Here is a 72,089-nt window from a genome sequence, read left to right on the forward strand (position 1 = left end):
CTTAAGCAATCTGGTTCAAAGAGGAGATAGATTTAGAGAAGATGGCTGCTTTGATGGGACAGAAAAGGGCCAATGATTTAAAAAGCTTACAATCAATAACTACACAATTTGAAATGATATAATTTGCATGCTATGGCCTTTTCTCTTTCTTTCTTTCTTTCTTTCTTTCTTTCTTTCTTTCTTTCTTTCTTTCTTTCTTTCTTTCTTTCTTTCTTTCTTGAATGAGTGGGTTGATGCCAATAATGTTTTGATGCAGAGGAAATTATTTTCTTAGTTGTTTCCTCCAATGAAAACCCATCTTTATTTGGATGCATTCCCAGCCCAATGTTAATAGACTAAGTGAGCTCAACAAGAGGCTGTGCTTAATAAATAACTGGTATCTGGCAGATCTGACAGCACATGTGAACATTATCATGATTTTACTTTAATAGACTGGGTGAGTTAGCAGCAGATGTTCTCAGATTAGAGTTCAGCTTTCCTACATCTCTTTTAAATCCCCAATTCTCCAATGAGTCATTGGCACGCACAGCCTCTTTTATATACTATCCTGCTTGAGGTTAACAAGACCTTCTTAAGCACATACCAGACCAGAATCTTTAGTTCTTGACTTTGACTGACAGTGACTGCTGAACTATAAGGAACTGTCTTTTGGTACACCCGACCAGTGGCCAGACTGGAGCCAGGCCTTTCTACAATCAAGGCAGACGTCTTCCTTAGTCCTGTTACCTGATATCACTTACCTGGTGATGCAGTGTATCAAACCTGACCGCTCCTGTAAAATACACTTTTCACAAGTGCTGGTGCTGGGGAATGAAGGCCTGGGTTCTGCCCTGTCCTCAGTGGCCCTACCGTACACACACCATGCATGCCAGTGTATGATGTTATGATGTCATGCACGTGGGAGTGGCCTAATCGCCCTCCCGAAAGACATGCATGTGGGTGTGGCACAGTCTCCAGAGGGCCTGTATGAGCCCTCCTGAGTGCATTCCCAGTCAGTGTTTTCTGGCTGGGAATGAGTTCTGGGGGGCTTGTGCAGGCCCTCCGGATGCTGGACCATGCCCACATGCATGTGCTATCATGCACAAAAGGGTCATGGCCAGATGGCTTGTGTAATCCCTCCAGAGCTCATTCCCTTTGCTGACTGAGTGCATATATTTTCCTTTCTCTCCCTCCAGTGAGGGAGAGAATGCTGACTGGGAATGAACTCCGAAGGGCTCGCACAGCCCTTCCATGGCTCACAGCTGTGTTCTTTGAACTCGTCTGCTCAATGGTGGCGCCACTCCTGCTTTTCACTCAGGTAGCTTTCATAAAACATGAACCACATTAAGATTTCCTGTAGTATCACTTGCTTACTCTTCATACTTGTAGGAACACAAACCCACCAGAAATGTAGTCTCAGGGTGGAACTACACATTGGTCGACATCCTGAATAATTAAGGGTGAGTTCTGTGTGAGATGTGCCAGTGCTGCTTCTGAGTTCCTGACTAATGCAGCACAGGTTTACACATGAGGTGGGGGGATTTCAGTGACCTCCCCTTCCCTGATAGCCACCTGAAATGTGTCACTAAGGGCTGCACAATCCTCAGGGACATATTATCAGTGACATGGGGTGCTTCTGCAGGAAGGGGAGGTTATCAAATCCCCAGCACATGTTTGCACCAGTGCTACCTTAGTCCAAGTCATCAGCAGCACTGGAAGTTCTCATGTAGTGCTTGACCTTTGTTAGTCAGGATGTTGGCCATTGAACATGGCACAGCTGCCAAAGATGCATTTCCATGCTTTCATAACATGTTGCAAACTTTACAACACATTCTATTATCATAAAATTGTGTGTTTCCCTGCTGTTTTCGACATCATTGGCTGATTATGGTAGGGGCAGGGGAAAAGACAGTGTTAGGATTAGACCTGGACTGAACATTCTTCTAAAAGTAAGTTTGATTCAGTTTGAAGGTTCAAGAGGCAAGGAATTAACAGGAGAAAATTCGGGTCATTTTTTTTTTTAACAGAAATTTGTTATCTTTTTCTAAATTTTTAAGCAAGGTGGTTTATTGCTGTTTTTAGTGGTGGTAGCAGGGGATGTTATTTTATTTCTTTTCTTTTCAGCGTATGCTATGCCTAGCAGGCAGCAGCAGAAGCAGCGCTGGAAGTGCTAGGTCTCTTCCTGGTGGCCAGCTCCAGCTGGCTGTTCCCAAAATGCCCTAGACTAGTGCTACATCATGATGTAGCATCATTCCAAGAAAATCTGCTAGGACAAGAAAGGCAACTGGACAGAGAAAACTAGGAAGAGGTCTAGCACTTCTGCCTCTGCCTGCAAAGGCACAGCATATATGGAAAGAAAGGACACAGAGGCTCAGCATAAAATTGGGTTGTTTTTAAAAGAACATCTGTCACCACCGCTAGCCAGTGGTAAGCAGTCTCCTACATAACTATAAGAATTGTGCCAAAAATATCAAATGTACTCCAAATTTTGCTTTGTAAGATGGGTCCCATTCAGATTGGAACAAGTCATACTGAAATGCCAACTCTGATTATTTAAACTGTGATCCAAACTGTGTAATTAAGGGTTGGTGCAGATGTTCTCACATCATGTGATTATACAGTGATGGCACACTGGAGCACAAAGGCCAAAGACATGCATTCTTGCTTCTCCATACATGATGGGCTACCACTAGCCTGTATTGTCATTCCAAAGGGGGCTTCTGGGGGGAAATGGAGGCCACCAGTTGGCTGAGAAGCTTCTCAGAATTTCTCAGGACCCCTGAAAATTTGCCAGAATTGCCCCCCAAGTTTCACTGCCTGAGAATTTGATGGAAAAATAGCAAGACTTACTACCTGTTAATGGAGAAGGGTGAAGAGGCAAAACTTTCTATTATTTTTGTGTTTCTTGCAATGATGACAAATACAATGAATATTTATATACAGCTTTTCAACAAAAGGAGGGGGGGCAGGGGGAGAGATGGCTTACAGTCTAAAAAAGAAACATAAGATAGACACCAGCAACAGCCACTGGATAGATGCTGTGCTGGGGATGGATAGGGCTAGTTGCTCTCCCCCTGCTAAATAAAGAGAATCACAACTTTTAAAATGTCCCTTTTTGCTCACTTAGCAGGAGATGCAGTTAATCCTCTTTAAATTTATTATGTTTAAAAACTTCCATAGGGTAGCTTTAAGTAATATTAAGGCATTGGTTGGTTGGTTCATAACAAGCAATGGCATATTGTAATTTGACCAGATCTGGGGAATAATTCACTATTAAACATCTCTATTGGTCAGGTGAAAAAATATGCCTGGAACATTTTTTTAGGATTTCTTTTTGTAGGGTCGATCCTTCACTTACTTTCCCTCCTCCTTGGGCTTGCTCACCTTCTTCAGCTACCATGAGGTCTAATTGCCCCAGAGGACCTGGCTTCAGAAAGGGGGAATTCAAGCCCTAAAGACCAGCTGGAGAACTGCACTCTAGTTCTCTGAGAATGAGCTCTGTCTGGGGAAAACTGAATTGCCCAGCTTGTCCTGTATCTGGCTTCCTAGGGGTACTTGGAAGAGTCCCAATCTGTGTTCTGTTCCACCACCACCACCCGCACACACTTCTCTTGAGCATAAGCTGAACTGAAAGTAGAAAGGGATGCTGAAGGGAACTTGGTAGGTTAGTTGGAGAGATATGGGAGATGAGCTGGAGAGGCAGGTAGTCTTCCACTACAAGAAGAGTCTTGTAATATCAGGCTACTTACCTTTCCAACTCACCTCCTATCCCTGCACCAGGATCCTGTCCACTTGCTTTCCTTTCCACTTTTAGTCCAGCCTGTGGCTGGCTGGCATAGCCAAAGCTGCCATTTCTGGGATCTGCCCTGGCAAAACCATCTATTGACCGTTTCGGATCAGAGAGCTGCTTCTATCAATGTTTCATCAGAACAGGGGCAAGCAGCAGTGGACAGGGGATCTTGCTGGTCTGCTCCATAGATCTGTACTCACAAGTGGTGAAAGGCCAGTGGAACTAGATCAGTTCTGAAGAACTGAATGGATACCACACTTTGGACGAACTGCTGACATTTATTTTGCTGAAACCTTGGTAGCAGCAGAAGCCAGCATGTGTTGTGGTCCTTCAGTGATATACCCATCACTCAGACAAAAGTAATAACAAATGTATTTTTTTTTAAATGGCTTCCTTGATGCATTTATAGTTCACTCTCAAAATCATGGATCAAAAATGGCATTTTCTGAAAGAAGCGAATGTTACAGAAATGCTGTTCATATATTAATAACTTTGAATGACTTTACTCCTCCCATTTTAGGCTTTCTGTTTCAGACTGCACCTGAGATACCACAGGGCAAAGCTCCTTGACCCAGGCATGACATCAGTTTGCATGTATGAGAACTTGGCATGCACTGGATCACATGATGCAAGATCTGGGGTAGATTTTTCCTCAATATCTGGATGAACATGGATGGGCTATTCACATGACTACACAGGCCAGCAGACAACTGGGTGGAAAAGAAGACAGGGTTCAACCTGCCTTCCCTCAGATGATCAACTTTTGTTGTTTTGATGCGCAAGCTGTGCACCCATATGACCTGCGCTGACAGCAGCAGCACGGATCAACAGAGGCCAGCATTGATTTTCCCAGCCTCTGGATAGCCCACAAGGCACTGTCTGATGAGCATGGTGCCTTGAGGGATTCCCCCATCAGATGGGTGCTCTAGGAGCTCATCTCTGTGTCTCCTCAGGTCCATGGAGTCTGAGGAGAGAGGCATTCCTGGCAGCTGGGTTAAGGGAGTGCTTGCTCCCTTAACCTTGGCTAAGAGCCAGGCTTGGAGGCGAAGTTAGGCTGGGTGGGAGTGCCGGGATCCATTTGGATCCCGGTGCTCCACATGAGCAGCCTAGCCTGGGCTAGGCTGCCATAGCCCGAGCTAGGCGGTTTGTGAGAACAGCCTCGGAGTGTATACTGCCAAAAAGAGCTATTAGTTAGCAGTGTTGTGATAGATCGATCCATATGAGAACTGGTCCCAAATGTGGAATTCAATCTCAGCAGGAATAAGAGTAAGACAATCTGGTTTTAAAGCACTAGACTAAGAGTCTCCTCAATAAACTTACATCAAAGTATTTGAAAACAAAGGGAACTTAGTAAACAAATAATGAGATGGTGAGAGGTATCCAAAACAGATCAAGGGCTAATAATGTCAAAGAATACATGAGATTACTATAGAGTAACAAGGACGTGTGTGTGTGTGTGTGTGTGTGTGTGTGGCCTGGCAGTGAGCTGAGGAGGGTATATCATGGGAAATCAGGCTGTTAATGAACACAACAAAAATACTAAAAGAGTTGCTTCACTCATTCCCATCAACCTGAAATTAAAGTGTGTATAAATACCAAACCAGAAGAAATATGAAACAGAAAGGCGGGGTGGGGGAAGTGGGAAAGTTCTTTGATTATTAAGTGAAGCAGTTCATTTCCCTGTATTAGCTCATTTCCATGGCAGGGGGTTCTAGGGCTGTTTCCAGGGTTACTATTTGCAGATGTGCATCTTGAAGCCCATGCTTCAAGACACACACCAGTTATTGCATGCAAATAATTGTACATTTGTTTGTTTGTTTGTTATATTTATATCCTGCCTTTTTGTCTTACAACAGGCTTACAAGGGGACTGGCAATGAGACACAATTAATATACAATAAACATAACATTTTTTTTTAAGAAAGGTGACTGATAAACAGCGAAAGCATGGGAGTTGGGGGAAAATGACAGTTAATGTCCACCCCCAAGACTCAGAAATTGCTTCTGCTTCTGCTGCGGCTATTCACTGCTGTGCTTCAGATGTTCTGTAGGACCATATGGGAGAAACACCTCCCTGCCCGCCCCCCGGCCCCAGTTGGGTTACCTAGCAATCAGAGCTATACAGCACCAGATATTTTTGTTCCTGGGGGTCTGCACAACTTTTCAGATGGGCAGTTGGGCATCCTGCAGCTCTTTACTCAAAAGACCACTTTGTGGGCTTCAGAAGTTTCATGGTTGACATGTGCATTCTGGCTTCACTGTTTTTCTTCCTGAATGTTCAGTTTGTCAGGTAAATAAATGTCATTCATAACTTCATGGATTTCTCTTAAGATGCAGATCTGCCAAATGAAATGTGGTACATGTATGTATTTGCCCAATCCAACAGGATTATGGTAGTACAATGATGGTCTAAGTGGTTCTAACTTCCAGACTTCTCATGTCATTCTGCCCAAGAATGAATCAAGGGGCTACAATAGTCACTATAATTTCACAGGCTGGATGCTAATAGCTTCACTACTCCAAATTCCTGAACAGAGGTACTGCTGTTTTGTCTCCCCATTGCAGTTGGGGACTGAATCAGATTCCCACTACAGTAGGTCATGTGCAGGGCTGCTGCTAACTATTAGTGATCCTGCCAAAACACATAATTGGCAAGTTCATTCTATGAATTTAGATTCCTCATAATTCCTGTAAAATTGTTGCATAAAGGGCCTTGATCCCAAAGTGCTGAAATGCTCACCATTTTAAAAATTAAAGTGAGATTGCTTGCCCCATGACACAACTAAGCACAGTCAAATGCTAGTGGGTTCCACTGTGTTGGTGCATGCTCAGACATTGCTTATTACATTGCCCTTTAGTTATACAATGAAATGAAAGTGTCCTTCAGAATTGTTGAGTCTATAGTCTAACCAAGGGCAGGGCAGGGGCAAAGAAAAACCAACTTCACCATCTTGAGCTGCCTGAAGAAATGGCAGGTATAGATATAATCATTAGTAATAAACATTAGTAAATTAACCAATTCTGCAGTACATGTTACCATACTTGGCTGAAATTCTATGCACATTTAACTGGGAGCCAGCTCCATGGAACACATTGGCCAACAGCCTGACTAAATTAGTCTAATTTAGCCTAACTACTTTAGAGTTACTCTAAAGCACATCTACGTTTCAATAGGTTTCCTTTAGAAAATTTAGTCGGGATGGCAGCCAAAAGAATTTACTTTAGAGTTATTATTTATATATGTATTAATTTCTTATTTACTTATTTAATTTATATTCAACCCTATCTCAAAGATTCAGGGAAACATTTAGCATGGTAAGCTTTTATAGGAATGTGCATTCCTTTCATAGGGATGTACTACAGTGTAGTGTTTTATAGAGGCTTCCCTCATACACACAAAGAAATCTTATGTAGATTTAACCAAAGGTTTGTCCCAGTGGGGAAGAGAGTGTGGGGAAGGAGGTTAGGGTTAGGGTTAGGCCCCATGATGTACATTCCCAAGGGAAATGAGGGCTCCTTTTATATTTCCAGAATGGTTTGGCCTAGAGTTCTCAAATTTGGCATAAATGTAGGAAAGATTATCAAGACTCTAGTATTGATTTTGAAGTGGATTGGTCACTCTTTTGATATGTAATTATTTTTTAAAAATTAAAAATAACCTCCAAAAGGTCCCATAAGTGGCTTGCTTCATGGCAGAAAATTACAAGCACTTCTGGAACTGAACGCCCTCCTGGGACCATCATTCCACCCTCATGTGAAGGATTCTGCCCTTTGCCTTTATAAAAAAGTGCAACATGACACACACACCCCAACTTCTGCCCAACCCTTTACATTTCCAGAATGGCTCAGCTTAAAAGTTTTGAAAACTGGCTACACAGTCTAAAATGCTAAAATGGCTGTGTACTTTATTTCAAGGAAATTGAAAATGATTTTTAATGATTTTTCCCTACTGCAGTAATGCTGTTAGAAAGTGTTACCTCTATCCATAGAGGATTTCACACTTAGTGAAAGTGGAACTAACTGTTACATCTGAATAACAAACAATTTTTCTTTACAAATACACTATGCTCAAGTTGATTTGTGATCCAAAATGTCTGCACAAGAACTCTGAAGCAAGACAAGTGTTGTGGTTTTAATTTATTTTCCTTATGAATACATTATGACTAGGCTTGTGCATTTCATTTTAGGCACAAATCGATTTGTGCCCGAAAATGACAATTTCGGATGATTTGTCTACAAATTGAAACCGGAATTAGACCTCTGATAATTTTCGTTTACAAACCGAAATGACCTCCTCTTGGATCTGAATTTTGTTTACTTGGGAAAACGCTTCGGACCTCCATCAACATTGCATTGCAAATTGTCCTTTTTGTCTCTCTACACTCCAGCAGCAACTGACTGAGTGTTTGTTTGTCAGAAGGATTAGCATAGCAGAAGATAAGATATGCAAAAAGGGACACAGCTTCTGAAGACGTTCCCTTGGGCAATGGATATTTAGTTAAGAGAAATGAGCTGTATTGTGATGCAATTGTGTGCTGAGAATGAAATGATTAAGCTGAGAGCAGCCAATCCATTGTCAAGTCTAAGTAACAATATCCAGAGCTTCCCACTCTGTCTGGGGGGCTGCTGGGAGCACCTGGAGAGACTTCTCACATCTCCCCCTCTATTTTCTCCCTCTTTATTATTTTGTGTGCAATGATTAAGATTCCACATGCCCTGTCCTGTTTGCATTTAAAATATTTAAGCCCTTGCAGAAAACAAAACAAAATGCCAGCAAGGACACCAAGTCTCTTTCAAGGTATATGGGAGGCACACGCTATTATGCTTGGTTAAAGCAAAAAGTATACACTTGCTGGGTTATTATTAACACACTGGGAAGTATATAAGTGGAATATGGGGAGGGTGTGGGTTTGGGAGATAACATGATACAGGAAGACATCCCGAATGACAGATTTTTAAATTTTAGATTTGCATTGGAAAGGAAACTAGTTGGAGTTTCAACCCAGCTGCCTTTATTGAGTTGATGGCTCTATTTCCCGTTTCCAGAAAGAGAGAACTGAGTTTGCACCAGGAATATATATGCTAGTGTAGGGCACCATTTCCTCCTTTCTGCTCCATGTGTGAGTGAAGAGAGAGCTCCATTCATTGCCTGTTCCATCATCCTTTGCCCCTATCCTCCACCATTGACTCCACTTTCCCAGGGGAGCTGCCATTCCCCAGGATTCCTTAGCCTCACTGACCAGCCTGCTGCTTCTCCTGTGTGTTCAGCCTTTTTTAAAAAAAGGCTTGTGTAGGTGATTATTTACTTTTATTTATACTTTAAATAGACTTTTATACTGCATTGTAATTTTTCATGCTTTTAGAAAGATTGGCTTGGGAGAGAAGGGGATTATATCTACTTTTATTTGTAAAACATATTTCTTCCACGCTGGCATGCCAGCCTGCCTGCACAACAGCCTCTACTTGTTGAATTCCCCCAGACTTTTTAAATTTTTTTTATTGTTAGTGAGTTTATATTTATTATATCCTGCCTTTCCTTAATGATTTATTTAGCCATAACACATTGTACTTGTACTTATTATTCATTATCTCCCGCCTTTCGTTAGAAGGGACACTTCCAAGGCTGTGTTTGTGTCTTTTGGCCCACCTGAGGAGAGAAGATGTCTTGCTCCTCTCCTGCATTTTCAGCCTTTTAAAACAAAGGCTTGTGAAAGTGATTATTTGATTTTAAATAGACTTTTATACTGCATTCCAGTTTTTCATGATTGGCTTGGGAGAGAAGGGGTTTATATCTACTTTTATTGGTAAAACATATTTCTTCCATGCTGGCATGCCAGCCTCAGCCTGCCTGTCCAGCTGCCTCTACCTGTTGAATTCCCTCAGACTTTTAAAGTCTTCATTGACTTTTGAGTGAGTTTATATTTATTATATCCCGCCTTTCCTTAATGATTTATTTTGCCAGAACATATTGTACTTGTACTTATTATTTATTATATCCCGCCTTTCCTTAGATACAATCCCGTGGCAGTCTTCCTTCCAAAGCTGTGTTTGTGTCTTTTGGTCCATCTGAGAAGAGAAGAGTCTTGCACTTCACCTTCATTCAAATTATTCATTCTTTAAATAAAAAAAATTGGCTTGGGTGAAAGGGGGATTCTATTTAATTCTGGTATTTGAACATAATATTTCTTTCTTCCTGGCCTGCACTGCAAGCAAGCCTCCTGCCTCCCGGAGCAGCCTCTCCATGTGGGAGGAGGGAAAGAAAGGGAAATGTGGAATTCTTTCCTGCATTTCTTAAAATAAATCTTTCCATGATCTCTGGTTTTCAAGTCTGCCTGTTGCTGAGAGAATTACATAACCCACCCAGTGCCCACCCCTTTTCTTTTCCAAAGTTGCTGCTTTTGGCTTTTTGCCCCATCCGGAGAAGAGGAAGACTGTGCACAGAAGAAAGGCCAGAGCCACAGAAGTAGGCTGTAGCAGACAGAAAGACCCAGACCCAGCACTTATTGAAGTCTGAGTGCACAGAAAGACCCAGACCCAGACCCAGCGCTTATTGAAGGGCCGGCTGAGTGAGAGTGAACATTTACAGTTTACACACACAAACACACGTCCCTAATCTTGCACTGTGTATTTGGGTTCCTTTCCCACTTGGAGGGAGGTCTTAGGTTTTCAGCTGGATTTCATTTAAACAAAAGTGTCCTACTATTGGTTGATTTAATTAGTGTTTAGCATTAGTGTGAATATTGATCCCCATTAGCTACTGGGTGGGGGGGTTTCTACAAATTGTTCCTTCAAATTGTTTGGTTCCAATTACGAACAGTATTTTATTGATAATTCAGAAGATTGATGGTGCCCTGGGCAGAGTTTCTTGAAAAAGGAAGCCTGCCTCTGTCAGTCGGATTGTGGCCATTCTAGAGAGAGAGAGAAACTTTAACTCAATTGATTCAATTCTGCACATAATTTGCATCTTTTTCTGTCTGTGTCATCCTAATGCCACACTCACCAAACATTTGGTGAGTGTCTGGGCTGCTGCTTGTTAGTGAGATTGTGTCAATTCAGATCCATCTGGCACCCGAGTTGCTATTTTATTGATACATTCTTCCATTTGTGGGCAATTTGTTAATTCCCTGCTCCCTTGCCCTGAACAAGAGTGAGAGTTATTCCTCTCTCTGTGTGACTGTAAAGAACCCAACCACCCCAGCTAAAGAAGCAGCAGCAGCAGCAGCAGCACATTGGCACTCGTGGTGTGTGACTGTGTGGGGGCCCCCACTCTGCTGTAGCCCAGCCCAGCCCCTTTGCTTGACCCACCCCACAGCAGCACCCCACACCCCATTCTGCTTAAGTCAGTCCAGACCCTTTTTTAGGCCCACCCCACTCTCTGCCCCTCCCCTCCCATCTTTTCTAAAAAATATTTTTTTTAGTCCAGGGTTTGAAGAGAAATGACAGGCTGCGGGAAGGCAGCAGTTGCAGGGGGGAGGTTTAATGCTTGTCGTGGTAGGGGGCGGCGAGATGGGGCTATTCCCCCAGTCGCCACTGCCCCTTCTTCAGCACACAGGCTAGACTTCCATAAAGACGGTGCTAAGCCAGGAGGGCCTGCGACCGGGCAGAAGTTAGGGGGGAGGGCCTCGCCTGCCCGGGATGAAGAAGTGCTTCAAGTGGCAGGTGTGGAGGTGGTGCAGGCTGCCAGTCCAGCCAGATCCACCTTGCAGGCCTCGGGAGCCACTGTGGGGGGTGGGAGCCTGGGGGTTGTGCCTGGGGATGGGGCCAAAGAGGAAGTGGCTGTCCTCCCTGGGCCTTCCCAGGCCAGCTCTGAGGGTAGTGCCGGCGGCGTGCCTGAGAAGGAACCAGCAGAAAAAATGCCACCAGCTAGGCGATGCCATGTTGCAAGAGCGTCTGGCACCGGCAGTGTGGTCTGGGATCACTTTGAGCTTTGCGTTGATGATCCCAGCCATGCTTTTTGTACCCACTGCAAGTCACATGTCAGCAGAGGCAGGGACCCGAGGCACTACAGCACGTCTGGTCTGCTGTTGCACCTGCAACAGCGACACACAGATCTGCTGGAGACCTCTGCTGGCAGCAGTGCTAGGTTGCCACGAACAGGTATCAGTAGTGCCAAGATGCAGCCAGTGGCTCCTGCTCAGAGGCAGGAAAAGCTGACTGAGCAGTGGGTGCATCCTCTGGGCAAACGCCTGAAATCACATTTCATAACCCTGGCCATTGGAGAGATGATTGCTCTCGATGACCAGCCTTTTAATGTTGTGTGTAATGTCAGCTTCCACGGTTTGCTGCAGCTGCTCGCCCCAGAGTACAAGATCCCCTCATGCACCACCTTCAGTAGGAGAGTGGTGCCCTCCCTTTACCGTGCTTGCAGGGAGGCAGTGTTGGGCAGGTTGCGTGTAGCCTGGCCCAACATCAGCGTTCACTTCACTGCGGATCTCTGGACGAGCCACAGCGGGCTGCACACTGCCTTCATGTCCCTTACAGCCCACTGGTGGGGGCATGAGGGTGAGGGGGCCTCTGACTCCGCTGGAGCTGCATCCATCTCCTCCTATGCATGCAAGCCTACTTGGGCAGTGTTGCCTGTGGAGGCGATGGATGCAGACCACAAGTCAGAGCACTTGGCAGCAGTCAAGGAGAGGCACTTGGGGAGTTGGCTGGCCAGGGAGCCAACCCTCAAGCAAGGCGTCATGGTCACCGACAACGCAGCAACCATTACTAAGGCAGCCAAGCAGGTTTTTGGTGTGCATATCGCGCTGCACACACCTTGAACCTGGTGGCGGAGGATGCGCTTGGGATTAAGGAGGTGAAGGTCAGGCACAGACAGCAGAAGCCACCACCGAGTCAGATTAGGGCAGGTTCAGCCACCACAGACAGTGCTGCTTCCGTGGCCGCTTTTGTGGAATGTTGCCGCAAGATTGCTGGCCACTTCCACCAGAGCAAAAAGGCATGGCGCCTGCTCAAGGCCATGCAGATTGAGCTGGGCCAGCCTCAACACTTGATACTCCAGGATGTTCCTACCTGGCAGAATTCCACTTTTCTTTTGCTCTAGTGCCTGCAGGAGCAAGGGCATGCCCTCAAAAGCCTGGTAAGGTGTGGTAGTTTGGAAGTGTGTGACTTGTCCAATGCGGACTGGAAGCTCCTTGCCAAACTGGTCTTGGTACTTGAACCATTCCATGCCGCCATGAACAGCTTGTGCACAGAGGAAGCCATGCTGAGCCAGGCTTTGCCCATGGCTTTTCTCTTTTAAAAGACCCTGGATGAGCTCATGGCCACTCTGACCACTGGGGACGCAATTGCCCTGGCAGGTCGGTTGAGGACTGGGGTAGATGAGAGGCTAAAGAAACCCTTGGGTTCATCTGCATGGCATGTCCTGGCATACATCTGCGACCCAAGGATGAAGACAAAACTGTGCCCCCTTGGGAGCATACAAAGCGGAGGGCACTCTTGGTCGCGAATGTCCGGCATGCAGAGATGGAGAGGCTAGGGAAAATTGAGGGCTGTGTTGCGGATGACCAGGAGGAGGGGGCTGGTGTGCAGTCTGGCAGTGCGCATTCCAACCTCAGCAGCAGTGCCACCCCCACTCCTTCAAAGTCCAGCAGTGCAATTTCTCTGGCAGTGTCACCAGAGGAGTGGCCAGTGCCACCGCAGCATTCCGCCAACTGGTTATTCACAAAGGGCTTCTGTGCTGCCTTGTCAGAGGAATGGGAGGAGCCTGTCCCTCAGTGCAGCCGTGCTGAGGATTCTGTTGCCCAGTATCTGCGTGAGCCATGGCAAGACATGGTGATGGAGCCATCCCTCCTTTGGGCATCACGTCACCAAGTCTGGCCAGACATGGCAGCCATTGCTGTCTGGTTCCTCTCATGCCCACCAACCAGCGTCTCAAGTGAGAGGTTGTTCTCCATGGCAGGGGAAGTTGTGACTCCTCTCCGCTCATGTCTGGATGGTGAATTGGTTGAACAGCTGGTCTTCTTAAAGTCCAACCTCCCCCTTCTGAACTTCCCTGAGCTGGCCGTGGAGGGCGAGTGACTCACATCACCCCCCTATATGCAGTGCTTCACACACCACGGAAGCTCATCCCTCCCCAACCAAGAAGTACAACAATCTTTGCCCCCTCACTTCTGCATGGTAATGTTTGCTATGTTTCACACATGCATTGCTAATGTTGTTGTATCACACATGTTTGATGCAGCACCAAAATGAAGTTGCACTGATATGAAAGAGATCTAGAATTGCTTGCCAACATATCATTCACTACTTAGCATTGATGTTGGAATGAAGGTTACGAATGTGAAATGTTAAAAAAAAACACATTGTGATGCTTGCTGATGCTGATAATGTGATGATGATGATGATGATGATGATTTACATCCTGCTCTTCCTCCAAGGAGCCCAGAGCAGTGTACTACATACTTAAGTTTCTCTTTCACAACAACCCTGTGAAGTAGGTTAGGCTGAGAAAGAAGTGACTGGCCCAGAGTCACCCAGCTAGTATCATGGCTGAATGGGGATTTGAACTCGGGTCTCCCCGGTCCTAGTCCAGCACTCTAACCACTGCACCACGCTGGCTCTCTGATGATAGTAAATGCAATGCTTTGCCAGCATGGGGTAGTGGTTAGAGTGCTGGACTAGGACTGGGAGACCCGTGTTCAAATCCCCATTCAGCCATGAGACTTGCTGGGTGACTCTGGGCCAGTCACTCCTCTCTCAGCCTAACCTACTTCACAGGGTTGTTGTGAGGAGAAACCTAAGTATGCAGTACACTGCTCTGGGTTCCTTGGAGGAGGAGGAGGATATAAAATGTAAAATAAATAAAAATAATGTCTGCTGTATGAGTATTTTCTTTGTATTTCTCCAAAATAGAAAGAAGCACTCTGTGACTGACTAAAGCGGCAGCACAGAGAGACAGACACACATGCACCAACCTGCCCCAAAGGATTCTGTGACTTGACTGACTAAAGCAGCAGCACAGACAGAAGCACATGTGCCCCCCCACCCCAACCCGCCCTCCCACCAGTGGCAGCCATTGATGAGATTGATGCTACTGGTGCCCCCTCACAAGTGTCTGCCACTCAGACTTTGAGAGCACCACATAGCATTTGGCCACAGCACAAACCCAACACCAGGGCCGCTCAACTTTGGCCCTCCTTCAGATGTTGGTCTACAACTCCCATAATCCCTTGCTATTGGCCACAGTGTTTGGGGATTATGGGAGTTGTCGTCCAAAAACAGCCAAAGTTGAGCTGGCCTGCCCTAAACCCTCTCCAACCCTCTCACAGAGCAAGCAGCCACGCACGCACAGGTATAAAATGCTAACACCCATGTTTAGCAGACAGTAATATATAATGAGGATTGGGTCATTTGGTGAGCTGTTGCATCATCAGGGTTTTTATTGAAATATTGCTTGAATCCACAAATGGGTTGTGCTGCTGCGCTAGGGTGCCACAGGCTCTGAACTGCCGCAAAATGCCCAAATAACGGGCAAAAAATTGAGTGCCATTTTTCATCAGTCTTCACTCTTTCAACTTGTTTATATGGGAGTATGTCATTTTGTATCCTTGCCATTCCCTGCTTCACCTGCATCACATGTTCTAGAAGTCTCAGTCCCTGTCTATAGATGACAAATGCTTGGGTGGGGAAGGGAGGGCAGGGTGCACTTGATGCTGCTGTTGGCTACTAGTCTGCTGCGCATATGATGCCTGCTTCAGAAACCTGGCTCTTTGCAAAGCTCTGCTGTTGTTGTTGTTGATGTGTGTGCTGCCTGGTGATGTTCTTCGTGGCAGAATTGGGGCAGAATGGGATCTGTTGGGGCAGAACAGTGGGTTGGGTGGAAGTGCCCCAAGGGGTGCCTGCCACAACTCAGACTCCCATGGAATTGGCCTAAGGGCTGCTTTCTTAGGAATTGTGAAAGTTGGAGTGTCTTTGGGGCAGAAAGGGGTCTGCTGGGGCAGAACAGTGGACTGGGAGGAAGTTCCCCAAGGGGTGCCTGCCACCACCCAGATTCCAAAGGAAGTGATCAAAGGGTTGATTTTTGGTGATTTGGGGAAGTTTGAGTGTCTTTAAGCTTTTTCCCTATAGGGAATAATGGTGGTTTCAGTAGCCCCATAACTGCACTTGAGGGGCACTGGTGTGGTGCTGAGTGAGTGGTGGTGTAGTGCACAGAGGGTGCCAACCACCCCCCTGGATTGCTAACCCATTGGGGTACTGGGCTTTGTTGTTTCTGAGGTGTTGAGTTTAAATTCTCTGGTAGCAAATGAGATTTTTAATGAAAAACCATGAATCCACTCTTTTATGCTACCAGAGAATCTTCACTCAGAACACCTCTAGAACAAAAAAAACCCTGTACATCATGGGTTGGCAACCCATGTGGGTGGTTGGCACCCTATGTGCACTGCACCACCACTTGTTCTGGGCCACCCCAGTGCCCCTCAAGTAGAGTTATGGAACTGCTGAATCCTCCATTATACCCTATGAGGAAAATCTGAAAGAAGCGTAACTTCATTAATTCTTTAAAAATCAGCCCTTTGCCAAATTCCTCTGAAAAAATTGTGGTAGCTTCCTTGAACCAACTGAGCACTACCACCAACCACACTCCACTCTGGGCCACCCCTCCCCCCACTTCACGTGAAGCTATACTTTTCCTGAAACCTCCATCATACCCTATGGGGAAAATCTGAAAAACACACAAATTTCAACAATTCACCAAAAATCAGCCGTTTGTCCAATTCCTTTGAAATTTTTGTGGTAGCTTCCACTCATTCAGCACTACAACCCCCACCCACTCTTTTGGCCATGTGACCCATTTTTAAATCTGAATTAATTAAGAGTCGGATTAATTCGGCTACAATACAAAACTGGGGTGATTCGGAAGGCTTAATTTCAGACAAAATACAAAATGGGGTTGATTCGGATTTAGTACAAATCGAAACAGAAAAAATACAAAATATGCAACCCTAGAATGCACCACTGAGAGACCTTAAAGGCCAAGTTGAAGACAGATCATCCTGGATAGAATCTATCTATGTGGTCGCTAAGAATCGACACCAACTTGATGGCACTTAATCAATCAATCATTCCAATCAATCAATCATTCAATTGATTTCACTAAAGCCAAAGCCCTCCAAGGTTGGGCTTTCACTACCACCACCATGAAGACGATGTAGTCTGAAAGCTAGTTATCCCACTTTTTCTTGGCCTTGGGCCACTGGAGGTGCTTTACTTCTTTAGGTAGCATGGTAAGGAAGCCATCTTTCACTAGCAATTTGGGCTCTGGATCCCTGAACAGTAGGGGAAATAAATCAATGTATTCCCATTTCCGGATTTTTTCTTTGGTCACTTGTTGAAGGTGGCAACCCAAAGGAGCTGATACTCCATATATGGGTCACACTGAGAAGAGCAGTTCCTCCATGTGAGGGCTGCACCATTACCCCCCATTCCATCTCTGCCTCAGAATCAACTGGGAGTCTGGGGGTCGAGGCCCCAAACTTCTCCCACTGGTCCAAGGCACCCCAACACATTACCTGGCACAGGAAACTGTTGCTGCCCACAGGAGGCTGCTGGCTCCTATTCCTGGAGATGCCGATCCCATGGATCCTGATGATGTTAAGTCACTTCTCGATGGGCTGAACCCACTCAACAGGGGATACTGGCTCCCCAATCCTGATCCACAAAGTGGCAGCACTCCTGCAGTAAGCAACGGTGATGCCACCACCATACTGCCAGCTGACTCACCCACATGTGAATGACCTGTTGATGGTGTCAGGGAGCAGCTTTGTGGGAATGGGGTCCCAAACTTTGTGGCTCCTGATGGCATCAAAGTCCCCAACGTTCCACCCACAGTCATCAGCATCAGGAAGGAAAGGGTAGGGAAAGCCGGCCCTGATGGAACAATGCCCCCCCCCCATGAAGACTGCCCCAAAGGAGCCTGAAGTGGTGGACTCACCGTATGAACCCTGTGTTCCCTCACAACTCTCACTCGCCAATTGTCATCCACGGCAAGCAGCCCCAGCAACTGAGGCAGCCTGACAATGCACACTATGGTGGGAAATGTGGGGAAGTAGGGACTGTGTCATTCCCAGGTCTACCTTCCAAAGCAGCCAGGTAATCACTAATTTTTCCCACCAGGAGATCAGCCTTTCAAAGTCGAGCCCAGTGGTTGTCTTTGGTAGAATGCAGGAGGGCTTGACCATTGCTTTATCCCGCACAGTATGAAATGATGCCTTTCAGCATCTTCCTATATTGCTGCTGCCCAATAAAGGTGGTTCCCATAGTCTGAGGAACATACCAGCGGGGATTCGAACCGGCAACCTCATGCTTGCTAGGCAAGTCATTTTCCTGCTGGCCTATTAGTCCATCTGCTTAATTATAACTTCACCTAGGACTGGATTAGCCTTCCCCAGTAAAAACTATATTGGAAAACACTCAGTAGTACTTTGGGAACTAGAATGGGCACAAGCAGGAAAGAAAGAGACAAGCAAGAAAGAGCCAAAAGAATACTAATACTAATAATATTTCTATACTGCTTTTCAACAGAAGTCATCAAGGAAGTTTACATAAATATGAATCAATTTTTAAAATGGCTCCCTGACCCCCAAAGGGCTCAGAATCTAAAAAAGAAACATAAGATCGACAGCAGCAACAGCCATTGGAGGGATGCTGTGCTCGGGATGGATAAGGCCAGTTGCTCTCCCCCTGCTAAATATAAGATAATCACCACTTCTAAAAGTTGCCTCTTTGCTCTTTTAGCAGGGGTAGTAGTAGTAGAAATAGTGTTGTTGTTGGTGGTGGTGAAGTAACATATGCAGCCAATAATATATAGTATGTGTGTAAATAGCATCATCATCATCTTCATCAATATAATTATTATTATTATTATTTTTAAAAAAACTTTATTTAGAAGATAGAAAGCACCATGGTCCTCAATTCTTGTTTCTGACTCTTCTCAGAGCAGTTTGCACAAGGGAAAGGTCCGCTCTCCCCAGAGGGCTCACAGTCCACAAAGAAAGAAGGGAGACCCCAGCAAGAGCCGCTGGAGGGATGCCATGGTGGGGCTGGACAAGGCCAGATGCTCTCCCCCTGCTTAACCTAAAGGGCATCACTGCTTTGCAAGGTGCCCCATTGCTCAGTGCACGGGGCCCTTGCATCTCAAAGCAGACTGGGATAATAATTACTTGACTTTTATTGGAAACTCTGTGCCCTGCCTTTCTCCACAAGCTTCGGGCGGCCAACCAAAACTAAAATACCATCAAAAGCAAAAAGGTCATTTCCCCATGCGCCATGAAATGGGGGACATCCCACATGCTGTGGGGGCAGAGCAGGCATTGAAAAACTACCACTAGAAGACAAACAATCCTGTTCAAAGCAGCCGTTGGGCAGCGACTGTTAACCAGCAACCGTCAATGTTAGAATGCTGGTCCTGTTTGAGCAGGAATAACTGTCTTTCTGGTCTTCCTCTTCCCTGGGGGGTTACCAAGCTGTCGTCCTCCTGTGCCGTTCAAAGCAACCCAAGAAAAGTGGCAGGAGATAAGGATCAGATGAGGATCTGGTCCTGAACAAAACAGCCTGAAGCTCCTCAAACAGCCTGAAGCTCCCTGGGGGAAACTTGGGCCAATCACTCTCTAACTACCCTACCTTATAAGGTGGATGTGAGGCTAAAAGGTGAGTGGGGGGGAAAGGAAGAGATCCATGTACATTCATTGCCCTGAGATTTCGGCCAAAGGGTGGGATAAGACTATAATTGCTTATTAGGGGCAAATATGCTGCCCATTTTGTGGGGAAATGTCTAACGTGATGTCTGTATAATTCACAGTTACATCTGGGGAATAGCTACAGCGAGGGGAAAAAAGGTAAGTGGCTGTTGCTGCTGCTGCTGCTCCTCCTCCTCCTCCTCCGTCATAAACTTCCATACAGCCTTGGGTTTATTCCATTTTGGATAAGTAAAGAACCAAAATTTCATTGATGCCAAAAGACTTTTAAATTGCATCCCCCAGCTTGACTGAGCACACACTCTCTTAAATTTCCATAGAGTGAATTGGGCGGGACACCATTGATTTTAAATTCCCTGTTTGGGCAGGTTTAAGCCAGTGGACTGGAGTCCCATGGGCTTGGAATCTCCAATGGCTCAACTGGGCAAGACAATTGGTGTCTTTAAATTCTGTAAGGGCCCTGTGGACATATTTTTCAGCCAGGGATGTAGTGTTTACATTTGGATCGACTGACCACCACCTCCAGCCCACTTGTAGTCATGCTGTTGATAAGGTTTGAATCAAATGGAACACGTTGCGTCCTTTATATGTGCTGCGTCCCAAGTGTTGAGTGACCCATGAAGAGATGACTGCACTCATGGCGATCTCGGATCCTTATTCCTTACTCAAGGAAAGCATTGATTTGCAATGTAGGTCTCAAGGTTTTGATGGGGTGTGGGTTTATTTTCTCCTTTTCACAGTTAAAGCACCACACTTTCTTTGATACCAGGATATGTTGAACAGTAGGGCGTACAACTTGGGGTGCCTCTGTTATGGCACAAGAGATATTCACAGACTGGATTGGGCAGGTTTCGGACCACAATGTGGATCTGGACTTCTAAATTTATATTCTGATTGGGCAAGACCTCTAGGGTTTTTAAATTCTATGTTGATCGAATTGGGCAAGACCTCTAGGGTTTTTAAATTCTATGTGGAATTGGGCAAGATCAGGGCCTGTGTGGGCCTCGATTTTTAAATTGCAGCCCCCAGCTAGACTTGTAAATTGGTATTCTGATTGGGCAAGACCTCTAGGGTTTTTAAATTGTATATGGAATTGGGCAAGATCAGGGCCTGTGTGGGCCTCCATTTTTAAATTGCATCCCCCAGCTTGACCGAGCACACACTCTCTTAAATTTCCTTAGATTGAATTGGGCGGGACACCATTGTTTTTAAATTCCCTGTTTGGGCAGGTTTAAGCCATTGGAATGGAGTCCCATGGGCTTGGAATTTCCAATGGCTCAACTGGGCAAGACAATTGGTGTCTTTAAATTCTGTAAGGGCCCTGTGGACATATTTTTCAGCCAGGAATGTAGTGTTTACATTTGGACATATTGGTCGTATTACTGACCACCACCCCCGGCCCAATTTTAGTCATGCTGTTGATAAGGTTTGAATCAAATGGAACACGTTGCGTCCTTTATATGTGCTGCATCCCAAGTGTTGAGTGACCCATGAAGAGATGACTGCTTTTTTAATGCACTCATGGCCATTCGGATCCTTATTCCTTACGCAAGGAGATCATTGATTTTGAATGTTGGGCTCAAGGTTTTGATGTTTTTCTGTCTATTGATAAAATGGAAGGAATCATTTCACAATCCACATGCAAATGTTTAAATTGGTTGTGTCATGCAAGGGTTTTGAGAACTGAGTTGACTGAAGGAATAATGTGATGGTCTTGTCAACAAGAGAAGTGCTTGCAACCTAGGTGCAATTCATGCTATTTGCAAAAAACAAACCAACCAAAACACCCACATTGACATCTGTTGGTAAGGTTGTGTCTGTTTTGAAGATGATGTTTAGCATTTTAGCATTCAAGACTCTTCAGACATTGATTGTGAGAACGCCCAGCCTGAGAAATTGACACCAGAGTGAACGGAGGTTAATGCAGCTGCTTAAGGAGAGGAAGGCAGATCATCAAAGATGGCGGGAGTCCAGTGGTGAGGACGGGGTGAGTAACTGCGCATGACTGGTTGGATGAAGCCCCATCTGTACTGGGCTTCTTCCATAACAGATGCTGAATTATTACATAAATGTAAGGTAGTCTAACATTTCTCAATGACTCTCTTACAGAGGTTGGGAGAAGCTATGAAGGAGTCTAGAAGAGACTCTACGGTGGGAGCACACACTTTGGGAGGAGCAGGATCAGCCCCTTGATTATTTTGGTTTCCCTCTGCTACACCTTCTTCAGTTCGACAGTAATCCTTTTTTTGTAATCTGGTGACCGGAATGATACGCAGTAAGTATTCCAAATGTGGCTACCCCATAGACCAGGGCAGCACAACTCCGAACCTCCTGCAGATGTTTGACTACGATTCCCATGATCTCTGACTTTTAATTTAATTTGATTTGGGTAATGGGGCGACAGATGATGGGAGTTGTATTCCAAAACCAGAGGGAGGACTGGAGTTGTGCAGCCCTGCCGTAGACCGATGTCTATATACGGCTTATCGTTGTAAGGAGAAGTGTATGCTCCTTAGCTGACAGTTTAAAAGATGCTCCCAGGCTTTCTCCACGGGCTCCAGGCTGCTAACAAAAACCAGAACACCACAGAAGGCTCAGAGCAAAATACCAGTCTCTAGTTTCCCCAGGCACCATGAAATTGCGGCACACGCCCCTGCATTGGGGTAGAGCAAGCCGTAAAGAAAGACTCCTCCTCTTCCTAGCCCCAAACCTACAGCAGACTCGCCCACCAACCCTTTTCAAGCAGTCCTTGACCAGCCACAGTAAGCATTAGAAACCTGGCCCAGTTTGAGCAGGGACAACAGTATGACTGGTCTTGCTCCTCCCTCAGGGTTGCCATCTTGCCCTGACCCTCCAGCGTTCAAAGCAACCCAACAGATGTGCCAGGAGATAGTACCTGATCAGGACATGATTTCCAATCCTCACCTAGCCCAAGGTCCATGGGGGAAACTTGAGCCAATCTCTCTCTGCTTATCCTACCTTATGAGACGGTTGTGAGGTTAAATCATGAGTGGGGAACAAAGGATGAGATGTATGTACATTGCCCTAAGCTTTTGGCCAGTGGGTGAAATGAAAAAGTACTGAGGACATTGCCTAACACGATGTCTGTATAATTCACAGGTACATCTGAGGAACAGCTACAACTGGAAACAAGGTCAGCTTCATGTTGTTGTTGTTGTTGTTGTTGTTGTTGTTGCTGTTATACCCCAGTAAGCTTCCATACCACCTTGGGTTTATATTCTCTTTTTGACAGTTAGAGCACCACATTTTCATTGATAACAGGAGATGTTGAACACTAGGGCGTACATCTTTGGGTGCCTCTGTTATGGCACAAGAGATATTCCCAGATTGGATTGGGCAGGTTTCGGACCACAATGTGGATCTGGACTTCTAAATTTATATTCTGATTGGGCAAGACCTCTAGGGTTTTTAAATTCTATGTTGATCGAATTGGGCAAGACCTCTAGGGTTTTTAAATTGTATGTGGAATTGGGCAAGATCAGGGCCTGTGTGGGCCTCGATTTTTAAATTGCAGCCCCCAGCTAGACTTGTAAATTGGTATTCTGATTGGGCAAGACCTCTAGGGTTTTTAAATTGTATATGGAATTGGGCAAGATCAGGGCCTGTGTGGGCCTCGATTTTTAAATTGCATCCCCCAGCTTGATTGAGCACACACTCTCTTAAATTTCCATAGAGTGAATTGGGCGGGACACCATTGTTTTTAAATTCCCTGTTTGGGCAGGTTTAAGCCAGTGGACTGGAGTCCCATGGGCTTGGAATCTCCAATGGCTCAACTGGGCAAGACAATTGGTGTCTTTAAATTCTGTAAGGGCCCTGTGGACATATTTTTCAGCCAGGGATGTAGTGTTTACATTTGGACATATTGGTCGTATTACTGACCACCACCCCCGGCCCAATTTTAGTCATGCTGTTGATAAGGTTTGAATCAAATGGAACACGTTGCATCCTTTATATGTGCTGCATCCCAAGTGTTGAGTGACCCATGAAGAGATGACTGCTTTTTTAATGCACTCATGGCCATTCGGATCCTTATTCCTTACGCAAGGAGATCATTGATTTTGAATGTTGGGCTCAAGGTTTTGATGTTTTTCTGTCTATTGATAAAATGGAAGGAATCATTTCACAATCCACATGCAAATGTTTAAATTGGTTGTGTCATGCAAGGGTTTTGAGAACTGAGTTGACTGAAGGAATAATGTGATGGTCTTGTCAACAAGAGAAGTGCCTGCAACCTAGGTGCAATTCATGCTATTTGCAAAAAACAAACCAACCAAAACACCCACATTGACATCTGTTGGTAAGGTTGTGTCTGTTTTGAAGATGATGTTTAGCATTTTAGCATTCAAGACTCTTCAGACATTGATTGTGAGAACGCCCAGCCTGAGAAATTGACACCAGAGTGAACGGAGGTTAATGCAGCTGCTTAAGGAGAGGAAGGCAGATCATCAAAGATGGCGGGAGTCCAGTGGTGAGGACGGGGTGAGTAACTGCGCATGACTGGTTGGATGAAGCCCCATCTGTACTGGGCTTCTTCCATAACAGATGCTGAATTATTACATAAATGTAAGGTAGTCTAACATTTCTCAATGACTCTCTTACAGAGGTTGGGAGAAGCTATGAAGGAGTCTAGAAGAGACTCTACGGTGGGAGCACACACTTTGGGAGGAGCAGGATCAGCCCCTTGATTATTTTGGTTTCCCTCTGCTACACCTTCTTCAGTTCGACAGTAATCCTTTTTTTGTAATCTGGTGACCGGAATGATACGCAGTAAGTATTCCAAATGTGGCTACCCCATAGACCAGGGCAGCACAACTCCGAACCTCCTGCAGATGTTTGACTACGATTCCCATGATCTCTGACTTTTAATTTAATTTGATTTGGGTAATGGGGCGATGGATGATGGGAGTTGTATTCCAAAACCAGAGGGAGGACTGGAGTTGTGCAGCCCTGCCGTAGACCGATGTCTATATACGGCTTATCGTTGTAAGGAGAAGTGTATGCTCCTTAGCTGACAGTTTAAAAGATGCTCCCAGGCTTTCTCCACGGGCTCCAGGCTGCTAACAAAAACCAGAACACCACAGAAGGCTCAGAGCAAAATACCAGTCTCTAGTTTCCCCAGGCACCATGAAATTGCGGCACACGCCCCTGCATTGGGGTAGAGCAAGCCGTAAAGAAAGACTCCTCCTCTTCCTAGCCCCAAACCTACAGCAGACTCGCCCACCAACCCTTTTCAAGCAGTCCTTGACCAGCCACAGTAAGCATTAGAAACCTGGCCCAGTTTGAGCAGGGACAACAGTATGACTGGTCTTGCTCCTCCCTCAGGGTTGCCATCTTGCCCTGACCCTCCAGCGTTCAAAGCAACCCAACAGATGTGCCAGGAGATAGTACCTGATCAGGACATGATTTCCAATCCTCACCTAGCCCATGGTCCATGGGGGAAACTTGAGCCAATCTCTCTCTGCTTATCCTACCTTATGAGACGGTTGTGAGGTTAAATCATGAGTGGGGAACAAAGGATGAGATGTATGTACATTGCCCTAAGCTTTTGGCCAGTGGGTGAAATGAAAAAGTACTGAGGACATTGCCTAACACGATGTCTGTATAATTCACAGGTACATCTGAGGAACAGCTACAACTGGAAACAAGGTCAGCTTCATGTTGTTGTTGTTGTTGTTGTTGTTGTTGTTGTTGTTGCTGTTATACCCCAGTAAGCTTCCATACCACCTTGGGTTTATATTCTCTTTTTGACAGTTAGAGCACCACATTTTCATTGATAACAGGAGATGTTGAACACTAGGGCGTACATCTTTGGGTGCCTCTGTTATGGCACAAGAGATATTCCCAGATTGGATTGGGCAGGTTTCGGACCACAATGTGGATCTGGACTTCTAAATTTATATTCTGATTGGGCAAGACCTCTAGGGTTTTTAAATTCTATGTTGATCGAATTGGGCAAGACCTCTAGGGTTTTTAAATTGTATGTGGAATTGGGCAAGATCAGGGCCTGTGTGGGCCTCGATTTTTAAATTGCAGCCCCCAGCTAGACTTGTAAATTGGTATTCTGATTGGGCAAGACCTCTAGGGTTTTTAAATTGTATATGGAATTGGGCAAGATCAGGGCCTGTGTGGGCCTCCATTTTTAAATTGCATCCCCCAGCTTGACCGAGCACACACTCTCTTAAATTTCCTTAGATTGAATTGGGCGGGACACCATTGTTTTTAAATTCCCTGTTTGGGCAGGTTTAAGCCATTGGAATGGAGTCCCATGGGCTTGGAATCTCCAATGGCTCAACTGGGCAAGACAATTGGTGTCTTTAAATTCTGTAAGGGCCCTGTGGACATATTTTTCAGCCAGGAATGTAGTGTTTACATTTGGACATATTGGTCGTATTACTGACCACCACCCCCGGCCCAATTTTAGTCATGCTGTTGATAAGGTTTGAATCAAATGGAACATGTTGCGTCCTTTATATGTGCTGCATCCCAAGTGTTGAGTGACCCATGAAGAGATGACTGCTTTTTTAATGCACTCATGGCCATTCGGATCCTTATTCCTTACGCAAGGAGATCATTGATTTTGAATGTTGGGCTCAAGGTTTTGATGTTTTTCTGTCTATTGATAAAATGGAAGGAATCATTTCACAATCCACATGCAAATGTTTAAATTGGTTGTGTCATGCAAGGGTTTTGAGAACTGAGTTGACTGAAGGAATAATGTGATGGTCTTGTCAACAAGAGAAGTGCCTGCAACCTAGGTGCAATTCATGCTATTTGCAAAAAACAAACCAACCAAAACACCCACATTGACATCTGTTGGTAAGGTTGTGTCTGTTTTGAAGATGATGTTTAGCATTTTAGCATTCAAGACTCTTCAGACATTGATTGTGAGAACGCCCAGCCTGAGAAATTGACACCAGAGTGAACGGAGGTTAATGCAGCTGCTTAAGGAGAGGAAGGCAGATCATCAAAGATGGCGGGAGTCCAGTGGTGAGGACGGGGTGAGTAACTGCGCATGACTGGTTGGATGAAGCCCCATCTGTACTGGGCTTCTTCCATAACAGATGCTGAATTATTACATAAATGTAAGGTAGTCTAACATTTCTCAATGACTCTCTTACAGAGGTTGGGAGAAGCTATGAAGGAGTCTAGAAGAGACTCTACGGTGGGAGCACACACTTTGGGAGGAGCAGGATCAGCCCCTTGATTATTTTGGTTTCCCTCTGCTACACCTTCTTCAGTTCGACAGTAATCCTTTTTTTGTAATCTGGTGACCGGAATGATACGCAGTAAGTATTCCAAATGTGGCTACCCCATAGACCAGGGCAGCACAACTCCGAACCTCCTGCAGATGTTTGACTATGATTCCCAATATCCCTGACTATGGGTAATGGGACTGGGGATGGTTGGAGTTGTAGTCCAAAACCAGAGGGAGGACTGGGGTTGTGCAGCCCTGCCGTAGACTGATGTCTATATACGGCTTATCGTTGTAAGGAGCAGTGTGAATGCTGTGCTCCATTTTTTGATGATTTTTCTATCTGTTGATAAAATGGAAATAATCATTTCACATGCAAATGTTTAAATCGGTTGTGTAATGCAAAGGTTTTGAGAACTGTCTTGACTAAAAAAAAAGTTTGATTGTCTTGTCAACTGGAAAGGTTCCTGCAGCCTAGGCACAAATCATGCTATCTTGTACAGACACAAAAAGACTTCTGTTGGAAGGCTCTATCTCTTTTGAACATGGTGTTTAGCTTTTTAGCATTCAAGACTCTTCAGACATTGATTGTGAGAACGCCCAACCTGAGAAATTGACACCAGAGTGAACGGAGGTTAATGCAACTGCTTAAGGAGAGGAAGGCAGATCATCAAAGATGGCGGGAGTCCAGTGGTGAGGACGGGGTGAGTAACTGCACCTGACTGGTTGGATGAAGCCCCATCTGTACTGGGCTTCTTCCATAACAAATGCCAATTCATTAAAAAAAAAAATCGGTACTGACATTTCTCAGTGACTCTCTTACATTGCTTGGGAGAAGCTAAGAAGAAGGATAGAAAAGACGTTACATTCATCACATGCACTTTGGTAAGGGCAGCATCAGCCCCTTGATCATTTCAGTTTCCTTCTGCTTCACCAATTGCAGCTCAACAGTATTCCGTTTTTTGCAGTCCAGTGACCAGAACGATATGCAGTAAGTATTCCAACTGTGGCTATCCCATAGTCCAGAGTGGCACAACTCCGGTCCTCCTGCAGATGTTTGACTATGATTCCCATGATCCTTGACTACTGGCCACTGTGGAAGTCATCCTAACTTCAATTGACTTGGATATATGTGGTTTTGCTTTAACTTGAATTATTTTCCCCAGCTATTGCTCATGCCTAGTTGACAGCTTCGCCAGAGGTTTCCAGATACCTATCCTTTTTCAATGCGGCTTGCTTGTTCAAATCGCTATGAATTGCTTCTCTTTAGGATGCTGATGGTGATGCCTCTCCCCAAATAAAACCAGACAGATAAGACATGCATTCACCTCACAGCAGGTGGGGGAAAGATAGGTCTCTACCTTCATGTTGTCTTACTTTTATTGTTGCAGACTTCAGCAGCATGGTCAGAATTTTAGATCTGGAAAACAGTGTTGGAGAAAAGGATGGCGCACTCCATCCAGCAGAGCTCTTTTTACTTCATAGATATTATCATTGTTGTTGTTACATGCTTGAGGAGTGAGACATGCATGCCATATCTCTGTTTCTCTGTCCTGAGCCTATCAATCAATTCTGTTCAGTGATTCTTTTCTATTTAGCGGATTGGGGGGAGCAACTGTCCCCCTCCCGGGGTTGTTGCTGGGGTCTACCTTCTTCCTTTTTAGATTGCGAGCCCTTTGGGAGCCGTCTTTAATATTTTATCTATGTAAACTGCATGGAGAACTGTGTTGAAGATTTGTACTAATAGTAAGTATGGCGGTGGATGACAACAAATATCAGGTCGGATTAGGAATCCCAGATGCCGGTCCGGGCCCTTTTGGACCCTTCAAAAGGTAGGGGTGAAAAAAACTGCTAATTTTTTTAATCAGCAAGAATCCCCATAGAAATCTATTAGGAAACGAAAAAATAGATAGAGGGTGGGTGTGTTGGGATAGCTACCTAGGGAACTCTGAAAATTGGCCGACAATTAGGTAAGGATGACCAGAATCTGTATATTTAATTAAAATTGAATTGGACCTTCCCTTTTAAAAAAATTATTATTTTTTTAAGTAACCTGGAAATTGTACTCTCAGAGTGAATGCAGAAGAAAGGTGATGTAATCTCAGAGAATCTCAGGGGAAGTTATGTGAAACTGAGGTAATATTCTGCCCTCTTTTTCAAATGGTAAGTGAAATAAAAGACAAAAAATAAGAAATATCTTACATAAAAGATACATGGGTGCGCAGGCGGGTGGGCAAATGGTAACAGACTCCCCACCCACCGCCCAGCCCCAATCAGTGACAAAATGTGCCCCACCACCACCATCTGGAGCTCTAAAATGGGTCAGAAATGCCCAGATGGCATTAGGGAACTCTGACTCAATGTAGGCTTCCCAACGTCGGGATTGGCTTATCCTCAACACCCTCCAACATGGTCCATATCAGGCCACGTCCAACGCAATTGATGCAAACGTGAACAGCCATATATTAAGGACCTTCTTTATTTCTGTTCCGATTCTGCCCCCAAACTGAGCTGAACAGACCCAAGCCCAGAGAAGGAAGGACCTTGCAAAGGGATTTGGAAGACAGCATTTTGAGACAGAAATACCCAAATATCTTTGGGAGCTCAATGCAATTCCAAAGCTCTTGCTAAAAGCCATGGTATAAGTTGCATGGAGAAGCTTTTCCAAAAGCTGGTTAAGAGAGTTCTGAAATTACACAGGTTTTTCTTTCCAAAGGTTTAGAAAGAATCCCTTGACTTGTTCAGGGGTCTTTTGAAGAGCTATTTTGTTTTTCTTCTGATGTTTATGAGTTATAGTGGTATCTAAGTTTTGTTGCCCAAGTTGAGCAGTCTAATGTAATTTAGGCCACAATGTAATTTGGTGGGACATGACGTCTAAGCCAGTGGTTCACAACTTTTGCCATTGCAGGGACAGGTCATCCACATGGGACTACATGAGACAAAAGGAGTGGGGGGGGGGATACCCCTGTCAATCTATTGACATCCCCAGGAATCTTAGTTGCTTCTCTCTTTCTTGTAATCATGATCCATGGTTTTGCACTTTCTTAAATGCAGTGACGATAAATCTCAACAATTCTGAATACTAGGCTGATTTGCTTGGGCTACTGCTCACTCCACTTCAGTTAAATGAACATTTGAAGCTGTTCCATAGTACCAAGGCAGGTCATTGGTTATCTTGCTATCTCAAGTGACCTGTGGTCACTGTTCCATGGGGCGGGAGCGTTTTTATTGAAAGATTGCTTGAATCCACAAATGGGTTGTGCTGCTGTGTTAGTGCCACAGGGACAGGCTCCCACACGCTGCAAAATTCCCAAATAACTATGCCAAAAAATTGTGTTGTTGTTGTTCATCATTCTCTTCACTCTTTCAACTTGTTTATGTGGGGCTTCAGGGGCAAAACACTAGGTTGGGTGGCAGTGCCCCACGGAGTGTTGCACCCAGATTCCAAATAGGGCAAAGGGCTGAGTCCCTAGGAATTTTGAGGTTTACGCGTCTTTAAGATTTTCCCCCAAAGGGAATAAAGGAGGTTTAAACAGCCCCATAACTCCACCTGGGGGGGGCACTGGGGTGGCACAGAGCGAGTGGTGGTGTAGTGCACATAGGTTGCCAACCACCCCCATGGGTGCTAACCCATGGCCTGCTGGGTTTTGTTGTTTCTGAGGTGTTTTGCGTGTAGATTCTCTGGTAGCATATGAGATTTTCAATGACAAGCCATGAATCCATTCTCATATGCTACCAGAGAATCTACACTCAAAACACCTCAGAAACAACAGTACCCCATGGGTTAGCCACCCATGGGGGTGGTTGGCACCCTATGTGCTCTACACCACCACTCGCTCTGGGCCACCCTGGTGCCCCCAAAGTGCACTTATGGGGCTGCTGAAACCTCTATAATTCCCTATGGGGAAGAACCTTAAACAACGTAAACGCCATTAAATCTCTAAAAATCAGCCCTCTGCCCAATTCCTTTGAAATTTGGTTGGTAGCTTCCACCCATTGAGCACTGCCAACCCCACCCACTAGTTTTGCCCTGGGGCCATTTTTTAAAATCCAAAATGTTTCAGATTCGATTTTGCAATTTTGAACAAAGAACAAAATTGGGGTGTTTCAGATTTGGGCCAAAAACAAAACAGAAAAACAAAACAAAACAAAACAAAATGCACAACCCTAATTATAAGGCACTTCATACGATTGGTAACCCCATTAGTGTTAGTGCAGGGAGAGCAGGTTTAGGGAGCATGGGCAGGGAGCCATCCCTGGGAGGTCAATCGGCCACTCACACAATTGCCAGCTCCATCATGGACCCAGCAGGGGCTGTGGGGATTGGGGACCAGCCGGCCCCTGGAAGTTCCAGGATGCCCTGTGGAAGCATGCAGAGCATTCTGGAGAGACCCCCGGGGCCGGGAGGCTTGTTTTAGCCTCCCAACGGGGGTCTCCTCATGTGTTGCCATGGCACAGAGCCACACTGCAGCAGCACATGATCAATTAAACGGGGTTAGCGCTCACCCTGCTAACCTAGTTTAAGGAAAGGGGTAATTTTGGTAGTTTGCTGCCAGGAGCCACGTGGCTTCCGTGGCAGCAGATGACCAGGAGAAATCGGTCTAGGCTCACTTAGCCCGAGCTCTCCTGGTCATGGGAATAGCTTCCATATGTCCAAGTTGGTTTTGTGTTTGAACTGTGGAGCAAGGGATATGTGTTGTGTCCCAGTTAGCTTGTGAATGATCAAGAAGCTGTGTGAATCCATTGGGGCTTGCATAGTCTTTTCTTTTCTTTCGTTCTGAACTATACAGAAGTACACTTCCTATTTACATCCTACCTGTTCCATGCATTTGAATGATCTGAAGAAAAAAGAAGAATGATCTGAGGGCACCTGGCACAGAGTTGCTGCTCAAGCTAAGTAGGTCTGGCCCTATAAGTTGCCTGGATGGAAGATCACCTGGAAACCACATGTAGGCTCCTTTGAACTTTTCAAAATATGGGATTGTCTGGCAATGAACTCAGGGCATCTCACAGAGATGTAAATTGTTAGTATGAAGACCGCACCACCAATGCAATATCATAAAAATGTGAATCTTATAAGCGTTGATCAGTTTAATCTTTAATTGGTGCTAAATCTGTTGACAGTCATGAACATTTGTATTGCAAGAGTTTGGAAGCACCAAATCCACTGAAGTGATTTTAAAATATTTGGGAATTTGCTTTAATGGCTAAACTGATGTTTTGAGAGGCTTTCAACATGAAAAATTGAATAAAAATATTGGATAAAGATTTTTGTGACCTTTTGGAATGATATATTCCAAGATAATGATTCTCCCTGTGTTTTTCCCCCTATAATGTGAATGTTACATGAATGATGAAACAAGTTATTCTGGAAAGAACTAATCTGCCTGCTTTCCTTTTACTTTAATCTTAATTGATAATTACCATCCTCACAGGTTTGCACACTTCAGTGTTAAACATTCACACATCTACGATCTTGCATTGGGGAGGATGACATCATCACAAACTAAGCTGCAAGGTGTCTCTATGTGTCACTCACTACAATTGTACCAAATTTAATTCAAATCAGTTAGACAGTCCACAAGTTAGCCCACTTGTTTCCTCAACCATTCATGCATCTGCCATCTTGAAATTGGTTAGGCTGTCCACAAGTTAGCCCAATTGCACCCCAAATGTTCATGTGTCTGCATGTTGAATTGGGGTGGATGACATTATAACAAACTATGGCCTTGAGGTGTCCCTATGTGTCCCTACAACTGTACCAAATTTGGTCCAAATCCATTTCAATCTGCACCTCAAACATTCACTCATCCACCATTTTTAATTGGGGTGGATGACATCATCACAAACTATGCCATTGAGACGGTCCACAAGTTTTGTTTCAAATGTTCATGTATCTGCCATCTTGAATTGGAGTGGATGGCATAAAACTACGACCTATGTGTCTCTTCAGCTGTAGCAAATTTGGTTCAAATCACTTAGGTGGTTCACAAGTTAGCCCACTTGTGCTTCAAATGTTTATGTGTCCACCATCTTGAATCGGGGTGGATGACATGAAACAAACTACACCATTGAGGTATCCCTGTGTTTCCCTACAATAGTACCCAATTTGGTTTATATTGGTCCAGGCACTGCAAAGTTGATAAGCACACAACAGACACAGACACAGACACACACACAGAATGCCGGGTGAACTCATAAGCTTACTTTCCTTAAGAAAAGCAGGCTAAAAATACTACTTTCACATAACTGGCAGTCATGCCATTACAAACAATGTGTGATTGCATCCTCTTGGGTGCCTATAATTTAATTTTGATAAACATGATATTTCCCCAATATTTAACCTTGACTCATTCAAGTTCCTTTAAATTTTAACTGCTGCGTTTTTAAAAAATCTTCTTGACTTGTTGAGATACAGAATCATTCAGCTACATCTAAACATTGCAAAATCCTCTGCTAAAGAGTGGAAAGTGTGCTCTGTCTGCCAAGTCAGAAAGTTTTTATTAGGCCACAGGTAATTTCAGATGGTTCTTTATTAATTTCAGCTGACTTAAATTATGCTGATCAGTTATTAGAACACTGCATGTCTTGGGACATATGTTGTGCTATGATATTATTATTACAATTCAGCTTTACAATCTAGTATACCTAAGCCAAAACTGGCTTGGATCTCCTTTTAAGCTAGACTTGGGATCATTGCTCCATTCACCCATAACTCACAAAGCAGCCTTGCCTTTTATCTAGACCGAGACTTTATCTTTGCTTTCTGTGACCAGAGACAGAAAAGAATAGCATGGGAAAAGCAAAATCATCCCTAAACATGTGAAATTACAGCATGTTAATGTGCTTAAAATATGATTCTCAAATCTATGAGGCTATTCTCACGTCCCCAGCTTGGGTTATAGGAACGTGAAAATTGATTCAAATCTGAGCTCCGCACAGCAGTGGATTGTCTGGGAGTGCAGTTCATGCTCCTAGCAACATCCCATGGCTCATCTGCGGGGAAAGAAAAGATTTGTGCAGCCTTCTCCCCACCTTCCTGCTCTCCCAACCACCTGGTTGTGTGAATGGCCCCATGTGTGTGAAAGCATTCAATATTACCTTGAGAAACAACACCAATCACATCATTATGATTATCTTATTTGTTTGTTTGTTTGTTTGTTTGTTTAACATATTTCTATATTGCTCAAAACTTGTGTCTCTGGGTGGTTTACAATTAAAATCATTTAAAACATTAAATCAATTAAACAATTGAAATCATTGAAATCATTTAAAACCCAACATTAAAAATATTTAAACTATAAATCTAATTAATAGCCTGGGTGAATAAATATGTCTTTAGTGCCTTTTAAAAAGTTGCTAGAGATGGGGAGGCTCTTATTTCAACAGGGAGCGCATTCCAAAGTCCAGGGGCAGCAACAGAGAAGGCCCCTTCCTGAGTAGCCGCCAGACGAGTTGGTGGCAACCACACCCAAACCTCTCCAGATGATCTTAACAGGTGGTGGGACTCATGGTGAAGAAGATGTTCTCTTTAATACCCAGGGCCTAAACTGTTTAGGGCTTTATAGGTGATAACCAGCACCTTGTATTTTGCCCAGAAATGTATCAGTGGCCAGTGTAGTTCTTTCAACACAGAAGTAATACAGTCTCTCCTAGGTGACCCAGAGACCAACCTGGCTGCTGCATTCTGGAGCAACTGAAGTTTCCAGACTATGTACAAAGGCAGCCCCACATAGAGCGATTTGAAGTAATCCAGCCTAGTTACCAGTATATGTACCACCGTTTTGAGGTTGTTCATCTCAAGAAATGGACGCAGCTGGTGTATCAGCTGAAAATGATAAAAAGCACCTTTGGCCACCACCTCAACCTGGGATACCAGGGAGAGGTTAGAATCCAGAAGCACCCCCAGACTGTGTACCTATTCCTTCCGGTGTAGGAACAGATTAATGAAATATAATCCAATTTCAGAGTTTTTGAACTTTGGTGTTGGAGAAGACTTTTGAGGATACCATGGACAGGCAGGAAAACAAACAAATGGATCACAGAACTAATCAATCCAGAATTTTCACCCGAGACACAAATGACCAGGCTCAAACTATCATACTTCAGACTCATTAGGCAAAAACCCAGCTCCCTTGAGAAGTCCATAATTGCCGGGGAAAGTGGAAGTAAAGAGAAGAAGAGGATGACCAGCAGCAAGATGGATGTACTCGATTATGACAGCAATGAATGCACCACTGAGAGACCTTAAAGGCCAAACTGAAGACAGATCATCCTGGAGAGAATCTATCTATGTGGTCGCTTAGAGTCGACACCGACTTGATGGCACTTAATCAATCATCAATCCAATTTCAGTATCCCTTAAAATTCCTCAGATGTTTTGCCCAGGCAGAAACCTCAAACTATGCCTAGAGTTTAGATTCAGGAGAAATGTGGTGGTTCTTTAGGAATGTATGGAACCATTCCGAAATGTTTCAAGTCTTATTGATATGTTTTTTGTTTGTTTCAAATCTTCTCACATGTCTTGCCAAAGCAGGGACTTTCTAATTTACCTCTAATTTCAATTTAGATGAAATGTTGATGGCAATGCTACTTTTCTTCTTCTGCCCATAATACACATTGGCAGAAGATGACAATTCTTGATCACAGGGAATGGGTCATCCCACTCATTTGTCAGAGACAGAACCTGTAATTTGGAATACCACAGCTGGAAGTGGTTTGTGGTGATGTGAAAAAAATGCAGGTTCTGCTTGAGTTGAACAAGTTAAACTCTTCACCAAGAGTAGGAAGCTACCATGATCTGTATAAGAAAAATAAAGATTGCAGTGATCAAGGAGATTGTATGCACTGGCCTACACAGTTGTATATCTTGTACTGGCTGCATACTTCTCCATCATCTTTGTTCCAAAAAAGAAGGAATCCTAAAGAGAGAAGCAGAATGAACTGCATCCAAGCTGCCAAAAACATATGAAAACATATGAAAAATAAACATATGAAAACAAACCCTTGTGGGATGCAGTTTCCTTCTATGTAAAAACTGCAGTAGCTGCCTGAGACATTTTGGAACCCAAAGCAAAGCCCATCCAACAAGCAAGTGAATAGAGGTATTCATTGGCCAAACCTCCAATGAATTCATATGAAGACTGTTGGCCGAAGAACCATGAAAATGTCAGAAACAAATATTTAACTCCATACAGAGGAATCACAAGCAATGTCAATAAAGGGAAATACAGCAGTACTGTTGTGGAGTATTTTTCTTGTCTTCTGGCATATCAGTGTAACACAGGAATGAAAACCAAGTGGCAAGGAATGAGTCTGGTCTAGATGGATCTTTGACCTCTCTCAGTTGATACATCAGTAAATGCATTAACTGTTACCTCTCTTTCGTTCCCTAGTCATTACCTTGACAGGGTGGGTCTCTGATGGCCTCTGTTTACACATCCAGACAATCTTTGCAGCCAGGAAAAGGGTAAGAAGAAAACCCTTGTGAGGATACAACAGTACTTGTGCCCCTGTAGTACTTTCAAGTACTACAGGGGCACTGCCACGAGCCCAAGATCCTTTTCAATGGGGCATTTTGACATTTTGTTTCTAAACCGCCTTGAGACTTTTGTACTAGGTGGTATGCAAATATATTAAATGAAAGAATGAATGAATGAGGTTGTTCACATGACCAGGCAGGGGAGAAGGCTGGCAAAACTTATCTTCCCACCAGACAAGTACTGTTTTGTTGCTGGGAGCATGGATCATGTGACACACACACACACAATGCATTGGGGGATTCCCTCAAGAGACGGGCACTCTAAGCAGCCATCTCTGTGGAGTTAAACATAGCCCCAGCGAACACATTAGCCAGGGTTAAGGGAGTGCTTGCTCCGGTAATCTTGGATAACAGCCAGGCTAAAAAGCAGGGCTAGGTGGCAATGGCCCACCGGATTGGACCTGATCCATGTGGTTTTCACGCACAACCTGACCAAGACTGGGTATCCCTAGCCTGGTTTAGGCTGCTGTGAGAACAACCTCAATTAATAAAGGACAATTCTCCATGTTTAGCCAGTATCATTTCCCAATGTATCTGGGGAACTGGGTTCTCCCTCCATAAGAAAGAAGTAACCACTGTCCAACACCCCTTCTAACACTTAGGGATATGCCAGGAGGACATTCAGCATAATTTAATTGAAGTGCGACAATTTTGTATTTTGTATTTTATGTTGAGGATCGAAGGGGGTTTGGGGAAAAAGTTTAACATTTGTTAAAAATTGCCCGCTTGCCCATTTCTTTTGTGAGTTAGGTGGTAGGTAGAGCCTATCATGCCCTACCACACAACCCACTTTGGTGTTCCTAGGAGCTACCCATGGGGAACAAGGGGGTGTTTTGAGTTTCCCCATTATTCCCTATGGCTGGGGCAAGCTGTACTCACAGAATGCACACAAAGGTTTTGCATTACAATTTGCAATGCATTTTGCAACCTTGCCTTGAAACCTTGCAGAAGCACACAGTAAAAAGGAATTTGTCGCTCCGGCCCCAAACCCACATTTCAACATAGTCCAAAAATGGCCAAAAAAGAATCACTGACCCAGAATCTACTACCAGCTATAGAGCCTTTGCTTCAGTAACATCATTGGCAGAAGCTGCTCTCTCACACACAATTATTACTCCTTACTTTATTTCCTAGCATGCAACAGCTGCCACAGCAGCACCGTTACTTAGCAGCAATCATAGCCATATGTTCAAATTGAGCAAATTCAGTCACATTTTGACTGAGTACAATATCTTCCAATGCAGATTACAGAGCAGAGCAGAGCAGTGAGTGAAGCACAAGTTAGTCTCATGGAGCTCATCACAACAATCACCAAGAAATTTTACACACACACACACACACACACACACAACTACCACTATTTATTTCTCACCATAACACTATCTCACAAACAAGACAAACCACAGCTCAAGGCAGGCAGGCATCCATGTTCTGCCTTTGTCAATCTGAAATCCAGCAAAGCCAGATAGTTATAGCAGCAGTAGCACAGCATATTATACTCAGTGCTGAGAAAAGAAAACCACTAAATCAAGTCTTCCCTGATTCCTTCCTCCTCTCCTCCTGATGTATTCTCTTCAAGAGGGGCACAGTATACGAGCTCTCTCTGCCCTCCAGTCCCTTTGAATAAATTTTGGCTCTGAACCTCCCTCCCTCCCTCCCTCCAGCCAATGGGGGTACAGTTGCCCATAACAATACTTGGTTTGTATGATAACAAGCCAACCAAGAAGCAAGGAGGTTGCAAACAAATCAGAAGCCCATGTCAGAAAACTAACCATACAAGGAAAAACAGGCCTCCAAAATAGCACTATAAATGTTGAAATGTTTTGATCAAAATGGGGTTGTTTTGTTCTGAGTTTGAAACAGGCCCTTTATTTAGAGGGCTTAAAAACACACACACAACAGCAGCTCAGAACACTCAAAAACTGCCCATTTGGGGTTGATATATTTCATCATCAAAATGTTCTGCACATCCCTAATTCCTAGGCCATCAACATGGTTTAAAAATACAACGATAAAAACAAAATGAAAGCAATTAAAACAGTTTTGTAGAATAAAAACAAGTTTAAAAGTTTAAAATATTTTAACTAAAAGCCTGAGAAAACAGATGCATCTTAAGCATATTTTTAAGGCAGCCAGAGATTTAGAGGCTCTTATTTTGACAGGAAATGCATTTCAAAGCCCTGGGACAGACACAGAGAAGGCCTGGCCCCAAGTTATTCTTGTTTTATTTAAAATATTTCTATACCGCCCAAAACTTGCATCCAAACAAGCCGGTGGCAACCATAGGTAGACCTCCCAGATGATCTTAACAGGTGGCAAGGTTCATGACAAAGAAGGTGCTCTGTAGAGGGCTTTATCTGTTTATATATATAAACATAAATTTCAGTTTTCTGACACGATATAACAACCAAAGTAACCTTTAGAATTATACTTCCACAAAACAATATGATTTAATTGATAGTGATAGTGTTGCTAGTTGCTAGTGATACCTTTTGCTGCCAGAAGTCCTCCAGCCCACCTACACACACATGCACATACTTAGGAACTGATTAAGGCAGGACTGATTGAACAGACATACCGCACCACAGAGGAAAACCAATGAAGAAGCAGACACAAATGTTTGGATAAAGTATAGCCACAACTTTATTGAAATTATTTACACACACAGGGGCGTAGCAAGGTTGGAGTGGGCCCAGAGACAAGATTTTAGAATGTCCCACCCGCCCTCACTGAAACTCAGCACATGAAGTAAAGAAATCTTAAATGAGGCTGAATAGTGGTAACAAAAGCATAGTAAAATGCTTTTACTAAAGCATTAGTAAATTCATCCTAAATTATTTTTTAAAAGGTTTTGTAAATTGTGGATGATGCAAGTCATTTGATGGTACTAGAGAAAGACATGCTGTTCTGGTAGCTCCAGGTCTTAACACTCACATCAATTTTGGAGGATGAATACAACTGAAGGAAGCCCAGGCGGGTGTGCGGCTGAGGGAGTCAGTCATGTGATTTGCCTCTGGGGGCCCCCCAAGGCAGTGGGCCCCCAGACAACTGTCTCCCCTTGCCCTATTATCGGTACGCCCCTGCACCCACCCACCCACCCACACAAACACACAACCTGTAGTTGACATGGTTTTAGGATGGCATGCTCAACTTTATGAAAAACCTCCATAGAGAAGTGGTTGGATTCCTCCTGCTACATTTCTCCCCTGCTCCTGCACTAGGCCAAAGCCTGCTAAACATAGTCAGACATCCCTTAAGTTCTGCATGCCAAGAAAGAAGCACAGAATGAATCAGCAGCTGCCCAGTTTGCCTCATGAGTGGTCGTTATCTTCCAAAAGATGAATTAGATCTATATTGATGGATAACAGGGTTAAGCATCTGGCTATTTGTCTGCTTACAGATTTTGAGAAAGTAATATTTAGCTATCTGGATCAACCTAAGGGAATAATTTCGAATATATATAAATTATTAATACAAGTGGAGATTGGTGGTCCTCTAATAGGTTTGAGGAATGTGTGGGAGACAGGTTTAGGTAAAAAATATAGAGGAGACGAAGTGGCAGTCATTATGGAAGCCAGGGGGGTTTCTCTTAGCCTCCATACAAGAGCTTCAATGGAAAAATAGTATATCACTGCTATCTAATACTTTTGGTACTAGTGCACATTTCTCATCAATATTCTATACAATGTTGGAGGGGATATAAACATAAAGGTACTTATAATCATATGTGGTGGACATGTGAGAAAGTTATACCTTTGGAAGAGGATTTTTGATGAAATTAACAAAATAATGAATCAAAGAGTAGAATGCTCCTCAGAGCTAGGTCTATTACATATATTTACAAGGAATAATGCCAGACTTAAAAATAAGGAACTTATTTTTTAAATTCTGGCTGTGACAGCAATTATAGTCCAGCAATGAAAATTGTTGGATAATCTAAACATGGAGAGATGGAATAATGAAGGATGGTCCATTGCAATATTAGAAAAGATTTCTGGTAAAGTAAGGATAATGAGAAATCAGATAAAAGAACCACAATTCTGTCATATATGGGAAAATATATTTATTGTATAAAACCTAATAGAGATAATTCTGGTCTTCTACATGAGGTATGGAAATTATAAATAATTCTGATATTTTGTTAATATGATTTTTTTATATATGTTGTATTAATTTGTATTATATTTAACAGAATAATGTAAGACTGTTCCAATAAAAATAAAATAAAACAAAAAATCTTCCAAACATACATACTATCCTAAGGACACCTGAGCCCCTACCCAAACCTCCAAGCCACCTAGTGGAAACTCAACCTGCTTCCATTGCCAAGTTATGACAAAGAATAAAACAACATCTAACAACAGAAAAACCTCCCAAGGATAACAAATAGACCTCTGCTCAAAGGTCTATTGAGCAAGTGAAAGGTGAAGGATTCACTCCTGAGGTGAAAGATTCATCCCTGCTCCCCATAAAGGGCAGCTAGCTAACCACCCAAGTGTTTTCAGACTTCAAAGAGAGGGGCCTGAATGTGCCTCTGGCCCAACCCTCTCATCCATGCAGCCCACAAAAAGGGCTGCTGCTGAAACATGCCCACTGCCTGCTTCTCCCCCCGCCCACTCTCACAATAAGTTGGCAATAACTAGAACAGGCAAATCAAACTAGGAGTGTGCAGAACCTGTTTGAATCAAAACGTGTTCGATCCAAACCGGCCCAGTTCGAACCAAACCAGACCCAGTTCAGATCAAACCAGTTCAGCTTGGATTGAGGGGGCTATGCTTGTAAAAGAGAATCTTGTGAGGATTCCCCTTTTCAAGCAAAGGGGATTCCTATCTCTAAAAGTGTTCAAGGGGCAGGAGAGGTGGCAGTGAGAGGGCACCTTACTGCCGACAGTGTGGCAGTGGCATGGCATCAGTGGCTCCTTGGTGGAAGCAGTGGCTCCTCTATGCACTGCCAGTGCTGCCCCCTCCCCCAGCAGCATGTGCTGGAACCAGGCCTTCACTGGCCCGTCACTGCTGCCGCTGAGGAGCCGCCGTGCACCGATGCTGGTAACAGTGTCCTCTTGCCACCCCCCCCACCTGCCCCTTGAACCCTTTTCAAAGGAATTCTCTTTGCTTTTAAAAGGCAACCATCACCAGTTTCCCCTTTACAATCACAGGTCCTTGAACCAGTCTGAACCAGTTTGACCTGGTTCAACCGCAGGAGTGAACTGCTGGCTGGTTCTAATGAACCAGTATGCAGACCGCTGGTTCAGTCTGAATTTGGTTCAAATTGGAACCGAACTGCCAAAAATGGTTCTGTGCACACCCCTAACTCAAAGAGCTCCCAGCAAAAAATGTCAAGGAGAAATGTCATATTTGTTCTGTAAACCACTGGCTCTTAGCAGAGGATGTCAAGGAGAATGGACCAGTATGTTGACAAAAACCAAAACCATGAACATGCACATGTTCTACTTACTTTGGGCTGAGCTCCTAAAATATGTAATCTACATACACTGTTGCAAGGTCCAGCTGTTTGAACACCTTTCCAGGGTCTTTATTTGCATATCCAGTAACAAAACCTTTCCAACATTACCTCACATCATAATAAACACAACTTGAGAGGCTTCTGGCAAGCTATACATAGCATTTCCCCTCAAATCTCCTAGGAATTTCCCTAATCAAATCCACCCTTCTTGAACTGAGCTATATTTCCTTTCTTCAACTCCTCTAATAATAATTCCTATCTTCCTGAGGCTACACGTAGATTGCTGGATGAGCTGCAATACTAGTTCTTTGGCTTTGGAATGTCATGATGAATCTCAGAAGGGTGAGGTTCAACCTGACATTCACCTCAGCATCACTACATAAAACAGTGAGGCAGAATTTTTTTTCTTTTCCTTTCCCACTGTGTGGGTGGAGAGGCATACTTAGGAAGCTGCCTTATACTGAATCAGACCATCTTGCTCAGTATTGTCTACACAGACTGGCAGCAGCTTCTCCAAGTTGCATGCCCTATTTTGGAAATGCCAGGGAGGGAACTTGGAACCTATTCCCAGAGTGGCCCCATCCCCTTACACTGCTTACACTTGTAGTCTCCCGTTGAAATGAAAACCAGGGTGTACCTTGCTTAGCAAATGTGACAATTCATACTTGCTACCACAAGACCAGCTCTCCTCCCTAGACCAGCTCCTTCCTTGTGCTTAGCAGTGGGAATAGGAGAGATTAGGGTGGGGCTTTGCCAAGCTTCCTGCCTCATCTGAGACAATGGGTGATGGGTAATAGCTAGTTATATTAAACACAGTTTATTATTGAATGTTAAAGAATCACATAATGTGAAATGCAACTCATCATAAATACCCCAACACAGAGAGAAAACAAAAGAAAACTTAGTACTGTGGGGCCAATTGTTTTATTTTATTTTATTTTATTTTATTTGTTTGTGTGTTTATTTATTTATTTATTTGATTACTATACCACCCTTCCAAAATTAGCTCAGGGCGGTTTACACAGAGAAATAATAAATAAATAAAATGGATCCCTGTCCCCAAAGAGGATTTCACAATCTAAAAATAAACACGATAGACACCAGCAACAGTCACTGGAGGTACTGTGCTGGGGGTGGATTGGGCCAGTTACTCTCCCCCTGCTAAATAAAGAGAATCACCACGTTAAAAGGTGCCTCTCTGCCAAGTTAATAGGGGTTATCATGTTGATTTATTCCATATATTTTAACTTGTTCAGTTGACCAACAACATTTATTAAATTGACTGGAAAAATGAAAGGATATCAACTACCTGAGGACCCTTTTTCTGCTAGGGTGTGATTTGTGATACTCATCTGGAAGTGTGATAAATTTACTCACAGCAGCTAAGACATGTATTACAGCAAACTGGCAAAAGCTCTCAGCACCAACAGTATCTGAGTGGTACTGGGAAATCTGGAATATTGCACTGTTATCTAAGTTGATTTATTACAGAAAGCTAGATTAGCAACAACAGACCAAGAAGTTTATAGTCAAGTGGTCACTGTTTATAATGCTCATAATGTTTATAATGTACTGAGACAGTAAGTTTCAGGATTAAGTCCTACCACGTTTCTTTCCTCTCTTGTGGGGTTTTTAGAGGGCCATTGCATTTGTTTTACATTTGAACTGTTATTGTAATCAGTCTTTGTAATATATTTTATATTTCTGTCTGCCTTGCAACATTTATTTACAAGTTGTTCTAGTAAGAACTAATCAGCCTATTTTCCTTTCACTGTCTCTACAACTAGACTAAATTTGGTTCAAACCGAGGTCCACAGGTTAGATCACTTGCACATCAAATGTTCATGTCCACCATCTTGGATTGGGGTGAATTACATCATTACAAACTATACCATTGAGGTGTCTCTGTGTGTCATTCACTACAACTGTACCAAATTTGGTTCAAATTGGTTAGACAGTCCTCAAGTTAGGGCACTTGTGCCTCAAAAGTTCAGATGCCCACCGTCTTGGATCAGGCTGGATGACATCATCACAAACTGCACCATCAGGGCATCCCTATGTGTCCATTCAGCTGTCGAAAATTTGGTTCAAATCAGTTTGATAGTCCACAAGTTAGTGCACTTGCACCTCAAAAGTTTACATGTCCGCCATCTTGAATTGGGTTGGATGACATTGTCACATTGTCACATCAGCACACACCATGCCATTAGGGCATCCCATGTGTCCTTACAGGTGTAGCAAATTTGGTTCAAATAGGTTAAGTGGTTCACAAGTTAGCCCACTTGCGCATCAAAAGTTTTCTCATCTACCATCTTGAATTGGTGTGGATGACACCATCATCAATTACACCGTTAAGGTGTCCCTGTGTGTCAGCCACTGCAACTGTACTTAATTTGGTTTAAATTGGTTAGACAGTCCTCAAATTAGCCCGCTTGTGCCTCAGATGTTCATGAGGTTGCCATCTTGAATTGGAGCAGATGACAGCATCATACACCACACCATTAGAGCATCCCTATGTGTCCCTACAGCTGTAGCATATTTGGTTCAAATCTGTTAAGCAGTTCACAAGTTAGCCTACTGGTGCCTCAAAGGTTTATGCATCTGCCATCTTGAATCAGGGTGCATGACATCATCACAAAGTATGCTGTTGAGGTGTCCCTATGTGCCCCTACAACTGTACCCAATTTGGTTTATATTGGTTCAGGTGTTGCGAAAATGATGGTGGGATACACATGGACCGACACACAGACAGACACATGGACACACACACAGAATGCCAGGTGACCTCATCATAAGCTGACTGGAAAGTAGGCCAAAAAACAACAACAACCTGCTAGAGAGCCTGAACAGGACTGTACAGAGACTATTAGGGGGGCACAGACCTCTAGAGTCACTGGCTGGCATCCAGAGCATCTTCCCCCGTAGCGTGGCATGAAGAGGCGTTCCCACTACCACTCCAGCTACACAATGGGGGAAGTGTATTCTGATGGTCGGTTCAGCTGTTTCTGCCCAAACAAATAAATACAAAAGATTACTGGATGACAAGAACTGCCTCCACAACCCTGTGGAACATATTGTCAGCTGGCACAGGTTACATCCAGAGGCAGCACAGACTGTCAACATTTGCCCCCTCCCCCAAACTGTGCACCTGAAGCTGTGAGGCCAGAATGCAGCTAGGAAAGCTCTCAGTTGTGCAGTACTGGAGATTCCCCCATAGTTACATCTTGGGAAAGGGTTTAAAAAACCCCTACTCTTCTGTTACCCTAATTGTGAGTACAATAAGGGGTCAGATCAGATGACACTGATCCACCCAGACTAGGGGTGTGCACGAAAATGGCTGGTCCAGTCTGATCTGAGTCTGAACCAGGCCCGGACTGGGCCAGTTCAGTCTGGCACCCCCTCAAACCCCTCCCCCCGGTCCGGTCCGGTCCAGGGGGATTTGTGAACTTCTAATTTAAAACAAAAACAAAAACATACCCCCTCTGGGAGTGTTCTCTGAGGTGGGGTCTGCGGAGGTTCCCTCTCCCCCACTGGCCTCCTTTCTGTCAAAAAGCAGCCCGTTCGGCTGTTCTTCAGCCCGTTCAGACCTTTCCCCTCCAGCACAGTGGCCATTTTGAAGGCCAGCACCCCTGCACAACTGGCCTCTGCCCACCTTTTCCCAATTGCATGCGGGTTGCAGTTTGAATAAACTGCCTCTCTGCACAGTAATAGTAATAGTAGAGTATGTAAAGGAGCAGTTCAGGTGACCCACCCCACACCCACATACACGATTAAGGAACTATGTTCTTAAGAACCAGGGTGGGTGGGAAAATGACACAACTACTACCTTTAAATACCACTTTTCAACTAGTTCTCCAAGCAGTTTACATAGAAAAATAAGTAAAACATTAAAAAGATGGTTTCTTGTCCCGATAGGGCTCACTAAAAGGAAATAAGGTAGACACCAGCAACAGTCACTGGAAAGATGCTGTGCTGGAGTTAGATAGGGCCAGTTACTCTCCCCTTGGCTCAATATAAAGAGAATCACCACTTTGAAAGGTCTCATGAACACACACGACATGTGTTTATAGTGTGTGCACATCCTTATTCCATGGAGCTGGACCAACGGATGGAGTACAATCGGAAGCAGCCCAAAAAGCCTAATCAAGACTAAGAGGAAAGCAAAGAGCATACTGTTTCTGTTTTTTCAAATTTTTGTCTGTTTACAAATCTTTGGCATCTGTCCCCATTAATCACCCTCTGGAACTGGCCATGCTTCAGCCATATGAGGAACCTCAAGGAGAGAAGGAAGATATGATTCCCTGTGAGAAAATGTTTCAGAGCCTCTTAGATCAGATCAGATTTCTAGATTTCTCTCTCTAAACACATGCTTTTACAGGGAATGTTTTTACAAAATATGATATGGTAATTAGGGGTGTGCAATTGACTTCTCTTAGTGTTCCTAGAAATGTTTCACCTTAGCAAGATCCTTGAAATTTGCCAAATTCTGTTTTCGTCAAAATTCGGTGGCAATGCTAGATATTATGGAGTTTAAAAAAATCCCATGAGCAGAGCTTCGTTGGGGTAGTGAGAAAAAAATGGCTCATCTTCGCTGCAGACATTTATCTTAACATCAACCTCAGTGATTAAGTGGGGCAAAATAGAACAGAATGTGCTCCCTTTGTGGTCTCTAAGCATTACATTCAGCTTGAAGTTGTTAGACAGCAGCCTCCCACACGGGGGCGTAGGGAGCTTGACAGTGGCCAGGGGACAAAGTCCAACAGGCAGCTGCCCCACTCCAGGTGTGCTTTGCACACCCCAAGCCGTGCCCTCTGCATCTGAAGTCAGAGATGGAAGAGGCAGTGCTGAGTACAGGGCTGTCACATCCCCAGCTGAGTTTCATTTCTCCTGTCAGCGGGTGGTGGAATAGCTGAAAAGGAGCTCCTTTCCCTGGATTCCACCAACCACTGACAGTGGAAATGAAACTCTGACGGGTCTTTGACAGCCCCATTCTTGGCATTGGCCCTGTCCCCCTTGCATCTGAAATCGGCTGCAAAGGCCCTCCTTTGCAATGCCCAGGGGGAGAGCCAATGCCCAGGGGGAGAGTCCATCCCTCCCCAGCCAGCATTTCATTGAAACACTGGCTGAATATGCTGGCTGGAGAGGAGAGGGGCATGCCTCACAGTCTTAGCTGACAAGTGGTTGGGTGTGAGAGGAGGCAAGGAGGCACCCTGGCTGAGGTGAGAGGGAGCCTTTAGGGCCCCCCAGACCCTCCAGGCCTGGTGACAATTGTCCTCCCTGCTCAATAGTCGCTACACCCCTGCTTCCGCAATGGATGACAACTCATTCTGAAAATGGAGGAATTTCAAAAGCAAACTGTGACATGATATAGAAGTCTTCATCCATAGTGTGGATATTCTGGTGAAAAGAGTATGGGGAATTCAGAGTGCTGACTCATCTTTTTAACTAATGCAATAACCTGGGCATTATGGGTGAAATGGTGGTTGCTGGGAGACAAGCTACCTGGAGGAGGTTTGATCATCTTCCTTATACTTGAAACAGTTTTTAAAAGAAGAGACTCTGCCATTCAACAAAGTAAGGCCCCTTTGCCTCCCACTCCATTACAAAAAGAATGGGAACCAAAGAACCAAATGGTCCATTTTGTTCCAAGTGAAAGATTGACCAAGTGGGCCCGATTTGGTTTTAGTTTCTTTTAATTTGGGAACAAATGCTAAAAGAAGAATGATATCAGACTTAAGGTAGCTTGCTCTAGTCTGCAGCAATATGCCCTGCTCCTTTATGCCTGGAATTCCCTTCTGGAAGACTACATTCAAATCCTTCCTCTTACCCTTAAGTTGCCCCCATCCCCTTCACTACAGCAATGAACATGGCCGCAAAGTTGCCGGGGGGGGGTCATCCCAAACAAATGTGATTTTATCAAATGCCTGATGAAGTGAAGGGGGTCTTAAACATTGTCAATGTTTACCATGGGGTTACCATGTTTGCAAACTTCTACTGTCTTGTAGAATATCAATTTCAAATACAAGATAGTGAACCTATTCTGTCCTTCTAAATAACTGTTGTTCCCCTTTCCCAGGACTCTTAGTTGCCAAATTCATTCAGTTACATGCTTGGTCGTGTCTCTAGGATTCATATCTTTGCCATAAGAACATAAAAATTGCCCTGCTATATCTGATCAAAAATCCATCTAGTCCTAGCATTCTGCTTCCAATGGCAACAAGTCTAATGCTTCCAAGAAATCTGAAAGCAGGACATGAAGGTGACAACCATCACCACTTGTTAATCCTTAGCACCTGGTAATAACGGCTGGTACTGAAATTAGGGATGTGCACAAAACCGGTTCGCCCGGTTCAGTTCGAATCTGAACTGGATCTGAACCAGGAGGGGGTGGTTCGGTTTTGGTTTTGTCCGAACTACCCCCTGGTTCGGTTCAGATCCGAACCGGTTCAGACTGGTTCGGACCGGTTTGGATCTGTTCAGACACCTGAAAATTGGTAGGATGGTAGCTGGCACCCAGGGGTACCTGTCACCCAAACCCCAAAGCAATCGGACACTCATATGATATTTTATGAATTTTTGAAAATTATTTTTATTTTTTCCTCATAGGATATAATGGGACCTGAACCAGGCCATTATTCCTTATTGTGGAGCACCCATGGGTGCCAACAACCATGCAAACCCTGAAGCAATCAGCTACCCCTATGATTTTTTATGAATATTTGAAATATTTTTAATTATTTTTTTTAGCAAATGAGATTTTCAATGAGACACCATGAATCCACTCTAATATGCTATCATAGAATCCACACTCAATACCTCAGAAACAAGAGAACCCTGTACCCCATGGGTTAGAAACCCATGGGGGTGGTTGGCACCCTATGTGCACTACACCACCACTCGCTCTGGGCCACCCCAGCACCCCCCCCCATGCACTTATGGGGCTGCTGAAAGCTCCATTATAACTTCTTATGAGGAAAAACCTTAAAGACGGGTAAACTTCAACAATTAACCAAAAAATCATCCCTCTGCCCAAATCCTTTCAAATAATTCTGATAGCTTCCTTGCCCCTACCTGGCACTACCACCAACCCCACACTGCTCTAGAACACCCCTTTGCCCCCGACATGAAGCTATACATTTGCTGACACCTCCATGCTTCTTTATGGAGAAAAACCTTAAAGACGCGTAAACTTCAAAAATCACTTAAAAATCAGCCCTTTGCCCAATTCCTTTCAAATAATTCTGATAGCTTCCTTGCCCACCCTAGGAACTACCACCCACCACACTGCACTCAACGACACCCCTTTCCCCCGACGTGAAGCTATACATTTGCTGTAATCCTAATTATTCTCTATGAGGAATTCAAAAATACTTTAACAATTCACCAATAATCAGAGGAGTGTCCAATTGCCTTGGGATTTTTTGGGTGGTAGGCACCCCTGTCTGTCTACCACCCAACCTGCTTTTGTGCCCCTAGGTGCTCCACAATAGGGGATACGGACTGGTTCATGTCCCATTATACTCTATGAGAAAAATAATTAAAAATATTTCAAATATTCATAAAAAATCATAGGAGTGTCTGATTGCTTCAGGGTTTGCATGGTTGTTGGCACCCATGGGTGCTCCACAATAAGGAATAATGGCCTGGTTCAGGTCCCATTATATCCTATGATAAAAAAATAAAAATAATTTTCAAAAATTCATAAAATATCGTATGAGTGTCCGATTGCTTTGGGGTTTGGGTGACAGGTACCCCTGGGTGCCAGCTACCATCCTACCAATTTTCATCTGTCCAAACAGATCCAAACAGGTCCAAACTGGTTCGAAACGAACCACCCATGGTTCGGTTCGGATCCAAACCGAACCGGGGGTGGTTCGGATCGGATCCAAACCTCTGAACCGGTTCACACATCCCTAACCGAAATGTCAAAATGAAATTCAAAGTGAATGTCCTCCAAAGAAGAAACATTTGAGAATTTTCAAGGGAAGCCAAATAATGTTCTATTAAAGATGTGACATTACTAAGGAGATTTCTTCACCTCCCTACCGTGGTAATGGGGGATATATTACTTCTGAATATGGAGATTCCATTAAGCTATCATGACTAATAGGTGCTAGGACATCTGCTTTTCCATGAATTAGTCTAATCCTTTTAAAAAGAAGTCAGTAGTCTTGAAGCACTGAATTTCATAACTTAATTATCCATTGTGTGAAAAGCTTCCTTTTCACACATTGGCAGATCTCCCTGCCAATAAAAATATAACCAATTGTCCTGTCATGCCTCTTTGCTTTTTAAGGGCCAATTATCAAGAAAATAGTGGAAAGCTAATTTGGGGGAAGGGGATTGTGTACATTGTTTTCTTTACAAATGGTTTGATTTACAATATATACATCACTATGGCATTCTAGTAAACAGGGGCAGGGGGCAGGACATGGAAATGTTTCAAAGTAAAATGTTTGATTTCTAAATGTTCAGTAGCTCCTCACTGACCCATAACATTTGCCCCATCCTTGACCCATAATATTAAACAAAGTGCAAGTCAATATATGAGATACTTTCCATTTGGTTATAATTTATGAAACCTATGAAACTCAACACAGGAAGAAAAGTCCTGTCTAAGAAATCGAGTCATGGATTCATGGCTTCTCAAAAATCTAGAGTTTGCAAGTTACTTGTTTTAATTATGTTTAATTATGTAAAGACTGAATACGGAAAACTTTTTTTTAAGTTTGATTGGAACCATATAAGATTTTTATGTATGAAAAAACTAAAGTGATATTGGCTATAATTTCAATTGTAGAGATTATTTAAAGTTCCATTGTAGAGATTATTTAAACTTATCACATTTTGCCTTCCAAGAAAGCTGGACTATCCTGCTACTGGTACAAGATAATAAAAACTAACCTGTACAAGATAATAAAAACTAATAAAAACTTGAGATTTATTAAAGTCTGAGCCAGCTGATCTGTGTGGTCACACACACACACACACACACACACACACACACACACACACACACACACACACACAGTGCAAACCATCTCCATAGCATTTAGTAATGCGAAGTTGCACTGTGCATGTGGGGAAGTGGGCATGGTATTTTGCTGATTCTCCCTTCCCAAGGAAACTCTTCTTGTGACCCTGCATGCCCCTCAGTGACCTACTCCCAAGTCATGAGAAGCACTCCTGTGGGGAGTGGGAGTTGGTGAAAATTGTCCTTCCCCGTGCATGCATCTGTGCTCTGCATGACTAGGTGGTTTGCATTCCATGCCTCCACACTGTCAGGATGTCAGCCAGTATTTCTTCTGAACAGCACTGTGCTGAAATGCACTTCCCCTTCATCAGATTTTCAATGATTGTTTTAAAAGTGTTTGCTATTCAAGGATCATTGCTTTTATTCTGAAATGACTTTGCTTGCCTTCTGTGATGTTGTTGTCACATGGTGACATCTCACTGTCCATACAGAGCCATGACATCAGTCTGTTCACTATATGATCCCTGATTGACTGTGTCACCCATATAAATGGCTGAGGAAGCTTTGTCCTCACATTCAGCGGGTTTCATTTATTCTCAGAGCCCAATTTCATATGCTATGCAGTATTGTAATGCCATCCTGGCCTCCAAATGGTCTCCAGATGGCTGGGATTCCACGGGTAGAGAAGGCTGGGATTCCACAATACTCCAGATGGCTGGGATTCCACAATAGAGAAGCAGCAGTTGGGGAAAACAACGGCAACAAACAATATAAAAAGAAGTGAATATGTTCACAATGTCCTCTTTGGCTTGGTGGAGCCCATTCTGTTTCTTGGTTTTCCTTGGAGCTTAGGGCAATGAAACAACTCGGATGATGGCTGGAACAATGCTGGAGGAAAAGTCATGATGAATCTGAATGAACATGGGCTAGAGGCCATTTTAGGGAATACTCTGTGATGGTGGCAAAGAAACGTTTTTTCTCCACCTCCATTGCATCTGCTCAGTGCAGACAAGCAGAACTGTTCCATGTAGCCAAGGCACCACTCCACACATCCCCCCAGGTAATGGGGGAGGAACCATCTACAGACCATTGTGACCAGTTTGCATGTCACTTTGCAGATAAGGTTGCTTCCATCCGTGCTGGTTTGGACTCTAGGGTTTTGGTAGTTCTAGCAAATGTGCCTTGGGTAACATCTGTTTCTAATGTGTGGGATTATTTTTCATCTAGTGCAGCCTGAGGATATGGACAAGATCCATTGTGTGGGCAACATGGTGAACTCTTGACCCCTGCCCTTCATGGCTAATAAAATTGGCCAGGAAAGGTACAGGCAGATGGTTGGAGGCTATAATCAATGCTTCATTAAAGGAGGTGAAGGTAAGAACATTATTTAAAAAGCCTTCCCTTGATCCTCTAACCTGGAAAACTATAGATCTGTTTCTAACCTTCTCTTTTTGGGCAAGGTGATTGAGCATGTGGTGGTGTTCCAGCTGCAGAGGGTCTTGTATGATACCAATTATCTAGACCCCTTTCGATCTGGCTTCCATCCTGGATATGGGACTGAAACTGCCTTGGTCACTCTAGTGGATGACCTATGCCGGGAGCCTGACAGGGGGAGTGCATCCCTGTTGGTTCTGCTGGACTTCTCAGTGGCATTCAATACCATTGACCAAGGTATCCTTCTGGACCACTTCTCAAGTATAGGAATTGGAGGTACTGCTTTGGAGTGGCTTTGGTCCTTTCTCAGGGGGAGGGTATAGAAGGTGGTGCTGGGGGGCTACTGCTCAGCTCCTTGGCCATTGACTTGTGGGGTCCTGCAGGGTTCACCCCCCCCCCCATTGCTGTTTAACATCTATCCAATGGTTTCCAATGGTTTGGTTTCCAATGGACATTGCCCTGTTTCTAATAGGACCGCAGCATACACAACTGGGTAATGTTAACAAAGCTCTTTAAAAATGGGCCTGTATATTAGAAATGCTGCATTTATCCATACAGAGACACCATTTGTGAGGACAACTTAGCATCAAATGTTTTAATTGTGGCTGGAATATAGCATCTGCTGTTAGAATGGAAAAAAACACAGTACAAAGAAAATGGCATCTGACTTCTGTACAGCAGAGCGATGATGGATTGACCAAGATAAGGAATAATGAAACAGCAAACCAACATACCAAAACATCTGACCTGCTGAACCAGTTGACCACAAACCAGTCATTTATGGTTGGTTATCTAAGCCCCTGGACAGGGTGGTAGTGAGTGAAATTAATTTGTTTAAACTCGCAGAAACCTGCCTGTATGGCCTGGCGGGGCGGGGGTGGGGGGTAGGTCCAATACCAGACTGGACCGGGGGGTTCATTTTCATATTGGACCATTGAACCTGCTCACAAATCCCTAAGGCAGTGATGGATTGGATGTGGGCTAATAACCAAGATTGAATCCAGGCAAGACGGAGGTGCTGTTGGACAGTAGGAGCACCAATTGGGATGAGGGGATTCAACTGGTTCTGGATGGGGTTGCAATCCCTTTGAAAGAGCAAATGTATAGCTTGGGGTATTGCTGGACCCACTCTGCTATCAGAAGCTCAGGTGGAGGTGGCCAGGGCTGCCTTTGCAAATATTTGGCTAGTATACCAGCTGCACCCCTCTCTTGAGAAGGGAGATCTGGCCACAGTTATCTACGCATTAGTCACATCACAGCTGGATTACTGTAATGCACTCCTATATGTGGGGCTGCCCTTGAAGAATATTTGAAACTACAGCTAGTGCAAAATGCAGCAGCTAGGATTTTATCTGGGGCTGCCCACTGGGATCATATTATACCTATTTTGAAAGAGCTACATTGGCTGCCATCCCCGCCCCCCAATTCCAATTCAAGGTGCTGGTTTTGACCTTAAAAGCCCTTAACAGTTTAGGCCCTGGGTATCTGAGGGATTGCCTGCCCCCAAGGGTTTCTGCCAACTTGTCAAGGAGGGGCTGTGCGCCACATGCTGACAATGAGGGAGGCTCAGCTGTGCATGGGACAGGGCCTTTTCAATCATTGCCCCCAGGCATTGGAATTCTCTTCTGGTGGGCATCCACTCCTCATTCTCTATCACAGTTTTTAGAAAGCAAGTGAAATTTTGGGTTTTTTACCCTTGGTTTTTGTTGCTGCTGCTCTGTATTTTATGGCCTCATTGTGTATGTTTTATAAAACTTTTACTTAGATTTGTATTTTTATATTCCAATTTAATATTTATATTGTGTAACTGTTTTATAGTTTTATATTTTAAATAGTTTGTAAAAGTGCCTTGAGAGATTGTTTTAATGAAAGGTGGTATACAAATCTAATAATAAATAAATAATAAATACATTAAGTGGTTTTTTATTCCTTGGAAACTGGTAATAAACATTCTAAAGAAATTTTTGGAATACAATTATGCCCAGGCTCTCATGTCTCTTCTTAATGATGAACATGATGAACCTCTTAATTGTTCATCTTCTTAATACAAGAATCTCTGTAGGAGAGTCAGAATGATCTATACAAAACACTAGAAAGCAACATTAAAGTCTAAAAATAATGAGTGGTTCAGGAAGTCTAAAAATGTTTTACTTCAGTATAACTAGCAGCATATTAGAGTTCTATTGAATGTTATAAATCTTTGGTACAGTTATTCATCCTCTGTTTTTCTCTTGCTCAGACTACTGCAATGCGCTGCACATAGGGCTGTCTTTGTAGAGTTCTCAGAAGCTCCTCTTTATACCAAATGTGGCTGCTAGATTGGACTGGCTCAAAGGAACATCTCGCCCCAGATCAAAACCAACCACACTGTCTGCCTGTCTGTTCCCAGGCACAGTTCCAAAATGCTGGTTATTATTTATAAAGCCCACAATGTTTGAGACTTGACTTGGCTACTTGAAGGACCATCTACTTTCACATAAGCCTGTCTGAATTTGCTGTTATTAATTTGAGGCCTTCCTTGGGTCCCCCCTGCCATCTGAACATAGGTGGATGGTGACTAGATAGGACCTTCTCAGGTGGTATGACTCTTGTATAGAATATCCGCCCTAGAGAAACTCCCCTTGCACCAACTTGGATGACTTTTCAAGGGTCTGGCAAAGGCTTTTGAAAGTGCCCAGGCATTCTAGTATATTTGCTAGCAGCTTTCAGAGTTGTCTTATGACTTTGCTGGTTTTTAGTGGGGTGGGGGGATGTTGCTGCTTTTTTACCTGACTTTATTATATTTGGTTGCTTTCCTATTTCATTGTTTTGTTTTGTTTGATTTTGTTGCTCATTTTCATATATCTTCTTGAGCACAGCCTTGTGCAAGAGTAGCATATAATTCTGATAGATAGATAGATAGATAGATAGATAGATAGATAGATAGATAGATAGATCATCTGTGAGATCTAATAAGGACTCCTTTTTGTAGTATTGTATCAGTGCGCAGGTACACATTGATAATGTGGAAAGGGAAAACCTATGAATGAAGTAGAAATTTAAATTGTGGCAAAGTGTTCATGCTCTGTGTTGTGTACAAAATTTGGAAATAATTTTGGGAGAACAGAAGATTTATAATGTGTTAGTTCAATTTCAAAAACACGAGCAAGAAATTCAGAATTCTAAGACAGAGGAATTGGAGAAAATGAAAACCATCCCTAAAATGACAAGTGAAATTTTGGGGTGGGGGATGGAGCCAGGTTTTCCCTTTGTCACTAGGTGTTTAGTGCATTTTACCTAAAATGACATGAATAGCAAATGCAGAGGTTCTTCTTTGAAGGAAGCCAAACACTGCTGTAACTTCTCAGAGGGTTTCATACATCCTAAGCAGCAATAATGACCAACAATTCATCATTAGGGTAGTCATCATGATGAGAATAAATTATATATGGTCTGCCAAATACTTCGTGCTGTCCAAATAATGACTTAACAATTTCACCTCTGTTTGCAAAATACCCTGTAGCCCTGGGAATTTTTAACTGAAATTCATGACACTACTTGCTGGAATGACAGGAGGAGAAACCAGGATTGTAAATTTGTCAGTCGGCACTTTGGAGTGTAACTTTAAAAAAATAAATAAAAGGGAGGTGTGAGCTTTTGCAGTGATATCCTGTCAACAATAGAGTTACATGGAGTTGGGTTTAATTAGATCAGTATTCATCACAGATATATTACAATGAAATAGCTGGAAGATACTGCATTTCTGCTCCTGGCTGACGGGCCTGCTTAATTATGAACAATTAATAAGTTTTCTAACCAAAAAAATGCAGAGAATCCTTCTGAAGTGATTCTTTTCTACACAGAAATATGCATGCAACCAAAGGTGTACTCAAAATGTTTGGAAGGTGTATACAAGTGACGTCTCCATTATGTTTTAATAATGCTCATGGTTTAGAACATGTGAAGCTGGCATAAGTAATTGTCATCTTTTTCTTTCAGATCCTCCTTGCCCCCTCATCTAACCTGGATTTTGTTTTGGGTTACATGAGGGAGTGCTGATCCTTTGTGAGTGAGAGACACTTAATTTTGGATCCCGTTGCCCTGTTTACCACTGACCCTACCAACATTGTTATGTTTTCAATCTCCAGACCAACTTGATTAAACATGAATGCAAGCTTTGCAAGTCCTGAAAGCAAAGAATTTTGCAAGAGAACTCAGCTCTTCTGCAACCCTAGGGAACATATTTTCAGGTGGCACAGAGGCTCCCTGGAGAGGGGAAGGTTGTCAAAAATTGCCCCTTCCCCACTGCACTAATACAGTAAATTCGGAAGTTCTGTTTGTCTGCTCTCCCACTGCACCAATGCATCTTTGCTCTCTATGTCAGCTGAAATCATAAAAGCAGAACTCATGCAAGAGAAACCCGCATCTTTGGGGGAGAATACCTGTACCTTATCCCTCCATGGGATTTTCAAATGTTGTCAAGTATGTATGTAATTTATACTATCTTTCATGGAGAAGTTGCAGTGTTGGGCCTAATTGTTTCTATATAAGCCCATAAATGTGATAGGTTAGAGAACCCTTAAGATTAGTCCCTTAATACTAATACGACAAATATTTATGTACAGCATTTCAACAAAAGTTCCCAAAGTGGTATACATAGATGTAAATAAATATATAAAATAGCTCCCCTGTCCTCAAAGGGCTTGCAATCTAAAAAAGAAACATAAGATAGACACCAGCAACAGCCACTGGAGGGATGCTGTGCTGGGGATGGATAGGGCCAGTTGTTCTCCCCTTGCTAAATAAAGAGAATCACCACTTGTAAAAGGTGCCTCTTTGCTCAGTTAGGTGGAGTAACTAATGTAGCCTCTCTCTTTCCTTAATTTTATCATTTATGTGTGAGAGAAAGTAGCCAAAACATGCATTTTTATTTTTATTTTGCTAGACTCAACTGAGTCTTTTGGGCTCACAACAAAGCCATATGTTTGGTAGGCCTTCCCTCACCTAGTAGGCTTGTGTCCAAGACGTCCATTATTTTTGCAGTATGGGGCTGTAGTTCAGTGGTAGAGCATTTGCTTGCATGCAGAACACTCCATCTCTGGCATCTCCAGGTAGGGCTGGAAAGCCTCCTGCCTGAATACTTGGAGAGCTGCACCCAGTTAGTGTAAACAATACTGAACTTGATAGACCAACTGTCTGCCTCGCTACAAGGCAGCTTACTATGTTCCTACATTGTTCTCTGATTTGGGGTTACCTAATTGGGCTTTGATGTGGTACATGGAGGAGGCCACTCTGATTTTGGAAAGTTCTCTTCCTGGAGACCAGCCCAGTCTATCTTACCTGTCCTGATTGCTTCCCTGACAGAGGGAGTCTGGGCCTGTTCAACCCTTCTATATTATATTATATTATATTATATTATATTATATTATATTATATTATATTATATTATATTATATTATATGACAGGTTATATTATATAAGACACAAAGGGAGTCTGGGCCTGTTCAACCCTTCTCTGTTGCCAAGGTGAATGTAAGGGTGTGAGGGTGGAGACGCCTAGCGTGAACAAAGCACCACAACTGAAACAAAACCGAGAACTCTTGAGAGAATTTGTGACAAGTGACTGAATTGTCATCTTCAGATACAAAGTGTGAAAACCCTGCTTGTCTTTAGGAAGAAAGTGGTTTTTCCTTCCAGTTGTCATCTTAAAACTTATAGCACCTCATAAAATTAATTAATTGAAGTGAAGTGACATTTGTGAACTCATGAAAGCCTGCTGCCTTGACATGTTTCTACAATGACATCAGTTTGACTGTTAAAGAAAACAGGACTCCAAATGACCTCATCTGCAAAATTAAAACAGCGAATGCACTTCTCACATGGAGGGGTCTCAAACAGAAAATATTTGCACAGACTTTTCATGGTCTTGCTCGATTTTTAAGAAAACAGCTGTCTATGGAGGGGAAGTCCTTTGTAATTCGATAAATCTCTCATCTTGAAATGAATCAGTATCATATCTGCTTCCTGATCAGCTTTTTTCTTTGACAGCCAATTGTCTCTTGGAAGCCCACAATAAGTGCATTAGAATGACTGTCACCCCCTGTGGCTTTATTCCCAGCATTTGGGATGCAGAGATAAAGTGTCTTTGAACATGGAGGCTCCATTTTATTTATTTATTTACTTATAATTTTTTACATTTTATATCCCGCTCTTCCTCCAAGGAGCCCAGAGTGGTTACTACATGCTTAAGTTTCTCTTCACAAAAACCCTGTGAAGTAGGTTAGGCTGAGAGAGAAGTGACTGGCCCAGAGTCACCCAGTAAGTTTCATGGCTGAATGGGGATTTGAACTTGGGTCTTCCTGGTCCTAGTCCAGCACTCTAACCACTGCACCACTGCTGGCCTAATTTAGCTATTATGATAGAGCAACCCTCCATCAATCACTTTTGACCTATTCTTTTCATTTTTCTAGGTATTTGTTAGCTACCATAATCCTTAAAAAGCTGGCAAATTTTATCCAATTGTTTTTGGCTTTTCTTAGAATTCCTTGGATCTGTTGCCAGAGAGCTCCAGAGAGCTCCTAGAGAACCTCCTATTTTGGCTGCAACTGTGCTTTAGGCAAAAATTCCATGGCAATGTCAACTCTATAATTTTCTTCAGATTTCCCTCTTATCCCACTCAGACCTACACAGTTTTGACCAGACTAGGGAAGGAATATTGAAGGAGTCTACTGTGGTTGTTTACCATGATCCATACTACAGCTCTATTAAGAAAATGGGGTACTGTAAACACAAGCAGTGCGGGAGCAGGACCTCAGTGCCAGGCCCTGCTCCTGACCTCCATGCATACAACCAAACCACTGTAAGAGGGCCTGAACACATCCAACGTGCACACCCATGGGCTCTGTATGTACTGCATGTGCATCTGATTAGGGCTACTGACTTCAGGAATCAGATGAGCTTTGATTAGTGCTGGAGCAATTGCAGTTGATTCCTGAAGCACTCATTCTCTGAAGTGAGGCTGTCTCGGCAATATACTTCCTTTACTTTCCCTGGCAATCTATTTCAGTCTTGTAGTGTAAGCATGTGAAAAGGAGTACACGGCTTGCACCCAGACCCCATAAAGACATGAGAGGCTTAAGTGGAATTAAAATGGGCCACAACTTTATTGGTCAAATCAGAAAAAAGAATGGGAGGATTGGCACTCCACCCCCCGCGGTACACCTTGGCTCTGGCCAACTTCAGCCCTGTGGTTAATGCTGCCATCTTAGCTGACCTATGTCAAAGAATCCTGCCTCAAGTTCACCCTCCTCAAGCCGTGAGGTCCTTAAGGTGAAACCTTGACAGGAAGGAGTAAATCCAGGGCCAGCGTTCCTTGAGCTGTGAAGCCTCTAAGGACTGCCAAGTATTCCTCTGGATGCCAAATGCTGCACTGCCCACTTTTACCACACTGTGCCTGCTGTGGTGACAGGAAGGGATTAACTAACTAACTAGGGGCAACTGAGAGAGGTAGGAGAAACCTCCCCCCACACACCACCGGCAACAGCCAATCAGCAGGGGGCAAAAAATCCCTACCTGGTCCCCAGCAAAAGGGAACCAGTAAAGACACCCACTGTACCCAGGGACAGGAGGGTGGGGGTTGCTGCTCAAAACAGACTGAGAGGGAAGGCTGGGCTGTGTTGATCTGAACAGCCTAAGTCCTGCCCCTCAAAGCCTCTCAGCCAATGACTGCAAGGGAAGCCTCTTGCCCTTTGCAAATGAGGCTGGGGCAAAGCAGCTGTGCTCCGAAGGTGTCAGGAGCGAGTGAGTGGCTGCATTCTCTAACAGAGGGCTGGAAGAGACAATGTCGGTAGTATACGTTATATTATATTGTTGCAGGGGAGGCTCTTCCTTGAGGCAGGGTGAGGTGGTTGCCTCAGGCACAAGTGGGAGGAGGGACACAGAGAGCAGCATTTACCAGTGCCCAGACTCCATGGGTGCCAGCCTACCACCTGCTTTCATCACCCCACTGCAGCGCGCTGTTCATTTTCTTCTCTTCGACCCACTGGGGTGCATCTCTTCTTTCCCCTTTTCTCTTCTTCCCCTGACACAAACTAGGAACATTGCTGCTGCTGCTGTGTGACCTGGTGACATACTCTGAAAGTGTTCACTTCAGGGGCGTAGCTATAATTGAATAAAAGGGTTCAAAGAACACGGGCCCCCAGCTCCAGAGGGCCCCCCCAGCTACATCCCTCCCTATTTTCTTCATTATCTCCCTCAGTATGGGGGGCCGCCAGAAAGAGGGATGAACACGGGCCCCCTCTCCCCTAGCTACGCCCCTGGTTCACATGCTCCTGCAGCCTCAGTACTGAGGTCTGAGAATGCTGAGCAGGTGTTCAAAGATGGTGTGTGTGTGTGTGTGTGTGTGTGTGTGTGTGTGTGTGTGCGCAATTATGTGTGTGTGTGCCAGTCCGAGCTCAAGCTGAACTGGGCCTGGTTCAGATTGAATTGGTTTGGCCTGGTTCTACTGCATGTAAAAGGGCAATCCAGTAAGGATTCCCCTTTACAAGCTCTGGGGGAACCCTATGGAATTTTAAAAGGTTGGTTGTGGGGGGGTGGTTTACCTGCTGCAGCAGTGCCACAACTCCTTGGGGTGGCGATGGCTCCCCTAGGCCCTACTGGCACTCCCCCCATCATCTTGGGCTGGCAAGGGCCTGGTTCGGGCCTCCGTGCAAATGTGGAGGCTATTAAATTGACGTGTGTGCATGTGCAGAGGCCATTTGCACTGCCACACAAATTTGCCACAAATATTGCTCTAATGGCCTTGGCACTTGCGCAGAGGCTTGAACTGGGGGCTTGCCAGCCTGAGATGATGGAGCATTAGTGGGGCCTAGAGGAGCTGCTGCCAGCCCACCACCACCCCCCAAGGAGCCAAACCACCACGGCAGTGGGTAAGGTAACCTCTCGCTTGCCCTGCCCACCCTTTAAAAAGCACTGGGTCCCCCCAGTGCTTTTAAAGGGGAATCTTTACCAGATTCCCCTTTACAAGCACGAGAACCGATGTCGACCCACCGGCCAGTTTGTCAGAACCGGCACATTGGCTGGGTGGCTATGTTTGAGTCCGGTTTGGACTCACACTGAACTGCCCAGAGGAGATCCATGCACAGTCCTAAACAGCAGGTGATTGTTCTTCAGGAGAGTGTTTATTTGGAAAAGTGCTTTTGGAGGATGAATACAGAAATTTGCTTATGCATGGTATATTTTCCAATAAGAGAGCATATGCAAGTAAAATATTTCTGGTTAATCATAATCATTTTTTAATTTTTAGTTTCCCTTTTCATCTTTTTGATTTTAGAAAAGGTTGGTGTGCCATTGGATGGTTTTTAAAATAATTTGTTGTGTTAGTGTTGTTTATTACTGATTTATGGTGAAAATATCTTTCCAAGTCAGCAATATATCATTTGATTTTTTAAAATGTTTTATAAGCAAAGTTTTTTGTCAACAATTTTCAGACAACTAACAGAATTATATACTGACTAGTATTCTTCAGCCCGTTATAATAACGGGCGCTAGCCTTCCCCCCCCCCCTTTATGCGTTCTTCATCTCTTTTCCCCTCTTTTTTGTGTTTGTGTGTGTCCCTGGTGTTTTTTTTTTTAACTTGTCTGTCTCTCTCTCTCTCTCTGTTTCTTTCTCACTTTCTCTTTGTCTTTGTTTTCCTCCGCCCTTTGTTTTTTTTCCCTCTCCCCTCTCGCCAACTCTTGCCGCCTCTTGCCCCCACCTGGCTTTGGCAGGGCTCGCTGCGTCCTCTGGCTCCTCCTCGGGCAAGGGCCCCAAAGTCTCCCACCCACCTGGCTTCGGCGGCGGCGCCAGGCCTCGGTGGCGGCTCCGCCACCACCTCGGCCAGCTTCCCCCGCTGCCTCTTGCCCCCTCTTGCCTCCTCTTGCCCCGCGGGGCTTGCCGCGTCCTCTGGCTCCTCCTCATCCCCGCTCCTCCTCCTCCATCCCCGCTCCCCATGGCTCCGCCGCTTCTCTGGTTTTTTCGCGGCGGCTGCTTCTGGCCACCCAACATGGCCGCCCGGTGCTGGCGGTCGTGTCTCCCTTGGTCTGTTCTGGGCATGCGCTCCCCAGTGGGGCCCCAAGACGACTCCCTCCCCTTGCCTAATGGTAGTTACGCCCCTGACAGTTGTCTCTCTCCAGCTGCAGGTTTCCCAAGCACGGATTTGAGTATCCACAACTGGATAGTCACTGGTCTCACCAACTGCGACCTGAGTATCCATGGACTGATTTTTTTTAAACTTTCACAGGATTTGGAGTAGTTTGGGGGGAGTCAGGGGGTCACTTCCAGGGATCAGGGTTGATTTTGGGGGGCCAGGGGTGATTTTCAGGGGTCAGGGGGCAATTCTTTCTGTTGTTTTATCTTGTTTTTCAGCCCTTCTGTGACTGCAATTTCCTTAACAACCAGTTTCCAATGCTTTCCTATTGCTCATCTACTGGATGAGAGAGATGGATGGAGAGGAGAGCTGGTCTTGTGGTAGCAAGCATGACTTGTCCCCATAGCTAAGCAGGATCTACCCTGGTTGCATATGAATGGGAGACTTGTTGTGTGAACACTGCAAGATATTCCCTTCAGGGGATGAAGCCGCTCTGGGAAGAGCAGAAGGTTTCAAGTTCCCTCCCTGGCTTCCTGGCTTCTCCAAGATAAGGCTGAGAGAGACTCCTGCCTGCAACCTTGGAGAAGCCGCTGCCAGTCTGTGAAGACAATACTGAGCTAGATAGACCAATGGTCTGACTCAGTATATGGAAGTTTCCTATGTTCCGCGAATTCACCAACTGCAAGGTTTTTCAAGAACAGAACCCTCACGGTTGGTGAGGGATGACTGCATGTAAGTTTGAGTCATGGCTTTTCATATGTTATATGTATTACATTTTTTCACCCCCAGACCCCAATAAAGACAAGACACATATAGTTGGATAAACTAGGGCTACTTTATTAATTTAGGTGACAACATGCTGCAGTGAGGCATGACAATTCAGAGTGTGGTTATCCCAAATAAGGGTCAGTCTCACAAGGAGGACCACCGAACCCCAGATGACAGACTGGGTGTTAATTCCATCCAGAATGAATGGAATTATGGCCGCAAAAACTCTGAGTGCTGGATGCCAGCCTGCCTCTGAGTAGGGGTGGATCCCAGCCCAAGGTCCACAAAACCTGCAAGGGCTGTTCCTCGGCTTCCCTACTCACCTGAAACGGCCCTCCAGTCAGACACTAATTGTGACATTTAAACTAAATTCCATGGGTTCAGAGCAGATTATACCATCTCTGGCGCCCCTTAATACACTTGTACTGTATATATTTAGAGTCAGGGTTGTATTTCAGTCAGAGCAGCCAGGGGCTAGAAACTTCCAACCATATTGTCTCAACTTTTCCTTCTCACTCCTTTCCCCACACCTGGAAAGGCTCCAGCCCCTGGCTTAGGGCATGTGACCAAAAATTAAAATAACCCTCCCAGAACATTTCATCAAAGTAAAACTTCATTGAAAGTTTCCCACCCTTTGCCACTTACCTCTGAGCTCTAAAAGACAAACCAATCACACGTACAATTATGTTTGATATATAAATGTCCCCTGATAACTGAGCAAAGACGCACCTTTTAAAAGTGGTGATTTTCTTTATTTAGCAGGGGGAGAGCAACTGGCCCTATCCATCCCCAGAACAGCATCTCTCCAGTGGCTGTTGCTGGTGTCTATCCTATCCTACTTTTCTTTTTTTGATTGTGAGGCTTTTGGGGACATGTAGCCATTTTAAAAAATTTATTTATATCTATGTAAACCGCTTGGGGAACCTTTGTTGAAAAGCAATATATAAATATTCATCATAAATGTTTCTCATGGTAGAAGGATATAAGTAGAAAGGTGTTCAGGCTGGACTTAGTTTGTGGGGACTAAGAGAGAGAAAATAGTCCCCAACAGCAACATCTGTATCATTTTGATTGGGAAGAAGGCATCAGCACTCTGCCTGTTTAGTCAAGAGTATTGTGCGTACCCATCACACCGGAAAGGCTTAGAAAGGAGTTTGCAAGTTCCCTGAAAACGATCCACTTCACTCATTTAAGGCTGCCTCAGGCTAAAAAGTACAGATCTGAGACAGAGATACAGATCTGTACACAGGCACAGTTACTCACAGGTTATGAACACAGGTACAATAGTACCTTTCCCTGTTGTCCCATGCATTTGATGTATTTGAGGGGCCTGTCCCCAGGTTCACTTTTAAAATAAACCTGTGTACACTCATCCAGACACACAAAATGTATGAGTATACAGACATCTGTGCAAGACAACATAATGTCTGAACAGGGCTATTCTCTAGATGTTATCTGCCATGGAAGGAGATAGAAGAAAAGAACCAAGCATTCTTTTACTGTGAGCGAGACCTACACAGCTTGTGACCCCACAAAAGGAGCACAGCCCATGAATGATGTATTGTGGCCTGTCAGGAACTTGATAGCCTCTGCTATTTTTGCAGACCCAGGCGGGCGGGTACCAAGATTGGTTTATCAAGCCTTTGACCAGCCACAATACATGCTTTAGTGGGCTTTATTCAGCTTGCACAGACCTGCTGAAAATTAACAGTTGTGCTGCATGGCAAGGATACAGAAACTGTCACTGTCCAACAAAATCATACTTTTAAAAATCCCAGTGGATTAAAGCAAGAAGATTGTTTCTTATCAGGTGGCAAAAAAGAGTACTGTTTATGCCAAGGATTCCTTAAACAGAGCAATTACGAGATTAAGCAAAGACAACAGGTGGTCTTTTTTTAACAATTACCAGGCTAGACATTTCAAAGGAGATGAAAGCAGCTTGGGAGCTTAATCATTTTTGCTTTTGTTTTGGAAACCCACATCCTATGGCCTTAGGTGCAAACCAACAGTCATTTGGCTAACAAAGATCAATATGCAACACAAATAAAGTGCTAGATGAAATTATGACTAATTTCATCTAGCACTTTATTTGTGTTGCATACTGATCTTTGTTAGCTGCATGCCTGTTGGTTTGCGCCTGAGCCCATAGGATGCAGGTCTTATTGTCATAGTAATAGATGAAGCTTTCAGCTCAGATTTTTTTTAAAAAAAATCAGACAAAATTAAAAGGGAAACTCCTTTAAGGTTCCTACCTTTATAAGTACTGGTTCCTACCCATAGGATGTACTGGTTCCTACCCATTATAAAGGTTCCTACCTTTATAAGTACTGATTAAGACACTGATTTACACCCCACCCCCTCATTTTCATTGTTAAAATATATTGATATTAATTTGTTTAAATTGTGTTTGGCTCATACAATTTATCTTTTATGTAGCCATTCATTCCCCATTGATCTCAATGGAGAACCGGATGAATATTTCCTGCCACTTTGCTTCTCTTAGTAGGAAATTGTTTAGGGATTTTTTCAAATTAGAAAGGGATAATCATCATCACTATTGACATAATGGGTGGCTTCACATGACATCCAGGAAATCTGCAAATGGGGAAAAATCAGGGATATGTAGGGAATGGAGAGCACACATTCCTAGTCGGCATGATATCCAAACCTGTAAAAGTCCAGTTCCTGAGATTATTCGCCTGCCATTCTTCTGACTGCCATAACCAAGATTTGAAAGTTGGGTGGACGATTTTGGAAGAATGTCAGGATCACAAGAACTGGACTTGATTTTGGATGTCACAGCTGCTGGGAGCACACACTCTGGCATTTTCTCCACTTACAGACTTGCCAACAAACATGTGAAGCCACCCAATAAGCCAAGACAGGAAGAACAGGATTTATCTTCCATAAAGGAATTTCCATCATCATCAACCCTGCACATAAGCGGAATATCATTATGATTCAGAGTACAGACAATTACATAAGGGACATTCACTACAGTTTAGGGATACTACATATTTTTAATTTATTAGCAGATATAACTCCAAGTACAGTCCTACTCTCATTCATAATGTAGTCAGAGAGGCCTCTAGTTCAGATTATATTAATGAGAGAACAGCCAAATTTATTGTTAACCAGTGCCCAAGGGTATGTATCTCCTGAGAATTCAGAAACAAGGTTTTCCACCAGCAGGACAACTTCTGGTCTCAGGTTCAGGGTCATTTCTGGTGCCTTCATCCAAATATTTAGATTAATTCCTGAAGGTGTTTGAGCCCTACCATCAATCTTACATCACAGATAGAAAATACTTAATCACTAAGTTTGAGAGATTACAGTTCATTGAATACACAGCATTACTATTAGATATGGCAGAATTATGTATACAGAACATGTGCTTTATCAGCTATGGGCTCTTCCCATATAAATTTACCTTGTGCCTACTAGAACTAGAGCTCATAGCCTTCGAAATGCATTTCACAAGGCTAAGTGGATGCATCATTCTCTTATCACCCAACTACTTGCCCTATCACATTCCCTCCCTACTCTAGCAACTCCTGACATCTGACGCACAAGGGAACAGAAAGTGAAGGGAAGCCAGGAGAAATATTTAGTTAGACTGTGTGTTGTGGAAGAAGGATGAAGTCTGGCTCAAGCAAGAGAGGCTTGGATTTTATCCTTTGATTTGTATTGCTTTAAATTGCTAACATATGTACTGATAATGTTAATGACGAGGTGCGTGACATAGGAAGGAGTGAATCAGTGTGCATTTCAGTTTCTCTCGGATTGTTCAGATTACATTTGCTAGATTGCCATCGGATGTTGTTATCAAACTGCATTTGCTGATTTTTCACCACATGTGTAACCCAAGACTTGTTTCCCATCTGGATTTGTTCTGCATAATCTTTAGATGTGTTTCTGCATATCTTACTAAGATTTGATACTGACACTGAGGATGATTACAGTGCAATGCTTAGCAGAAGAGAACTATCCAAAAAAGGTGATCAAACACAAATGCCTTTCTGTTTGAAAAAAAATTGTTTGGAGCCAGGCCCCCGTTTTAATTCTTATCTTGTTATAAAAAGAATTCAAAATGAAAAGAAAAAAAGATATCCTGATTTCCACCTCAACAGATTTTGTAAATGGAACTATAAACAATATAACTTACTAGGAAAATGCACACTAAGGGTTGGGAATTGCGTGGAGGCCTGGTAGTTGCTGCCCCTATACAGTGTACAGTGGTCCCTCGACTTACAAACTACTCGACATAAGTATTTTTCGAGTTACAAACGGCAGTTTTAGATCCGGTTTTAGATGCGGTTTTTTCGACTTACAAATTTTTAGATGGGGTTTCCTCGACTTACAAATTTTTAGATGGGGTTTCCTCGACTTACAAATTTTACATGCGGTTTCCTTGACTTGCCTGCCTGTTTACTGCCTGTTTATTCTTGAAAAGAAATGTTCCTGTGCAGTTTGCAAGCCTTACTGGGGGTCTGGGTCTTTTTTCTAGGCTCCGGAACGCATTAATCCGTTCCCAATGCATTCCTATGGGAAACCGCTTTTCGACTTACGAATTTTTCGACTTACAAATGTGCATTCGGAACGGATTAATTTCGTAAGTAGAGGGACCACTGTACATTCATTGGGTGTATGAGCAGTGTGGAGAGCCGAATGGGGTTTGGTGGGGAGAGCGGGTCAAGCCCGCTCTCCCCACACACAAGCATCAAGCCCTCCCTGGGCAGCCAAATTGGCTGCCCACACGATTACCGGCTCCATCATGGAGCCGGTAGGGATGGCGGGGATTGGGGCCGTCCGGCCCCTGGAAGTCCCAGCATTGTCCCATGCAAGTGTGTGGGGCATTCTGGGTACACCCCTGACACTGGGAGGCTTGCTGCAGCCTCCTGGTCGGGGGTCCACTCGTGACTCACCACAGCACAGAGCCATGCTGTAGCGTCTCATGATCGAAAAAAATGGGGTTAACAGAGAGCTTGCTTCACTAACCTCATTTTAGAGGAGGGCTCCTTTGGCGGGCTAACCGCTGTTGAACCACCAGGCTCACCTGCAAGCCCAGTGGTTCTCACAATGGGGAAAAACTGTTCTGGGCTCCCTTAGCCCTGTTTTCCCCATCGTGAGAATAATCTCTTAGTCTTTTACTTCCAGTGTCTTTACCCTTTTCCTAAGGATGCAATTTCTTGGCTTCAAGGCATACAAAGTAGATCAGCTACAATCTAGACATGCAAAGTAGATCAGCTAGGATCAGCTAGTAGATCAGCTAGGAACTGATGTAATGGCTGCTGATATTACTGAGATCAGGATAGCTCTTTCATACAAAGGAAACATCAGGGGCGTAACAAGGGTGGGACAGGCAGGGCATGTGCCCTAGGTGCCATTGCAGGGAGGCGCAAAGTGCCTGCCATGCCCCGCCCCAACTGAGGTCTGGAGAAGCGCCCTGCCCCCGTCCCCAGCGAGCACTTGCCATTTATTTCAGCCAGCATTTGCTGGCTGAAAGCATCTATTCCCCTTTCTCTCCCTCCAGAGAGGGAGAGAAAGGAAGAATAGACGCTTTCAGCCAGCAAGCTCTGACTGAAATGACGCAGAAGAGCTTGCTCAGGCTCTTTGGAGCTCAAGGCCATGCCCCCTTTGCATGTGGTATCAAATGGGTGTGGCCTAGCTCCAAAGAGCCAGAGCAAGGAGCTCGAGGCCACTCCCCTTTGCATGTGACATGAGCAAGCTCTTTGGAGTCATTTCAGGGCTTGCTTTCAGGCAGCAAACACTGGCAAGTGCTTGGTGGGGGGGGGAATCCTAGGAGCCTTGGCGGGGCGTTGTACCCATTTGGAACCACTGTGGCTGCCTGGCATATCTTCTGTTGTTGCTGCAAGTCCCGACCCACCCTAGAGTCCAAAGTAAGTAAATTGCCTGTGCCCCACCTGCTCTCAAGTGAAGTCTCAGAGAAATCATATCTGACTGATGCTTTCTCAGGCTGATGCTTCCCCCCTGCCCTCTCTGCCCGCGCCAAGGATGCTTGTTTCTTTTTAAAATGTGTACAGTGAAAGAAATAAGTTGAAAGAGAACTGCAACAACAAACTAGTTTGTCAGGAGAGGCTGAAAGTGTTAAATGAACAGAGAGTTCGTGCCTAGAGAGGTCCAGAAATGTGAATGCTCTTCAGGTTCCTGTCCCACCTCCTCCTTCTTGTTAAAAAAACCTCTTGTGTTTGCATTTTCCAACCTGCGAGCAGTTTTGGCTTGCAGTTTGCAAGGCAGGAGGTTTTTCAATGGAAAGCCTGCAAGAAGAGGGTGAGTTCAAGGAAGAGAAGGGAAGCCTTGACTGTATAGCAGAAGGGAAAACCCATTGCTGGGGAAAAGGAAGGAACAGGGCTGCAAATCGAGTGCTCAGCTGCAAAGGAGGAGAGGATGCCTTCCTTTTAGTTGTATATGGAAGAAGGGAATTTTGGTCGGTGCAGCTTTTAAACTAAGAAAGCTGATTTACATTTTCATCTTTATGAATTCAAAATTCTTTACATCCAACACATTGTACTAAAGAGCTATTTAGCTCTAAAATTACAAGATGTTTGCAATTGATGTAAACATTTGCTTCCCTCAAACTGCCAAAAATTTATATTCAGTGAAACAGAATTAAAATTAACTAATTTCCTTTGCTGAATTAGATATTATTCTGAACTTCATATGATTTAAAAAATAATTGAAATGTAAATAGTCATTCAATTAAATAAAACCAGCTTTACATTTATATTAATGTAATTTCATTTCAAAGGAGCAGGTTAAAATTAATCTAGATTCAAATTTTGTGTGTTCAATATTAATCCAAGCAAATTGATCTAGATTTAGTTTTTTTTAAAAAAAATAACACACCTAGCTTGCTTCCACTAAGAGTAAAGTTCAGCAGAAAGTTATCCATAAACACAGGAGATATTCCAGTAGAACATGACCCTCTTCTGGTCATAGGGATAAGAACTGGGTGTATGGGGCTCTGCTTCTTAAACACTGTACTTTGCTTATCCTTGAACTAAACACATGTATATCATAAAGTGAAATGACTTTTAGAGACAGGAATTTCCTTGCATATATGACAGTTCCTTGCATATAGAACAACATATAAAAGACCTTGCTGTTGCCCAGGGTCTCTGATGCACTTCCTGCTTTGTTGTATTCAGCTTTATGCTTACATTGTCTGTGTTTCTTGGTAAATGGATCATTTTATTTTATTTATTTAACATATTTTATACCACCCAAAACTTATGTCTCTGGGAGGTTTACAAGAAGATAAAAACAATTTTTTTTTATTTATTTAACATATTTTTATGTTCTTTTGCCAAATTCTTTTTTTATGTTATTTTGCCATATTCTTGTCCATTGCCTATCACCCAGAACTAGTTAATATGAAGCAAAATTTCCTGTGGGAATGTCATTTTTGTAAGAAACTGTGCGGAATAGATACATACGTATTGATCACTACACATGGGTTTCTGCACAACACCTGCACAGAAGAAACTTTCCATGTAGAAAATGTGTCTCTTGTAAATTGACCCTATATTTTCCATCCATGACTGGGATATCTGAGAGTTAGAGTCAATAATAAAAGAACAGCACACTGCTTGTGACAGGAAGGGGCAACTTACAATGATTTCTTAGTCTGGGGGCTGGTTTTGGCCCTGGCAGAACTTGGCTGTCTGCTCCTGTTGCAAATGCCTCTGTCTAGTGTGGCAAACTAATGTATTGTCCTCCTTCCTGGTGCCAAAGTAAGCACTAGTGTGGTGAATGTACATATACCCCATCATGAGCCAACAGTCATCACAAGACAAAGGCTGTCAGGAATTTGGGCAGGTGATCCTCTAGGACAGTCATGTTTTTTAAAAAGCATGAGATGAGACAGAAAATTACACTGGAAATTACACTGAAATTACACTGGAAATTACACTGAAAATTACACTCGCATAACTCCTGACTGTTGTTCTAAGTCTTTAATAGAAATGGCTCATGTTTCCAGGTTTTGATCAACAACCATGTCTAGATGGTACAGTGTTCCTTTTAACAGGGATTTCCAGATGATGTTGACTACAAGTCCAAGCATTCCTGTTTGGACAGGGGCGCAATTTCAGTGCTTGCCCTAGGTGCTATTTTCCCTAGATACGCCTCTGGGAAACAGTCACATGCCCCTATTAAGTTCCTAGCTTAAGTTTGAGGATTTTCAACTCAGTAGTTCTTCGGCTCACATCAGTGAAGGAGTATAGATGGATAAGGCAGAAAGAATCACAGATATGTGGGGGGAAAGGTATTATTGTTGTTATTGTTGTCATTAAGACTATTTAGATATCACTTTTCAACAAAAATGTTAGAAAGAGTAGTTTACACAGAAAGGAATACATTGATTCCGTCTCCCAAAATGGCTCACAGTCTTTTTAAAAAATCACAGTGGGGATTTTTCCTAACTCTCATATTTCTGTACCAGCCCCATAACTGCATTCAGTCACATAATCAGTAGGTAGTGAAACAAGAATTACAGTTGTAACTTTCATAATTCTCAAGAAAATATACTTTAAAGTTAGCCTAGCAACAGTGAAGTCTAAGCTCTCTGCCTGATGTGACTATGACATCACTTTTATGTTCTTCCCTGGGGCAGATATACTGCAATTTATTCTGCTGAGTTTCTCAGCCTTCTTCTCCATGCCTGTGGTGGAGGAGTTTTAAAAGATTGTTTCAGACAGAAAGGATGTCCTCAAGAGCAGCCTAACCCAGGCTAGGGCAACCCGGCCTGGGTTAGGCTGTTCGTGTACAGCACTGGGATCTGCACGGACCCCAGTGCTGCCCATCCACTGAACCTCACTCTCAAGCCCAGCCTTTAGCCAGGATCATGTGTATGCTCGGGCTGATTGGAGTCTGAGTGCCCACACAGATGGGCGCCAAGAGTGCCCGTCTCACAGGGGTATTCCCCAAAGCATCATGCTCATCATGTGGTGCATGGTAGGATATGTGGAGGTCCAGAGATTTGCACTGTGTGCAGCTGTGTGGATTGTTTGGGAGCACACTCTGGGCTTCCCACCAACATCGAGGACCGTCTGGGGGAAAGGTAAGTTTAGGGCAGCCTTCCCCCCACTTGCCCATCCTCTCC

General features: G+C 43.8%; 1 long non-coding RNA gene across 1 annotated transcript; it reads left to right on the top strand.

Moving 5' to 3' along the window:
• Positions 1–19,235: 19,235 nt before the first annotated feature.
• On the top strand, positions 19,236–30,243 carry LOC128325773 (uncharacterized). The gene is made up of 7 exons (XR_008307624.1): positions 19,236–19,419; positions 19,571–21,453; positions 21,576–21,741; positions 22,587–23,966; positions 24,089–24,254; positions 25,100–26,485; positions 26,608–30,243. It is a non-coding gene; the product is annotated as an uncharacterized LOC128325773 (long non-coding RNA).
• Positions 30,244–72,089: the final 41,846 nt, after the last annotated feature.

The sequence above is a fragment of the Hemicordylus capensis genome, chromosome 5, assembly GCF_027244095.1.
Source record: "Hemicordylus capensis ecotype Gifberg chromosome 5, rHemCap1.1.pri, whole genome shotgun sequence".
Lineage (NCBI taxonomy): Eukaryota > Metazoa > Chordata > Lepidosauria > Squamata > Cordylidae > Hemicordylus > Hemicordylus capensis.